Here is a 72089-nt window from a genome sequence, read left to right on the forward strand (position 1 = left end):
ATTTAAAGACCAATAAAGACTTTGTACATAACTTGCAAATGCATACCTGGCTTATTTCTCAATTACAGCACAGTCAATTGATTTTTTTGGTCTGATTTAGTAAGGAGTTAAAAAAATGAATGGCTTGATTAAAATTGACAAAAGAATATCAATTATTATGAAGGCTGTATGACATTATTCACATTACAATACTTAAGTCGAACCAAAAAATGAATAGTCCTACATAATAAATATTAGATTTGGTTGGAGAATTATGAATGATGAGTTAAATTCGAGGTAGAGGCAGATATTTGATTCAATAGATATTCAATAGCCAGAATACCAATCTTTAATTTATTCAACCAATATCAAAACAGAAAATGAATGAACGGCTATGCTAACGAATTACAATGCACAGTGGATTTATAAATTCAGAAAAAAACATTTTAAAAGAGAAACATACCTGCATGTGTTTACTCCTGACAAAAGCGCTCACACAAAGGTAAACTCCCTCTTGTGGCCAAATGGGTCAATAACACTCATCTTCAATATGTGCAGAAATACTGGTTTCAGAAGGAAACCTTGCAAATGAATGCAAAAACCACATGATGGAAATGCTGCTTCTAGGGAGTACAACATTGACTACTGACATCCTTAAACTATGCATCTGGGCATCTCACCAGATGCCACAAATAGTTGTTTTTCTTTGTATTTGATTATTGTTTATTCAAGTGTCAAAATATTGTACATGGTTGTGGCAAGCTGCCACAAAAACTAGTGGCACCTGATGCCTGGTGCCACAGGAAGTGCCTATACGAGGTGCCGGTGCCACGATTAAGTTGTGGCAATGCCGCAAAGTTGTGGCAAGCTGCCACAAAAACTAGTGGCACCTTTAGTTGCCACTAGTTTTTGTGGCAGCTTGCCACAACAACTAGTGGCACCTCTAGTTGCCACTAGTTGTTGTGGCAAGCTGCCACGTTTTTTGTGGCAGCTTGTCACAAAAAACTAGTGGCAACTAGAGGTGCCACAGGAAGTGCCTATACGAGGTGCCGGTGCCACGATTTGAGCTTGCTCCTACTGTATTTGGAACAGAAACATCTGTATACACACACACTCACACACGTGCATACACACCAACACATCCTTACAAACACAGCCTCTGATGCACCGAAAAAATAGATAAAAAACTAAGCAGAAATAGTGATGCGTCTGGTGTGATTAGCTGAAACTCAGCACTGTTCTTAATTACTAGAAAGGAAATTGAAAGAGATCGTAGCAATAATAGCTCAATGCGTTAACATTTGAGCCTCATTTCCCCTGTGATCAGTGCATAGTTTATATGCTTCAATATGTCCAACTCCTGTTGGCATCCTGTTGTAGCTGCAAATAAGTAAATAAAAAGAAACTTGTTTAATGTGCCCAATTTGAGTCTTTTCCCCTCCAAGGCTCTAAAAGTCTGAGGAGGAAATCCATTCTGAAGTTATGTTATGAAACTTAATAACTGACCGACCATCTGATTCACACCCTATCTGTCCAAGACGTGGCACATATTTATTTCCAGCAAGTGATTGCATCAAATTTGTCCTGTTTTTAACTTTGTTAGAAAAAAAACATGCTTGGCGGATGCACGGCACACACTGGTGGCTGCAGGGAGCCAAAAGCACTTTATTTATGTTTGGATGGCAGCGGGCGCTCAGTTCTGCTTGGCACAGACAGTGTGCTGTGGTCTCTGGCACCTCCTTGCATCCCTCCTGTCCCCCCGACATACACTCTCCCCATCTCTGCTGGGCCTTTGTAGCGCCTTGTGTATTTGTGTGTATGTATGCATTTGCATGTGTTTGGAACTTTGCATGTACGCTGTGTGCTCCTGTTTTATATGTTCTTTGAACTCCAGTTGAGATATTTTCTACCCTGAATATCACATAAAAGAGACAGGCAGCTGCAGTGCCTTGTATCATTTTTTCATACACTCCTTTATCTGTACTTTTTCAGATAGAGTACTAGCTGCTTTAATTAAACATGAGAAGTTTTTCAGAAAGTGGTTTTGAAATTGAAACTAATCTCCAGTGCACCTAAGGTCATGGGACTGCAAAGCTCAAGAAGAAAAATGCAACATGAATTAAGATGAATACATATGCCAGTGGCTAATCTTTTACTTTGAGACTTTGCTACTTGAAACTTACTTAAGACGTCACATGCAGGGCATGAGTGACTCATGTAGTAATGCCAGCCAAGTGCAAATTCTAATCTTCCCTCAGCTCTGCTTATGCAGGAGAGAGCACTCTGCCAGGGCGTCCACTGAGCACAGCCATTCCAGAAATTCAAAGTTACAAGGTCGCTGTACATCTGCTGCCGGCAGAACCTAAAGTAAGCAAATATCCCCGGGTCTATGCCCCAACAATCTCATTTATTATTTTTCCTCCACCTTCCCAGCGCTTTTCATTTTACCTCAGGGAACCGACTGACCCTCACTTGGTATATAAATATATAATTTATATCTCATATATTTATAAACCAAGCAAGTCCAGCCACCTTAAAAGGAAGCGAGGCCTTTTTCCTTGTGCCGGAGCTCTGCGGAGTCTGTTGAGGCTCAAACCCAGGATCCGTAGCCTGGGTTTCCTCAGTCCCTGTAGCAGAGGGCTGGGAAGAGAGTGGTTCTGGTCAGGCAGGCAGGCAGGCAGGCCATCCGCGGCCAGATAACGGTTGATACTGGGACTAATTTGGTCATGTGCAGGGCTGCCGGATGACGAGGGGTTGATAAAGAAAACATGGCAGATAGACAGCTGGGCTGCTGGAGGAGGATGTGAACTTGCTGGAGGATTTTAAGCATCCTGAGCCGGCATGTCTGTCTGTCCATTCATCTGTCCACTCATTTGTCTAAAAAGTTATTAATGCATGATATAACAAAAATACCTTTCTTAAAGGGACGCATTTCTCTTTTTTTTAATATATTTTGGCTGATTAATCTGAGATGACTATATGATTTTTCAACATTTGTCCATTTTTCAAATGATCTCATTCACATCTCAGCACACAAGGGCAGCACATAGACCCCCACATATCACTAAGCCAGGCTAGCGGAGGAACTGGTGTGCTGGAAACATACTGTGAACATGAGCAGTCTTGGCCGGCGGAGTATGATTACGGAGCAGCAGCGCAGTTTGAGAAGGCCTGTCGGGGTCATATGGTTCTGACAGTCCTGGTCTGCTTAGGCTAACACAGAGCCTGTTGCCTGGCCTGGAGAGGGGAAAGACAGAGAGATAGTGTGTGGCGGTGTGTGTGTGTGTGTGTTTGGCTCCCGGAAGAGCGGCAGTGGCTCAGGACAGCAAGGAGGCTGCTGGGAAATGTCTATGTCACTGGTGTCACCCAGGCAAGGCAGATACACAGAGCAGCAGCCACGGACACTTTCTTGGCCCAAGTTGATCTGCAAACACATTGGTTACCGCGATCCCCCTTCTTGCACTTTCAGGCTTTCACTCTGCGTCCTCTCCCTCACTCACAGATGCTCTCTGTCTCTTCCTCTCTGACATCTACAGCTCTCTTGCTCCTTCTGCCTCTGTCAACAAAAACACACACTTTTATGTGTCTTTTTTTTTGTGGAAATTTTGAAATACATTCAGTAACGATGAAATTCCTCTCTCTTAAAATATGTCATATCATATCATACTTTAAATAATTTCCAGAAAAATCTGTTTAGATTATGTGTAAACATTCTTTAAAAAATTAGAAGAAGTAAAGACTGCATTATCTTCGGGTGTTTAGCTTTGAATCATTTCCATCCTCTATTCCTCCATTGTAATACTCTGTAATTCAGTCCAACCCCTTCAGTGCAGCGCAGGCAGAGGAACCAAATGCAGATAACTAGCACCCCCTTTTGAAAGTGCTCACTGGAACAGAAAAAATACAATCCTCTATCATTCTCTTTAAATCATGTCTGAGGTTCAGGAAGCAGATAGCACTGTCTCAGTTAAATGAGTGGATAGCGTGATGAGCTGAATTAGCGATTTATTGGGATTAAAATGTTTACCACAGGAGGTTGTTTTGGATGACCTTTTATGTACAATGTGTGTATGTGATGCTTGCTAGAGAAAACAACAGCTTAGCTTTGATTAATATGGATTAGGATTCTTACAACTCGTAATTTGCACACTGAACAAAAACATATTTGGTAAAACCATAATTCCTCTGAAATGTGAAAAAAACAAACACTGTAGAATATTTAATCAGAACATGTCTGGTCTTTTTTTTCTGTCTGAAATATGGACTAACTTGTACAACGATTACTTAATATCACATAAAATAACGTTACTTCTTTATTATGAAGCATAAATCAGCTTTCAGAGGAGTTAGTTAGTTAATCCTCGCCACGCAGAGGAGTCAGTATTAAAGCTGCCTACATAAAGTTGCCATGAGCAATATTGTGTGATTAAAACTGCAGTTTTAGAAAGTAAGTGCAACTCATTAAGCGGCTTAATGTGACCATTCTTCTCCTAAATCTCCATCCTCATTATTAAATACACGTGATAGCTGAAAGTATCTCAATATATCTGTATTTTATGATGTCATTTCATCATTTGATGTGATTTTGATTAGGTTTTGATCTTTATTTCTTTTTAGAACATCATACAGTTGTTTTGCCCTGCACATGCTTTTTTTTAAATATGTTTTAGTGTGAGACACAGAATGAATCTGCCTTGTTTAAAGCTGATGTGTTAACACCAGGGACAAAAATAGTACATCCATGCCTTTATTGTTCCATTCCTGACAATGTCTGATATGTTTTTTTTCATTATATTAGAGTGTAGACTAAACCAAACACAGCTGCTCATCAGTTGGTCTGAAGGTATTGGACAACTGTCAATTAATCTCCGAGCCATACGCATACTGTGACTAATATACCAGTCATTGTTAAGCCATCACAATACACATATACATGCATCTCGTCATTCATCTCCGTCCATCCATCCATAGATACACACTGTACACCCAGCCAGACACATTGCAGGCAGCTAGTCGGAGCCCCGGGAGTTTGAGCTCTTACACCAGAGAGCGGTGTGGGAGAGACCCGATAAGCAGCTCAGCCTGGATCAGTGGCAGCAGGAGGGGAGCATGGGCGCTCCTTACAACCCCTTCCTCAGTATCCTCCATTTCTTCACCCTGTACATGTGCTTATACCCCACCTCCTTGATCTATTCATTTTAAGAATGACTGTATATTTGACTTGTTTTGTCCTGATATCCATATAGCTTGCCTTGATTACTCATTTCCCCTGCTTGTAACATGCATCCACTATCTCGCTCAATACTTCCTCTCCCTCTTTTGTTTCCCCCCCCATCACCTTTATATCAACCTCTTCACCATCTTCACTCAATGCTCCGCGAACACAACTAGTTTCCACTCAGAGTTCGGAGGCGTTGGAGGTCAAAACGGAGACGGAGAGGCCGGGGAGGGCTGAGTGAGTGTTGAGCTGGTCGGTCGGTCAGGTGCAGCGCCACCAGTGATCATTAGGGTTACAGCTGCCCGGGCCAGATTGTGTGCTGCCTGCACCAGGCGAGATGTTTTGCCCAGGGAGAAGAGCGAGCATCTGTCTGTCCCTCCCCGTAGACAGCAACCTCCTACCAGCCTGTCCAACTCAACCCAACTGGTAACAAGGTCACCCAACTCTTACTTTCTCTCGCTCACTCACGCACACCCACTCTGAACTACTCTACACTTCTTTTCTTGTTTGCGCTCACTCCCTCCTTCACAAACAGCTCTCTCTCTCTCTCTCTCTCTCCAGGACAGGTTGTGAAAGCAGCAGGCCCTTAGTGCAGTACAGATTGAAAAAAAGAAAAGAAAAAAAAAAGAGTGCATGTGATATTTGGAGTGAAATGATTTCTATGTGAGCGCGGTGCCAATGTGCATCGCGCTACAGAACAGCTTTTCCTCTTCAAACGGAAGAGACTGTTTATACGTTATCTGTGCCCAATGTTAATTGCATAGTTTGATCCGTGTTGATAAAGGGACACTTTCATCATAAGAAAAGAATTGGCTCCAGCTGCTTGAGAACTTTTTTCTTCTTCTTTTTAAACCATTGTTTCTCCTTCTCTTATCAAACTAGTACAAAATTATAATTAGGCACAACGCCCAAAGGGGAACTTGTAGCTGTATGTGTATTCACTACAGAGCTGACATTCTTTAACTGCTATTTAAAGACGTAATCCTGATGAGAGTGCCAGAGAACACCATGTGGATCTAAAATGTACTACAATTCAATTTTGTTTTCTTTCTATATCTATATCTATACATCTATATACATATAAAATGACTATATATAAATTGTATGGTATAATATAAGTCGCTATTCATCGTATTTTCTTAAAGATAAAAGGTTTAGAGGTTTTAAAGGAAAAGTTTGAGTTAGATGATCAATATTACACTCATGTCTGTCTATTCAATAGGAATCTGGAGAGAGTTTAGTGACATTTTTGGAAGAAGGGGGAAGCTATAGCGTGGCTCTGATAACAACATCTGTCTGCCAGATCCTCTAAATATCACTAGTTTGTCTTATGTTTACATGTTTACATCTAGTTTGTATATTCAGTACCATAACCAAAGTCTAAAAATGACAATACATGTGGGGGTCTATTTCTTTGCTGGTCGCAGTGACTTCCTGGAAGGTGGTCATCTTTTTGAGGTTGCCAGGCAACTGTGGACTCCAGGAGAATTGCTTTTATAATGTAGCAAAGTGTAGACAGTATCGAAGTAGATCACAGTCAATGAAATACAGTATCAAAGGATTGGTAATCTAAACTATTTTGAATTGTTTCAGAGTATTCAAAGTGAAATTCAGAGCTTATTACCAGGAGGGGTTTTTGATTTATTTATTGGAGATGAGAGTTTATGTTCAAGTCATCAGTTTCCCACCAGATTATTTGGGGAAATCCTCCGAGGAGTGATTCATTCTGTGGTTTTGTGCCAGACGTCAGTATTGTTTGATAGGGTTTGAGTTAATTCACTGATTAAATGCATTAGGTGATGGCTGCTAATCTCTCTGATCTTGCTTTGTCCATGGACTAACAAGAGGCTTGTATGAGGAGAGACAATCTTACAAGGGAACAAATAACATATGGCCTCTGTTGTTTATCTATCAAACGTGGTGCTCCCTTGACACAAACATGCAGATAATGAAAATGTAGAATATATAGCGACACATGATTTTCCACAGCAATCTTAAATATGTACACATAACACCAACTTCTAACATGCAACTCATTTTTGATCAGCAAAGCTGCTAATCCTAACCCGTAGAAAGCAGTGAAACCGTTAATTCATTTTGACAGCATCATCTGAACTCAAGTGCCAACCAGGCTGAATGAGCCGGGCCAGGAGCTGACAGGAAAGGGCTGAAACAGGTGTGACACCAACTTTCTGCCTCACAGGAGACGATAAAGCCCTTGGTCAAGGGCACAGCACCTGGGCCATTGTTTTATCACACAAAATAGCTTTTAAGTGCAAATTTCCACTTGGTCCTAAAGGAGACCTGGCCTCTGCACTTGCTTTACTCATCTGAACCAATATGGGATCCGTCCTCATTTGCATAATGGGCATAATGGAAATGAGGGGCCAGCTTTGTTAGCCCAAGACAAAAAGAAGAAAGAAAAAAGGGAGGCAGACTGATGCCATTTTGTTGAACTGCATCTGTACAACACAAAGGTGTGATATCTTGAGTCTCATTTGACCACTTTTAATTATGATCAGAGGTTGTATTGAACACTGCCACTCTCGTGGTTAGAAAAAAAGACCTTATAAGTGGCTGCTGAATGGTGGATAATCAAACAACATGTGGACCGATGACGTACGCGAGCGTGCCTGACTATACATCCTTCTCTTTTTCATCTTCTAATAGGATTTAGACTTTTATTTTAATTACAACATCATCTTTTTTGCTTTTCAGGCTACTGTTTGACACTGGTTAATGAGATGCTGACAGCTTTCAGTCCTACAGAGGGGCTGGTTCTTCTGGTTATTTAATGCTGACTGCGTTGCACTGATGTTGCATCACATGTTTTGAGAGTTCCATCTCTCAGTCTGACTAACAGGAGATCAGTGAGTGAGGACTTGGCAGTTGGGCTAGAATTAATCCCCATGATGAAACTCAGTCCTCTGCACCACTCAACTATCAAAACTTTATCAACGCAGTTACTGCAATGGACCAAACTGTATATACATGCATCACAGCTGCTGAAGTGGTATATTCTATTGGTTGTATGTTTCAATCAATTTGATCGCAGGCAGCAGGCAGCAGCAGACAAAAGAGCTTTAAGTCTGTCGGCTACTTAGTCAAAATGTGTAGCAGCTAACTTGCAAAAACTTAATTTTGTCCCTTCATAGAATGATTGCCCTAAACTGTAATACTATATTTGGACAATATGTAGCAAGGCAGGTTACTTAATAGCGGGCCTAGTTTATTTATGCTCCTTTTTTTCATCCAGTAAATGTAATGTAACTATAACACACTCAATTACAAAGATGTAGGAGCATCACAACTTAGCTTTCAATAACAAAAAACAAGTCAGATATATATTCATTTAGTTCATGCAAGCTGTGACTGCACCAGACGAAGTGCGTCACTGTCCCATCTCACTGGCCACCAAGTTCCACCCTTCACTCCTGTATCGTAATCAATAACAAAAACCACAAGACAGGTTTGAGCGAAGTGATGTGACTTTCCTGAAACTGTTATGCACATTGCTCTGCAACAGCATGGCCTCCTCACCACCTGCACGATGACTCTGTGGCTGGGACTCCAAACTGTCAGCATTGGTGCTCTGCAAATAGCAAAACATCTCAACTTATAGGGTTCCTCAGTATGACTCCATTCTCCTCTTCAGTTAACCACCGCCAGTTTCTCTTGTTCTGTGACATGTGAACAGCATTGTGGTGAGACAGTGCTTCCTAGATTCATAAGCAGTAGAAATATTACTGAGAGACACACATTTCAGTGTATAAAACAACATAATAGGTGATAAAATGTTATTGTTTGTATATGATGTGCAATTATAGTCATCACCTGTAATCAATTATTGTGGATTTTAAGCACTCCCAGTTGAAACATTTTATGAGGGGCAACAGGAGCTGCATTAAAAAAACATGTATAATGAGAACGCATGTCTTGATATCATGTTATATTTCACTATTATTAGAGGCATTGTTTTTTTTATGTACAATAAGTAAATAAACACCTCTGTATTTCTCTCAAAGTCAAACACACTCATACACACAGATGCAAAACAAGAGTAAATGAAACGAATGGAGGAATACTCATTTTAGATGTCTGAAAATAATTTCTTTGCTGTTTCCTATTGGGAAACATCATTATAAGATATCTACGCCAAAGTGATATCTCCAGTAAACCGCCGCTTGCTTCCTCTGTCTTTTTCCCTCGCCTTGCTGGCACTTAGGCACAAAGGTATTTACTTTAGTTTAATCTTCTTGAGCTTTCCACAACTAGGCAACACGTCCACATAAATTCTTACATGGACAAATACACAAAGAGGCAAAACCCTGTCGCCTTGTTCTCTGCGAAGGTAGATTATCTGTGAATGCACGGAGAAATTTCTCGGGGGATGCTTTGGCGCCGAGAAATAAAACTCGGAGAGTGTTGCCTTTGCCAAGCTGAGACATCTGGTCACCTTATCACAGATAAGTGGGGGTTAGTCCTGGCATCTGCTAGAATTAATCCATTTTGCAAACACAGTTATCCTAATCTCCTAAATATGTCATTCCACAACTCTACAAAGCAGTAGGTATATTTTCACCTTTCCTTCTCCAGTGTGCATTGAGATTGATCAAGGCACACGTCACTGCACCTTTTTGTGAAACGTGACCAGTGACACAGTATAGAAGTGGAAGACAAAAAAAGGTTGGAAATTGGTGTCACAACCCGCACCTGGCCAACTATTTGCTGGTGCCCAGCCTGGTCTACAGCTAGCCATCTAACATCCCTGCATGAATATTCATGTGGGCGGATTTCTCTTTTGTTGCCTGCCTAGTCAGCAGTCACAGAACACATGGTGAGTGTTGGCAGAGCCCGGCCTAGGTAGAGGGGCCGCGGACGGAGGCAGTGGCAGGAACCAGGACCTGTGAGGCTGACTGACATTTCCATCTGTGGCGAGGCCTGGTAATTATCGGGGAGAGGAGCGCCCGCAGCAGCGCGCCATCTGCTAGGGGAGATGGCTCAATGAGGTATGAGCACGAGCGGCACTCCGTCGGGCCACTGCCTGCCTCTGACATGAGGGCTCGCATCTGCTACCGAGGAGCCGGGCCGCCCAACACAGCCTGCCTGCCTGGCCGAGAGAGGGGGCTGACAGGAGGGAGGAGAGCAGCCAAGAGCCCCCCTGACCCCCTCCACCACCACCACCACCACCCACCGCCATCACTACCACCACTGCCCTGCCAAAGGCACACTTGACAAACAGCAGAGCCCACTCACAAGTTTCCATACAGATCTCCTCAAGTTGTTGTTTGGTTGTAAAGGATGCGTCTTAGCTCCAGTTATTACTGAGGAATCCATCATTGTTATGTCAGTGTCACTGGATGTTGGAACAGGCTTACAGTCCGAGGTGAGATTGAGTGAACAAATGTATTATACAATATGCATTTTGGCAGTGGATGGCTGGGCTCAGTGGAGATATTCTCTACTGGTGTTCTTGTTACCAGGATTTGCTTCTGACTCATTTGTGAAGCACAGCTCTCTGAGACTGGTCGGTTGTGGGAGCCCGGCACCATATCACACAGCCTCCTCACACACCTGGCAGGTGTGTTTGTGTGTGCGTGAGTGTGTGTGTGTGTGTTATCCTCATCTCCTCCTTGTGCCTCTCATTTTGCGCACAGCATGGTTAGTCCAACTGTGTTTCTGTTATTACACTCTGCCCACAGACACAGGCACACACTTTCAGAGCCACACACTAACATCCCATTAACAATGAGCACAGAGCCCACAGCTCACTGAGCAGTCAAGATGGCTAACCACTGAAAAAGACAGCTGTGTGCATTATTGTGTGTTTGTGAGGTGTGAAACCAAGAGAGTTTCTGTTGTGTGTGCTATTCTTGTTCTGCCCTTTATTTAAACAGATTTTGCAGATACAGGACTATCATAGTTGTTTAGGGTGCAGTCAAATAAGCATTTATAACACACGAGTTTTGACTGAAATCAGCTCATTTCCAAGGATGGATTTGTTGTGAGTACATTTGTGTGGTACTTTTACATCGAGTAGATGTACAAATGGAGGAGAAACATTGACAATATAGTATTCCTTTTCATGTTTATTTTACTACAAATATCACTACCTGAACCAGCCGATGTACGAGCTGAAAGATGACATATGGATGCATTTTGCTCTGCTACTTTCTGGTCTCTTACTTTCATCAAATAAAGTCAACAAACATTGGCGATGAACTTGCTCTTGATGGGAAGACTAAAAGAGGCCCATTTCCTGCAATGCCGAATAAAGCAGTTTATGTGTGGCATTTCTCGCTAAATTTAACTTGAGCGCCTCCTGTTTTAGTTCTTTAACATCTGACAACATCAAGTCCCTGACAAGTTATTGTGAAAGTTGTTTTTACCTTTGTGGTTCAGTGTTTTCATGCTGCCCTCATGGCTCTTGCATCACTTACCACTCGAGATTTACTCAAAAGGAGAGACAGAGCGAAGGATTCAGGAGAGGTAGAGAGAGGTGGGGAGTGAGAGAGCATGAGAGAGCGAGGAAGGGAGGGGGGAGGGAGAAAGAAGCGCATCTCTTCATCGCAGGATTTTATTTGACTGTTTGACAGATTGCTAGAATTCAAAATGCAGCAGGGGCCTGTGATGTGGCAATAAAGCGTTTGCCTTTGATCCCGCCTCACTATTTTTTTCTCCCCTGCACATGTGCACGTCAAAATCAATTAGATCAACTCTGAAGAGGAGAGGCAGCTGCGCATCCGCACAACAAACCTTTGCATCACCTTAGTTTACCAACAATCTGGTTTTATTCTCATTGTCAACTCATTGCTACAAACTCCAGCAGTGCTATACACAACAAACTTCAAGGTGTGTAAAAGATGAAATGGTACACAAATAGAATATCCATCTTAGCAGACCGAAACGCATGCTTACATCTTAGCCGCAGCTGTCAATTACCTACAAAAAAAATCCCTCTTTGATAAGAAAAATTTGAATTTCCCCCTCCCTACACTTGGAGTGGCTTTTTCAGATGTCGTAGCACTTATGAAAAATTTGTGACTGCATCAACAGCGCCTATTCCCCATTCAGCAGCATTAACTCTGTGCCATGTGTCTAACAAACGGAGGCCATTCTGGAGCCCTTAATGACAAGGCTGCTCCGCTCCTCTCCTCTCCCCCTCGCTCTTTTCAAATTGCTCTCTAAATGAAGTACAGCTGTGTGGACCAGGTGCTGCCATCCCCCTTTCAGAAAGAACAGGAAATTATGAAATCCCCAAATCCTTCACAAATGGCGGGCAGGAGGGAAGGTTGGTGAGTCTGTAGCTACATGTCTCTTGCCGGTGGATAATCTTTAATTTGCGTTCATCGTGGAGCTCTCTCCATCCAGCGCTCCGACCCAGAACCTATCACTTCCGAGCGTCAGGCCATACAGCGGCTGCGCTGATAGGTTCATTCAGCGCAGCATCGTTTTCCCTGTTGGCATAATTTTTAGCTGCATCTTATCCACTCAGACTTTTAGCAGCAGCACTAAATTGATGTTAGATTGTTTGCAATTACTGAATATTTTACTTAACATGTTTATTAGTCAAATAAACCGTGTTAACAGTTTTATGACTCGGCTGAAAAATACAAGGTTTTCATCCAAAACAAAACAAAAAACTGTCTTCTTCCCTCTTCCTTTCAAATTAAGGTTTTACTTCAAACCTGTCGTAGCTGACAGAGAATCCAGCTAACACTCAGAGCGCTGTGTTTGTTCTCTGTGTTCTCCACAACAGAAAGAGCAGGCCTCCTGCTCAGGAGACTGTCAATGTGCAGCTGTCAATGTCTCCATAAAGCCCCATATCCATAATAGACAAAGCACTCATCAAGCCTCAGCTTCATCTGGCCTCCCAGATGCCCCATCACCAGGGGCAAATCCCATCCAGGACTGAGCGGCACACCATGCAGCCAGATGTGAGCTGGCAACATGGCCGTGGGGTCAACACATGGCAAAGGTAGACCCAATAAATGAATTATACTCTGATTATCATAAATGTGGCATCTGAGCATGGCTCTTGTGCTGTTTGGAAGGGAAATGCTGGGACATACTGCATCAGCTGCACCGCTGCCACACACACACACACACACACACACACACACACACAGATGATGTACACAATTGAATCATGTTGGTGTAAAAATGTAACATGGAATTCAAGTTTGTGTACATTTTTAGTTATTCATTTACTCAAACTTTGTGCAAGAAAATGACATGGGGTAACATGATGAAGCCAGAACATATTTAGGATTCTCAAAATGATTCCATGCCATATGCCCTGTATTTGTACATAATTCCACAATGTTCTAGGTCGCTCCCCAAAACATATTCTGTTTCGTCACATGCCAAAAAGACCTTTTTCCCCCCAACCCTCCCTTCCTCGGTTCGACACGTTTGCATGCGGTAGCTGGCTGCCCTGGCTCCCGGTCTTCCCCTTTAAAATGCCATGCCAACTTCAGAGGACCCAGGTGTATGGGTCCGTTATCAATTCCACTAACAAGCGTGCTTACTGGGATCACAGGACGCGTTGTGGCTTGCTTTAAAGTCCCCGTCTGTAGCCAAGGCTGACCTGAATTGGAGACATGCGGCCCCCTGCTGATAGCAGCCAACCTCTGATGGGCAGTCCCTCTCCCAGACTTGGCCAGCACTCCGCCTGGGAAGGAGGAGGGGAGAGAAGAAGAACTCTTTGAAATGCTGGAGTTCCATGAAGAATTGAGAAGCAGGACAGAATCAAAGGCTTCTGATATAGGAAAGGAAGAAAAAAAAATATAGAATCAAGACTTGGAGATGAGGAGAAAGGGAAGATCGAACCCCCCCTCCCATACACACATGTATGCACAGACTAGATCACATGTACACTGCGAACAAAGGACATGCAAGGAAAACGTATCTATACCATTGCTACAGAGGCCTTCAAATGAAACATCCAATTCAAAGAAAAATGATGTCTCTGCAGCTGTATGAAGAACAGTAACGTATACACCTGCAGTACATGCACACACTGCGGCAACATCAAACAATTAGCATATACTGTAGATCTTACACAGTATGTTCAATTTTTTATACAAAGAATATCATTTTTCTTTAAAGATATAGTATATGTGTGTTCTCAGAAGGTGTAGTTTTTGTGATTGTGTGTTTCCATGCTTTGCCTATTTTGCGCTTGCAAACAGCTATGTGAACAACACTGTAGGTGTGTACATCATAAAAAGAAAATGGGTGCACGTGTTAGAGATGCATCTCTAACCCAGCTCTTGCTGCTGCTTGTATTGGTGGTGATGGTGGCAGCTGAAGGCCATTATGTCCAGGTGGCCTAGAGGATGCAGGGGCTTTGCTGAGAGCTATACACACACACACACACAAACACACACACACACACACACACACACACACACACACACACACACACACACACACACACACGTGCATGCACAAAAAGCTTCACAGCTGCTAGGGCCCACTGCATGTCAATTAGGACAGCAGAGGATGTACAGGGACACATGGACATTCACACAGCACATGTATAATGCATGATAGGTTGGATGGACTGTATTCAGGCCTACCAGTAGATTGGATCCAGCAGTACTGGTGTATACAAAATACAACATCACACACCTGAGGTTCTCACTGGCAGGTGGATTTGATGTCAGTTGATATTCGAGCCCCATCTGTGTGTACGTGTGTGCAAAAGGTGCGTGTGTTTTTATGCGAGTGTGTGATGTATATGTAGCTGCTTCTGTTGCTCACACACACTCAAAATAAAGTAGGTAAAGGTGTGTATTGCTTAGGGAGGTTGCCCAAGAAATAGAGGAAGTGAATTTGTTGTGACAGCCATCAATTCCCCAGAATATACTCTCATTTCCTTCCTCACCTGAACAGAAAAACAAATGTTATGGCTTAGTGTTCAGTGAGCAGCAGAATACTGGATGAAAATCTTCACTCAGCAGAGAAATAATTGTCATTTTTATTAAGATTTACCAAATAGGAAAGCTAAATCACCCACCAATATCACCATTTCCACAGGATATGACATGTAAATCATACGTCTTAAATCTTTATCCGACTGTTGCATGTTTGAATATCCAAATTGTCGACCAGCATTTTTGTTCAAATGCAATGTGAAGGTTTGCCCCCTCACAAAAACATTCCTTTTAAGGTCAATGCATCTCAGAAGTCATCTGCAGAAGCTAGCGCATTATGCTGATTACCCTTATGAAAATTACATGTAGTGGGGTGAGGGGTCACCTGAGCTTAATTCCGATTTCATGTTTTGTTTCACACGAGCCAAGCTGTGGGTGTCTGTGTGTGAGGCAATGTTTTCTATTGGCCTTGACAGCGCACAGTGTAATTGGCTCACTAAGGTGATTCAGTAATCGCCTGAGTGACACCTTCCCTGGTAAAATTTGACATTGGAGGTGGATGAGGATGCCTCGGGCTTCAAGTGCCAAGGGGCTAACCTTGTAGGAAAACCAAATTTAAAACAGGGCGCTGTGGCGGAGACCCTCTTCATTCAGTGTATTTGCATCATCTAATGAAATGGTACATTGGAGATGGAGAGGGACGCTTTTTTTCTCATCTGCTCTCACCTTATGGCCTTGAACCAATTGTCCTTGTTATTGACTATGTTTTAAAAAGGTCATCTAATTTCATCATCTGTCCTCATACACTTCCTTGTCGTCCTCCTCCTCGTCATCGGCTACTTTTTTGTTCCCTTTTTTTTTACTTCTCTTCACTCCCCTCAGTCTTTACTTAGTTTTTACTTCTCTGGATCATCACCACTTCTGCCCTTCTCTCCATCCTATGATTATTCCCTTCACACCTTCATCCTCATCCTCCTCCCTTCCCTCCTCATCCATCTCCTTAACTTCTCCTCTCTCTTTCTTCCGCCTCTTCCACTTCCTTCTCCTCCCTTTAGCTCCTGGCGTAGCTCATGGAGAGGAGGAGCAGCCAGCGCTGTTCTGTTCCTCAGGACTGTCCTCCTCCTGCAGAACACAGATGGTTATTATGGAGCTGCACATAAATTGATTATGTTGGAAATTAACTGTTGCTGTCAAAGGCAGCCGCCAACCTGTCCCAGTGTGTCCCTGTGCCCGCTGATGCATAGGATCCAGCTGATGGACCAGATGTTTGCACAGTGCGCCGTTCCTTTTAAGGTCAGCACAAAAGTAGTATGGGGGCTCTCTGATCTCCATCTCTTTGTACTTTCAGCCTGTGCCGTCTTGCCTCTTGACACTTTGAGGAAGTAAAATGTGAGTTTTCAAATGTGGATTGGACGATTGTGATGGTGTAGTGGTTGAAACGCTTATGTCACATCAAAATGATTTAATGTCATTGAAAATGACTTGTAATGTGGTTCTGGATTCATTGTCTTTTGCCCGTTGTTTAGTTTTTTGACCGACTATGTGTGAGGTTCAGGATTTGTGTGACCAAGGATGGAGGCTCCTGCTAAGAAATGTTCAATCAACGGGAGGTTGAAGTAGGCCTTATGTTTGTGCCAAAAGACCATGTAGTCTCTTCGACTAAACCAGCATGCCAAGAGTCTCTGAACGCCATCCCTAAGTAGGACTGTCTTCCAGCAGCTCATTACAGGTTGGTCTGGATAAGCATGGTGGGTGACTCCTGGCTGTGGCCTCGGGGGACAGGCAGCACAATGCCAAACTCAGCAGAAAGTCAGGTCTTAGGAGTGTTCCTACATTGTTTTCCAGGCCTGACCTTGATTCCAGGCCCACTCCTGCATGTTTCCGTATGCATGGCAGAGTATGCAGGGCTGCCAAAATCTGAGCCAAACAGGGAAGAGACACACACACACACACACACACACACACCAACGCACAGACACATGAGTGAACACACACATGCAGACGTTGGGCCAAATCCCATCAGGAAGGTTAACTTGCATGGAAATAGAAGCTCAATTAGTTGTCTCATATGTATATAATTGATTAAAAATACATAAGAAAATAACTTTGATGACAATGATCATGATTTTTTTAACATGCTGCATGGCGTATAATGCACATAATATCATCATTTTAGGGACTTTCATTTCCTGCCTGTGTCACTGCATTGCACACACTCTGGGTTAAATCAAATGCATGGCTGGCTCCCTGTTTTTATAAAAAACATTTTGTTTAATGTATATTTCTGGTTTGTTTTTAGATTCATGACAAGAAACACCTTCTCTGAAGCACCTCCACCTTGGCGTTAGATATGTTAATACCGCTCTAGTGCCAAATTCTCTTTAAGCATTTTGATTAGCGCTACTCAGAAGATGAAGATCACGTTAACAAACCTCTCTGGTAAAAAGCTGTCGGATGCTTTCAGCTGCTTTTCGGCAGAATAAGCCTCGGTGGTCAGTTAGCCATAAGAATCCTATAACCGGCAAGGCATAGTGACATGAATATGAATGTCAGCAGGTGATAAACAGAGTGGATTTCTGGGACGTGTGACTGTTTGCGACACGGTCCCTCACACCCCAGATGTAGGCGAACTGGGGAGGCTGCCACTCAGTTTGACGACATCTGAGCAGCTAGCAGCAGTAATTAGCTCCAACAGCCTGACTGACTGCAAGGAAATGAGACTCATAGAAAACTTTAGGAATACAGAAAGAGATACACAGTACAGACAGACAATTACTGTATTTTATCTTTCTGCAAATGAAATGCTGTTATCTGAACCGAACCAACTACATTTATACACAACACATATCAAGTGTAAAACTACTTAAATGGAACCAATATAACTCCGGTGCAGATACTTGAATTCAAATCTTGTCTATAAAGGCGCATGCATAACCTTTGTATCTTAAAGATCAACAGGAACTTAGAGAATAGAGGACTCAAGCACATTTTAATACTATTATTGGGCAAAACACTTGTAAAACAAATTAGGAAATACAATTCTAGTGAAGTAGCCTGTCCTAAATTGAATGGGTTAATGGTCCTAGTAGTCATAGTACTGGTTAAAATTGGATTCCACAGCAACCATTTAAATACAATATTTTCACAGCCTAATATATCACCTGACTTCCTTTCTTCTTGGCATGAGAGTCTCTGTACAAATGAATCTGGTGTGCACTAATGTGCAGTGTTATTCTTATTATTTCATTTGATACGTTGTCGATTTCTTCCATTTATTTTGGACTTCATAATCATGCTTCGGCGCCACATAGTTTTTCTACATCACCAGTCATACTGCAACTTAGAGTGGCACTGTTTGTTCTGACTGGTCTAGTGCAGGAAGCATAGCAGAGGATGCACTACATTTCTGCAGTGGAGGACCCATTGCATATTAATTATGGTTTGGTATGGAGATATTTGAAGAGGTTCTTCTTTTACAGCATATTTGTGTATAATATCTTTCAACAACCAGAAAGAGTTTAAAAAAAATCTGGATTTCAGAGCAATGTGCGTTCATTGTTACCCAACTTAGATTACAAGAAAGAAAAGGCTGGAGGATTTCTGGTGATTTACTGTCCTCTGTGTGAATAAAACGTAGGAATCTCCTTTTCTTCTCATCTCTATCAGACTGGAACACCTTGGCTTGATAGGAACCCAGAGGTAGCTACAAGCTCAATGAAATGTTCCATGCTAAAGTGTGCGTGTGCAGGCATGTGTGGGCATGTTCCAGTGCACATCAGTGTGAGTGTATGTGCGTGCTGCGTATCTTCATGTATGTCTGCGTTGGGGGTGTGTGTCTGGTAGTGGTGGGAGATATTTTCCAATCACCGCTCTGCCGGTTTTGCATTGTTCTGGGAAGCTGTTTGCCACTCTGCACGATTAACAGTATTATCTGTACCTAGCCCAGTCAGCCAGCCAGTCCTTGGGTCATTGTGTTCCCGTCAGGGGTGAGTGCTTTGGGCGCTGCGTGTGACGCCTGCCCCCGACAGTAGGGACAGGCTTGGCTAGGCCCAGGTGGGACGTGCTGGCATTTGGGCACTGTCCGCTGCAGGAGGGAAGGGGGAGGAGGGGGAAGTGGCCTCCACAGCAGGCACGAGTCAGTGATCTGGTCCCTTTGGCCATCCAGAGCTCCACTTTAGGGGGTGAAAGGGTGAGGATTGGAGGCTCCCGGGGGCCACCTTTGTGTGCCCTGAGCATCAAACTCCATCTGGTCACTCTGCAGAGAGGACAGTGCCTGTGACAAGCCTGCTTTCAGAAAACAGAGTCGCCTCATGACTCGCCCTCGTAATCTCACTCCGATGTGTCTTTATGCTCTGCAACAATATCACAAGTGAAGGACAGAACAGACGTTGATATATTCGTTTGCAGATATGGTATGTAACTTAATTATTTATGTTGAGACCCTTGAACTTTTTTTGACTTGGAAATATTTGTTTTCTTTACTTCATTTTACTTTTTAAGATTTTTGAAAATAAAACATACAATGTCTGTTTTATCTATTGTTTGTATTCAATTGAACTAGTATATACCAGCTGCAACATTAAAACGCTGCTTGCTCATTATCGTAATAATGATGAGCAAATAATATAATGTATAAGCAATCAGAGGGCTCATTCTGCCTACATTATGACAATGTACTTTGTAAGTAAAGCTGTGACTGGAGAAATATTACTTGGAGTATGTTCACATTGCATTATAAAAAAAAAGAAGAAGGAGAATATTTTTTTCACCAGGTCAAATTGAATTATGCAGCGCAAACGCACACATTTGTCTCTGTAGAAATACAACACCCTTCGGGTTAGAAAAGAACAACCTTCACAAAAACACAAAAGTAAAAATCTCAGTTAAAACAACAGAGGAAGGTTCCAACCTCCTTTATCGGCAGTAGACAGAAGTGGCAATAGTATAATTACAATATGGGGAAGCAGAATTACAAGAATTCATCACATGTAACCACCGTGGTTTGTTTGCATGTTTATTACCTGTTAACTACATTCAGTTTCAGCCAACCCGATCAATTCCCTTTACAGTGAAGGACACTAAATCAAGAGGCAAACATTCATATCGAGCCTTTTAACCAAATTTGTGCAGTATTTGATTTGATGATGTAGTCTCCTCTTATGCAAATGTCGTATTAGCATACTATTGGCAATCTACAGGACTGAAGCTCTCCATCTCAGTTCCTCTTTCTCTTGCTTCCTCCCGGCCTCTCTCACCGCTGACCTCTCTGCCCTCTCCTTTGATGAACTCATGCATTCATTGCCCTGGTTCTCGGGCCCTCCTCTTCCTCTCCTGCTCTTTACCCCTCTTCTCTATGCTGTATAATTGACTCAGCTGCAGCCTTTGTGATATAATAGCTAGTTTACCTGGCAGAATGACATTTCACAGGCTCTGAGCCACCATAAAGCTAATTGTTCTAGAGCGAGAGGGAGAGAGCCGTGTGTATGTGTGTGCAGCTGAAGATAAGAGGAGAGCGGTCGCTCCATTTGTGCTGTATAGGCCAACGGAGGGTTGGAAGCGACATTTATCTCCACATTGAGCCTCAGACCCAGTCACGGCCTGACGTACTCTCTTCGTCTCCCCCTCCTGCTCTTTCTTGCTCCTATTTGGTCTCTTTTACTTTCATAGACTTTTTGCAGCTTTATGCCTTTTTAATAATTGCTGTGCATGTGTGTGTACATGTAAATAGTTAGTACATACCTGCTCTATACCTAAACCAGTCATCCTGCAAAAGAAAGAAAGGGTCTTTAATTAGGCCAAGTGGCTGTATTTATCCTCTTAGCATTCAGCGTAATGTAGGGGAGGGGTAAACATTAATATATATGTTTATGGATGGGAAAGGTGGTGCTGTTTGCCCTGTCCATCTGTGTTCTTTAACATTAATGTATGGTATGAGTCCATTTGTTATTTGGTAAATGTCAGTTACCAAATAAGACACTGCTGTTTTTACTCAAATACATTGTGCGGCGTCCATGAAAGTAAGTACTCAGTCATCTTTGATATTTCATTTAAATGTCTACCAGAGATGTTGTGGAGGGCAAATAGGGTTGAATCTCAGACTGAAAAAACATGAAGTATCATCCGATTTCTGTATGTTCCAAGCTCCTTTCCAAGTATTGAGGCACATTGGTGTTAAATAATTAGGTTGATATGTAGCCTTGTCAAAGTAGAAGACAGGGGGGCTGAACAATATGAGCAGATATTAATTCCATCATAAAACATTTTTATATATTGCAGCCGGCAAACTGGATCGGTCTTTATTACAAAGCTTCCTGGTAATAGTCTTTATAAAGAACAATTTAACAGCAAGTAAAAATCTTTTTCTTTTTTCTTTTTGCTGTGATTTTACTTCTCATCTTGTTGCAACGATGTATACGTGTACTCCAAAGTGTGTCAGTACACTGTGACATCATCAATGTTGGGTGTGAAAATTGAGTGTTAATGAGACTCCTTTTCAATAATGGGTAATGGCCAGAGGTTCCTCATGCAGGGCTGTGGGAATTGCCAACACCACCATCCTACTGCATCAACTGGGAAAGATTAGATTTAGAATTAACAATCCCATAAAGGTTGTAGCTTTGACTGTAATGGGATATCTTGAAATCCAATAACAAACTTATTGTTGTTGTCCTTTGATGATGAACATTTCAGTTGTAAATAATGTTATTGTCCTTCCCTCGTGTTTTTATAACTGTATTGAACATTTATAGTAATTGCTCTTACTTTAACTCCTCTGTGGCACTAGCTTAGGTAAATGTCTTAATAACATAATAATGTGATTTTCTTGTTCATTGTACAAGTGCATCTTGTGGGGTCGAGGAATTGTGGAACAGAAGTCTGACTGCCCGTCATTCCATTGAATCAGATTCTTTATATAGAGTCTGACAACACACTCAGAGTGGGGATCTGCCACTGACATGTTTTGTATCGATTCTGTCTGCCTGACGTTCAGATAGCCTTGTCTAGAGTTTCAGCAGAGAGCGTGAGGGAGAGAACAAGATGGAGGGACAAGTACAGAGAAGAGAAAGTGAGAGAGAGAGCAGCTGTTCAGCAGTAAAAGAAGATACATTTCATAATGAGAACATATTGCTATTGATTCCAAGTTTGAATGTGAACATTGATTTGATTGAACAGTCATTACATCGTGGCGCTTAACATCCCTAATGTGATCAGGCTAAAAGCATGTCTAATGGTATCTACCCAGGGAGGCATTTTTTGATTGTACATGTTTAGAGAATATGCTAGTTCACTTCTTGCTTCGAGTTAGATGAGAAGACCAATACCTCTCTTGTGTCGTTGCGTTTTTAGAACAGACAGGTAGCTAGCTTAGCATAAATACTGGAAGCAGAGGGAAACAGCTAGCTTGGATTTGTCCCCAAAAAATAAAATGGCTCCCAACACCTCCAAAGCTCATTACTTATTAGAGAGGTCACTGAACCCAGCCCTGTTCATATCTCTGTGAACAGATGTAAACAAACAAGATATAACGTGTAAATTAGTGAGCATCAGAGGTGCTGTTAGTTTTAATTTTGTACTTTTAACAGGCACGGCTAATGCCGTGTTTACACCAAAAGAGTTGCGAATTTTCACAACACTTTTTCGTCGACTTTAGTCGCTCGACTTTATGTGGTTAATTCGCTTTTTCACAACCATTCACAGCGGAAGCCACAGTAACTGAACGCACACCACTGTTTATTCTCCTTCTTTCCAGGGTTAGCTCCATACTGTCATTTAAGTCTTGCAAGAAAGCAAATTGTCGAACTACTGTTTTATATTACTTTTAATTTATGAAGGCGTCGTGAGCCCTGTTTGCTAATTTAGGCTTGAATCACTGCATCTCGAGTTATAGCAGTCAAAAACAAATATTGAATGCAATGTATAGACCAAAACATGCAAAACAAATTCATAAAAGAGAATGTTAGCTTGATCTAAAACAGAAATGAAATATCTACATTAATTCCACAAGTTGCAGGTTTTAGTCATGCCCCAAGTAAACATTGTTGTGTCAGTGCTCTCATATTAAATATATGGCAACACATCCATCCATGCTGGCAGGTTTTGAGGAGGCATGTCCGCCTGCCTCTGTGTTGAACAGACTGTGGGATGTCACTGAAGCGTCACTAGGTTTCTTCTGCTCTGTTCCTGTTAAAAAACCCACAGGCCCACCCATCCAAGATGGCCTCTCTGCTTCCCACTTAGAGAAATAGATGGAGTGTTTAAGTGTTTTTGTCGAGTCAAATGGCACCAGGCAGATGACTGCATTCCATTACCATAATTTACCCTGATCCAGGCTGTCAGGGTGCATCATCAGAGGTCTGTTCCCTGCCCTATGGAGCTTCCAGGAGCTTATAGACAGGTGTAGCAGTCCACAGTCACTCTGTGAGGGCTGTGCAGGTTCAGATTGTTGCTTAATTTGGCAAAGTTTAGTTTGTTGTCTGCCACAGCTTGTCACTAGCAAAGTTAGCTTCACTTCCTCTTCTCTGGTGACAGCTGAGGGGTGCTGAGTGGCACTCGTCCTTCAGTCAGTCTGTCTGTCTGTCTGTCTGTCCATCCCCACCTGTCTCTCTCTGCCAACGCTTTCAGGGGCTGCCCGCACAAATCTGTCAGGCAGATGGGGGGCCGGCTTTTTACATGTCACTTGAGGGACGCCCAGGCAACACAATCTGCGGCCCACAATGCAGTGTGTTTGAACCTTGTGAAACCCAAATGGAGAATCGATGCAGCGCCATGAACGGCCCAGATTCTCTGAAGAAACCCTCTGTATCCTGCTCGTCTGTGTCTACCTTCTGCCGGGCTCCTTTAGAAGAACTCTGCATCTTTTATTTATCCCTTGAAATAAGGCTGGACCCTGACGAGAGCGTAGGCTGCACACGCAGACACACTCTCTCTCGCACACACATGTACACACACGCAAATGGGCCTCCTTCTGTTACTGAAAAGTCGGCAATTATGGAGAGAGAGGGGAGGGACAGTTGGGATTTGCATATGTCGTTGAGAGAAGAAACTACATCTCCCACAAGGCCCGGCAGTGGAAATGAACCAGCTGTCCATGGTTTGTAGATCAGATCTCATCCTCTTGATTACGAAATCACAGAATAATAAGGACCAAAAAGTTGTGGGCCACGCTGTTTGTTCCTCCTTTGTTGTTCCCTAGAACAGAAGTTATTTTGCTTCCAGTGCCTCCGAGCTGTTTGCCATGTGCCAATGTTTGGTGCACTGTGCTCTACTTGTTCTCCTTCTCACACAGAAAATCAGACGGCTCCAGCCCTGCCCCTCAAAAGCTGTCATGTGAACTCCCGCCTTTTGTTTAATTTACATTTTGAGGCACAGCCCATCAATTCCCCCTCATCCCGCTGCCCCCTGCCAACACCGCCACACGGCCACACCAACTGGCTTCATCAAAAATGCAGAGTTCAAACTAATTAGTGACATTTGGCCATTTGTGAAACTTTTTTCTCTCCAAGCTCAGCTTTTGTCAAGCATGGCCTCATAAAGAAGTGGAATACTTTTCATTAGTATGAAACATTTGAAAACTATACGTCAGTGACAAAACATATTTCTACCTTTACAGCGATGCTGATCTGAGTAGAGATTTAATGCATATTAAATAAAATGATAATTACCCAACATTGACTAAATAATGCTATAATTCTAAAAGTATCCGTGAACGTCCTCACAACATAGATGATTTTGTCAGTAGCTTGTGACAAAAAACTCCTAAAACTCAATAATACACTAAATAAGGATTTCACATTCACAAAAACAATCCACACAAGTACAATGCATTATGACAATTGTTTTCATCTGTGCAGATGTACAATATGCAAATGCCTTTCAGTGACTTGTAAAGTTTGCTTTTGTTGCGAGAGACATCTGTCTCACTGATTAAAAATAGCTCTCAGTATGAAGGCAAACATCCGTAGGGATAAGAATGAATATATGATGTGATAAAATGATGACATGAAAGCTTAATCACACATATAAGTATTGAAGTTCTAATAGCAGCTTGTGCAGAGGTGTATAATATATAATGGGGATTGGAGACACAAACACACATACGCAAGTCTTTGCAGTGTGGCTTGGCCAGTGCACTGATATTTTCAAGCGGCCCAATATAAGATTTCTCTGTACTGCTAATCTAAAAAGAGCCTTGTTTTTATCTTGATCCCCATGCATTTTTACATTGCAACAGTTGAGTATCTCAGTCTATAAAGGAAGTGTGCAATATGAAGCGACGTTGAAGCGCTTATGATCAATATTTGTATATAGTCATGGATCTCGTGACTACTTGTGTGTGAGTAGGATTGCTGGTAGTGATGAACACACTGTATATGTATCACCCGACTCTGATTTTTCCTTAATTTTTCCAGAACTATGGAGTGTCTTTCCGCTGTTTTTACGGCCTTTGACTTTACTGTTTTTGTTCACTCTCATTACAGCTGTTTTTAAAAACTCACCATAAGCTGTCCGGCATCAAACAGACAAAGTTAGCAATAAACTAGTCAACGTTGTGGAACATTTCGCAGCTCAATAGCCAAGTATTTCTCTCAGCAGTTGGTGGAGACCAAAAACAGAGCTAAAAGAAGAGCAAACACTCGATTTACATTCATAGGATGTATAGAAGCAGAACTCTAAATGAATGCTAATGTTGGTCGAGCATACCTGGCACCTACACTGTATCTGATGGATGTTTGAAATCAACCTAAAAGGTGATAATATGTGTTCACAGCTTGATTCTACTGCCCCACAAGTGGCCAAACATTGTATTGCAGTTCTAAAGGGACATCTGACTGATTTCATCTCGCCTCAGCTGCTCCAAGGTTTACCATTCTTTTAAAATCATTTTTTTGTGAATTTCCAGACAAGTGCAATCCTAATTCAATAGATTACCCCTTTAAATGACTGCTATTTAAATATTGATGGCATGATCTACAACAATGGCAACAATAAGTATTTCTCGTATTCAGCAAAGCATTTTCTAATGTAGCAGCTGTATAACATCTTTTTGTCAGCATTAGAAAGACACCTGCTATGATAATGGTGTTGACACAAATTGTATCGACTTGCAGTCCTGTCTGTCATATCACCCCCATGAGACGCAACATCTCAAGCTGTGACTTAGTGGTGTGTCTCTACAGTTGTTATATCATTATTATAATTATTCACAATGTCACAGCACCCCCATCAGCTGGCTAACTAGAAACGAGTCACATCGAGTCAAAAGGTCGCTGACCTTTAGTAGTGGTGTACTGAAGTCTATGCTTCGATTCTATGCTAGTTTGTTAGTCGTTTTCATCCAGAGCTTGAAACATATTTATAGAATTGAAAAAAAAAAACATTGCTTCAAGGCTGAAAGTTTCTGCCAAACTTTCTTTGACTGCTGTGTTTCCGGTCGAGGTTGGGTGAGATGGGAGCGCTTGAAAATGAGCGAACAGCAGAACACGGTGAGGATTTGAGCAGCGCAGGTGAGGAGAGGGGAGGTAAAAAGCTGACATCGTCAATATGGAACCAAAAGGAGAGTGCAGCCTGGCAGTCACTCAAATCCTGCACCTGCACCTTTATAAAACAAGCTCTCCGGTGTGCTTCTCTGGCTCCCTCTCTCTTTTTGTTTCTCGCTCTTTCTCTCTCTCTTTCCTTTCCATGTGCTGTGGCTTGAGGCGTTGTCATTTTCAGCATGTTTTCTATACACCGTGCACTCTTTGTGTGAGTGTGTGTATGTGAGTGTGTGTATGTCTGTGTGTGTTTATTGCGGCCATCCTTGGGGAAGGAGAGAACGATGAGGAGAACCTGTTTGAGAGCAGCAGTGCCAGGTTCTGTGGTACGACTCAGCGTGGAGCTCCAGACACCTGGTCTGCCTGAAGGGCAAGAGGAAGGTAGACTTTCTTTTTCTCTTCGTCCTCCTTCTGCCCTCCCTTTGCTTTCTATTCGACCTCTCTCTCTTTCTTTCTCTCTCTCTCACTTTCACACACTCTTTTTCTGTCTCTGCTCTCCTCGAGCTTGGAGAAAACAGCTGCTGTACTGCCTGTGCACAGGCATCCCACCTTACCAGCCCAGCCTATCCCATCAATCATGAAACACTACTCACCACTGTTTGTATGGACACAAGCACACTCGAAAAGGGAGAAACTCAGAACTTTGTGGGTCAATGACTTTGAAAGAATTGATCCAGAATGCTTGAGGCCACTGGACCAGCTGATAATGCTTCAGAAATTACAACAATATACCGACCCTCCTGAAAAACTCCTGATCAAAGTTACCCACTCTCTGGACCCATGGGCTTCAGTGTTTTTCAACCTTTTTGAACCGCAGCACATCTTCTACAGTGAAAAGATCCTGTGGCACACCAGCAACCAAAAAAGTAAAAAAAAATCACATTGTAGCATAATACAGCATATATGATAGGTAATTATTGCGCTACCTACTGGCATGGAAGAGTATTTAATTACTAGGCCAGCCATTATATTGCGGGCTCAGACGCATAACAATGGCACATTATTTGCGGCAACTAAATAATATTCTTTTGGACCTATTAAGTGAAATTGGACTTTTCCCCACGGCACACCTGACGATCTCTCACGGCACACTGGCCTATAGTGAAATCAGTCAAGTGGTCAGGTGATCAGACAGGTTTTTTATTTTGAACTAAAGCCGAAAGAAAGTAGGCTACTCTTGAAATGTATGCAATAATCCCTATTTACATAGAGATAAACTGTGTTCCTACATCCGTAGATCTCAACTGGGACCGGCAGCAGCTGAGTAGTTTGTGGTTTTTTGGGGGACAATGTGACGACCAAATTCCACCATGCACTTCCTGGAGTCTCAGGAAGTTACTACACCTAAAACAACAAAGTGCTGTCTTTAGTTTAGCCGATTACGTTTAAGATTAAGTGAGCTATAACATATTAATTTGTGAACTTGAGCTGTGCTGGTAGGTCTGAACTAGCTGTTTGCCCCTTTTTCACAGTGTTATGCTAAGCTAGGCTGCTGGTAACCTCATTTATAACGCACAGACATGAGTGGTATCATTCTTTTTAGCTAAGTAAAATTAGTTAATGTCAATATTCTTTCAACAAGACGAGTCATCATAACTGAAAGTAATGATGGCAAAACTCTGTTACTAAGTTGCAATTAACTCAAATTATTTTTTCAGTGTTGCACAGACTGCACGATTCAATACAGTCCTATCTGTGGATATTTTGGTGAAATGACATCTGTAAAATGATCACATTGAAAACAACTGGACTGTGATCTTTGTCCGTCACAACAGTGTGGCCGGGATTGATAGTCTGCGATGCTTTCGCTTTGTCACTGCTCCTTGGCCTTTCCACTCAACTTTGACATTCACCATCAGCTTTGTGGCCATATGTGCACATGGTGGTTGAGTGATGAAAAGTTGCCCATTTTCATATTCAAGTCTGACATATTGAGGAATGGAAAGATGCTCGTGGAGTGCTTGTGGGCAAAGACAGTGACATACGGACACTTTCTCTCTCTCTCTCTCTCTCTCTCTCTCTCTCTCTCTCTCTCTCTCTCTCTCTCTCTCTCACTCAGACGCACACAACTCTTGGTCAGCAGCACAGATGAGTTCTGGGAAAACAAGCAGCTGCAGAAGGAGGAAAGGACCATAAGGCTGGACGGCTTGCCAAATTTCATCATCTATTATGGATTGCCTAAGATGCACACGCTGCTGCAACCAGGGGCATGTCTCAAATTCACATGCAATCGCAAATCTGCGTGCACACACATGCATGCTCACAGGCACACCTCTACAGCAGCATTTCAAAAACCCTAAAGAACAAGAACCTGGAAGAACAAAGGGAACGTTCAATGTTACATTTATACGTGCATGATGCATTCCAGGATGTCACCTTTGTCATAATAATCTTCAAAGTAAAGTTTTACACGTAAACTGGGTTTCAAGTGCAACACCCTCACTTCGTAGCAAATGACATTATAAGCATTTGTGGTTACTTTATTATGTGATACTCATTTATTAATAATATATGGCTTGAATATTTCTCGCTTGCGTTGCTATTTACAGTGTCTTTTTCTACACAACCACTGGGAGTCGCCAAAGTCAGACATGTTACAATTCTACACACTGGGCCCTAAAGAGAAAAAGAGATGATGCAACTGCACCACAGAATACAAATGTCCAGACACACAGCCAAACTATTTTGAAAGGCAACAGAACAGCTAAATTGACCACTTCACACACAATACTTTGGATACATAAAAGACCAGTATCCTGTAGAAACAAGAGACAATAGGGAATGTTAATAGCAGATGGTACTTTAAAATGTCATCCGAAGATGTTGCTTGAGAACAAAGTTATGAAGTCTAATTGTTGCAATTTTTTTTCTAAATTGATCTTAAAGCTTGAGATTACTTTTGATGGCCTGTTTTACTGTTATTTACATCATAATTCGATATAAACGGTTGTTGTGAAGTTTAAGCTGCTGTTACTCAACAGTCACTGCCTGCATACTGCCCGCCTGCTTCTTTGCCACACTCTCATCTTGCCATCTCCCTTGATCTACTTGGTCACCTTCCTTAAAAAATGGACACCATGTTTATTTGCTGGACTGACTTTGGAGCGACAACGGATGTTTTTTTTTGGTCATAACCTCGGCTACCTTCAGGCCTTCACCATCTTTTAAAGAAAAAACTGTTTTTGAGTTTACCTGGTTTACTAGATATATACTATATGTGTTAAATGTACATCAACTTACATGTAATATGCTTAAGTTTGTAATTACCAGTTGGATAGCTAATATGTCTAAATATCCATTTCAATTCCCTAGATTTCATAATCTCAGCAATGGGTGGGGATGCTTTTTGGGGTGTGATGTCCCTCATATAGAAGTTGCTCACTAGATAACATATTCACCTCATGGGCAGAGGTGCCTCGCAGGGGATGGTCAAATGGCAGCTGGAGCCCAGTCCACATACTGTATAATATTCTATGTAACAGCTGTTGTCAAGCTCAGTATCTAATGTGGTTTTATGCTGTGCTGAGCTCGGCGCATGCTTGTGGTGACGAGGCCTTAACACCTAATAACAACCTATATATGCACATATTACTATGCATCCTTTGTGATATTTATGTATCTATATGTATATAATCACTCTTCGCTGTGGCTGGTTTTGCGATGTTTTGAGCTTATTATAACAACTTATAGTGTTAAGCATTTCATGAGCATAAAGTAGCCATGAATCTAAGTAGTCATAGGGGAGGAGTATAGTACTCCTCAAACTCTGAGTTTTTTCAAGGTCAAAGACGAATAACCTTCACGTCTTCATTGCAAAATATATACACTTTTTTATTCATTCAATGCAACGCATCTGCATATAATTGTCTCACTGAAATTTCTATAGCAAAGAAATTAAGAGATTTTTCATGTCAGACTTTAAAAATGAAATTAGTTGGACTTTCCATGAAGTAGAAGAGAGAGGCAACTACCTCAAACATAGCTTAGATGCCCTGTGGACCCCAACAACACAATCACTAGTCATGTAGTTAGATTTTATAAAGTGGTCTTGGCATTCTTGGTCTCATCTTCAGGAAGGGGAAGGGTATAACTTGTTGTTGTGCATGTTTGTGTATCTTTTCAGAGGGAGCACTTTGGCAGGCACCATTACCGCCCAGCAGTAAATTGCCTTGTAAATTACAGTGCAGGGGTAATAAAGCCAGATTTGTATATCACCGGGAGTGGAGACTGTGTCTGTCTTGTAAATTTAATTAAACAGCAGGTGCAAAATCAGGTCATATGGCTTTGATGTGCCCCATGTGAGAATGACAACTAGACAAAGATTCTAATACGAGCAGCATTTACATATTTTTGCATGCAACGGGCGGTTTGTACAGAGGTAGGGGGAGCCTTGCCTATCACCTTGTAGCGTATTAAATTTCCCCCAAATTAAAAAGGATTCAAATTAGCTGTCACCTTCTATTTTAATAAATCTACAGCTAAATAAATGGTTAAGCTCTTCAAAAAGCAGCCTCTTCCTTGCTCAGAGTATGCATAAACTCAGCCATTACCAACACCTTGTGCTGAATGAAACACTTTCAGACTAATTGGCTTGTATTGCCTACCTACTGTACATTACACAACATCAGAAATAACCCATTAGAATGCAATTAAAATACGTCTCAAGAACTCCAGTTAAGCAAGATGTGACATCCAGCTAAATGAACGCCTGCAGTATAGTATAGTGGAAAAAGTGCTATTTTCTTGCCAAGCAGAATTGTGTTTTTAATATAGATCTCCGTCTGGCTGATGTGCACTGAAGCCAAAAATCATCCTCTTATGGCTGTGCTTGACCTGTGACACTGTCAACGTGCTGTCTGGGCTCCAGAAGGCCCTTTTCTGTACGTCGGTTTGAGCTCACTGCCAGAGAGCTTACGAACGTGTCAGCGGCATCAGTTGACCTGACGGCAACACCTTGGCTTGTTTCTTTTTTTTTGTGTGTTGGGAGGTAGTGGTTGATAATTACCACCTAGGATGTAGCCATCTGTGCCGCCCTTTCACGGCCTGTTAAGCTCGCTTTTCAGAAAGTTTACTGTTGACAGAGGGCACGCGAGAGGAGTGAACGCCAGAGCGCGTTAAAAAGACTGCACACTCAAGCAATATTAAAAGCAGCGCTAAGGAGCTGATTTACAAGCAGAAGGTGGAGGAGGAAGAATAATGGGGGAGAGGGGCGGGAGGCCTGGAACTTGCACTTAAGTAGAACTAGTGAGCAGTAACAACACATTCAAACCAGGTTGAGGAGAGTATCCTCAGAGTATTCAGTCAGTTTCACAGTGACCTCAGGTTCATAATCCCTATATTGTTTCTGTCCCGGCATGAACACTTTCCACTTGTTCCGGCTCTGTAACTTTTCATCAAACCCGTCCATCACTCAGAGCTGCCTATTGTCGTCAGCCATGAGGGACACCTGTGTTTCTGCCATAAGGCAGCAGTTATCATCAAGCTGTCGGATATCTGTCACTATGGCAGGATCTATGTGGAAACCTTCGCTGTCAAAACCTGTCAAATTTCACAGAGTCTTTAATGAGAAAAAGCCAAGTTGAAACCACAGGCGCAGACGTATGTGTGTTTTGTGTGAGAGTGAGAGATACAGCAGGCTGGGGGAACAGGTGCATGGCTGGAAGCTGTGGTGGAGGTGGAAGGAGCAGTCGGGGCTCAGTACAGTACGTCATCTCTGATAGCTGACGGTTGCAGTCCCACTAATCAAACACACATCAGCTGCCAGTGACTAAAAGACACATGACTGACATTACATAAAGAGTAGTAGGCTTAAAATGGATCCAGCTCCATTTCACGCACTCCATGTTACTTTGTTTCAACTGTAGCCTCAGGTATTTGATTTGATTCGATTTGTTAGCTGTATAAAAAGAAAAGTTTCTTGCTAAACCCAAACATGAATAGAACATGAAAACATTGTTGAGTGATTTCCCTACAGTTCATGTTCCACCTGGCAATATCGCAATCAACTCAAGCCTGTTTGTTTTGACTATGTGCTCATCGCAAACCCAATCCCTCAGGTCTTCGCTGTTCTCAGGGATGTCATCATGACAGGAAACAGAGTTTGTTCCTGCCTTCGACAACCGTTACCCTCACCTGCCTCCCCAACCGGCCTGTCAAAGGCCAGGTGAGGCGGCTCAGGTGAATCACCCCAGGCAAACGCCTCCCAGATACTATCGCAAGACAGAAGGGGAGAGCGGGGAATGAGACATGGGTTGTAGAGAAAGAAGTAAGAATGAGGTAGATGGGTTTACTTAAGGTGCAGAATGTGACAGGAGGGTAAGTCATGCAAAGCTGAAGGTAAAGGGAGAGGAGGTATGTGATGACACGTGAAGAGGGAGAGAACGAGAGTGGAGGGGTATGAAGTTCTATCTCTAAGTGACATAGACAGGTTCTTATGCAGGAGCCTCATGTGTAAATCCAGTGTTTAAGTTACCATTCCGACTTACTGTACGAGACCTACACGCATTTGTAAGGTGCGGATTGTAAAAGCCACTTAAAGCATTTGACATCTAGTTAAATATGAACATGAGTTTTTGTTTTTCAAAGAAGAAGATCAAAGCTACAACAAGCAGCTTAGTTTAGCTTTGCAAAACGACTAGGAACAGTAGGAAATAGCTGACCTGGCTTTGTTTAGAAGTATGAAGTCCACCTGTCACAGTGTTAATACTTTCCCTCTAGGTTGCAGTAATAGCTTCATCACCATCATTATTTTATCCATCAAAAAGGTTTGTTACTGTCGTTGTGTAGACTATCCGTACCACCAAAGCTCACTATGTAAGAGCATATCCCATAACTATGATACTATTTCATTTGTTTATCTGTTCTGAATCCTAAGGGTGGTGGATTTTTCTTTTTTCTTTAACCTTTGCACATAACCAGTCTAGCCTTTTCCTTCTGGTCAGTTTGTGCCAAACTAACCCTCACCTGGCTGTAGCCTCATATTTGATTTGACACACACAAGTGTGGTATCGATCTTCTCGTCTACTCGGAGCAAGAAAGCTCATATGTTTTTCTAACTGTCGAACCTTTCGTTAAAACAGATACAATCTTGCTCTTTTGATAAATTCCATTGATGTTCTCTGTGTCAGTGCTATTTATTAGAACACTCTAAGTAATTAATTGTTGGAAGAACATCTTTTGTTTTTGAATTGACAGGCCAGAGCCTTGTCTTGTTGAACCACAGGGAGCTAATGAGAGCTAATAGGTGTCCGGAGGCCTCGGGGACAATGAGCAGTACAACTACATGCTGGGATTAAATAGATCGGAGGCGGGACCCTGTCATCTTGTGTCAGTCACTGGTTGATGTACAGCGGCCGCTGGTCACAATTAGAGTCCTGTGTGCTGTGTGTGCAAGTATGAGCAAATGCAAATGCCTATTATTAACCCTTAACTCCCCATCGGGAACTGGCGGGGAGCTTTTAGATTTTAATGTCAACGTGCGTTTACTTGAATATTTCCTCCGCAGGGGCAAATGCTGCCCGTCAGCGGTACATGTCAGGACTGAGAAAAGACCCTCTAGAATGGACAGCAATGCTCAGTGAGACAGAAGCCAGTGTATTGCTTTATACTAGTGACGCATGAGCGAACAAATAAAGAGTGCTGAACCATTCAGAATGAATCCCCATGTTTGACCCGAGCTGCTTTTAAATGTGGTGGTGCTGAGGACATTTTACCTCTCAGTTTTCCATACATCGAAAGTCATTGTGTATTTCATAATTGACGAACAGGCTGTGCTGTTATAACAGCTCTCTAGTTCCCTCTTCTGGCAAGCAGATTTACCATTAACATCACGTAAATCATAATATTACTCACAACACAACTACTACATAATGATTTCAGCTCCACCGTAGTGCTCATGAGAATTTACCTTTAGAATTCCTGTGGGTACTAAGATGTCTCAATACTGAATGATGGTAATGAGATGATCATTGTCAATCTATGTTAAGTAAGAGGAAGGCATTTATCCAATGACAATCATAGGTTTTGCCTCATTTTTTGCAACATGTAGTCTTAGTATATCGTAGCTTTGCTCAGGGAAAACTTATTACCACTAATTTAGGGATACTTTTTTCCAATTAAGTGATTCTTGCAGCATTACTGGTAGTGTAGATGCATACAGAGCGATTAATCAACATTTACTTACTGTACCAGTAGGTAAGTTCATCCTGTTTCTCTCATTGAACCTTAGGACTGGTTTAAATCTGCATTTCAAGATCAGTTTTAACATGCAAGTTCACTTAAAAACAGCCATCATGAATTCTGACTGTAATAAGACTTCCTATGCTCTCTTGCATCGCTGTTGTAGTATTAAGGCTAAACGGTTAAGAGTGTGTTGGTTGGTTTGTTTGTGCAGAGCAACAGAGGATGCTGATGGGGAGCAGGGAGAGGATTTGGCAGCAAGGCGTTGGAAGGTAAAGCCAGAGCAGACCCGCCTGATCGGCCTGCAGCCAGCACCCGTGTGACAGCAGAACCTTGTGTTCTATACAGAGCAGGTGCAAAGGCCTTGTCTCTTTTCTTTTCATTCATCCCTTTCTCAGCTTGGCCCTTTGTCTTCTTGGTCTCGCTGTCCATCTCTCCATTTCTGTTCCCGCACCGCCTGGCTCTTTTCCCCCCCACCCCTCTCTGGCCCTGTATCATACTTTATTTGCTCCAGATAACACATAAACTTCAACGCCCATCCACAAACTCTGTCACCATGATGCCCACAGATGGCAACTTCCTGTGGTCCTGCCCAGTGATTGGTGGAGAGACTTCCAAACAGAGAACAGCTGGTGAGGGATGATATATCACCGAGCGTTTGCACTTTCATTTTCAGGGTTGTCTTGTTAATGCTCCCAATCCAGCATCTGGCAGGAAATAGACACAAAGGCAGAGAGAGGGAGAGAACAACCTGTTCTTTGGCAGACCTTAACAAAAGGCTGACACATGTCTGATGAACACACAGAGCTGAATATGAATATGAACGAAAGATGCTTGACGCAAATATAACAGATAAGATGATGTGAACATTTTCTATGAAAGGTCATTGCTCAGAGAATTGCACGGGGAAAATATTGGTTTTCTTCTTTGTACCATAAAGGAGATACTTTTTTTTTACTCTGTACTATATTTATTTTTTTGTGACATACTATATTATGATTTGTTTCATGCCATACATTACCATTACTTTTTAATGGAGGTTCTATGAACCTACATATACCTTATATGGCATACTACATCATGCATTTCTTGTATAACATACTATGCTATGACCTTTTTGTGACAAACAATACTCATTTTTATGATACATTATACTAAATTACTATGCTAAGACATTTTACGTCACATTTTTTTATGGGATAGTATACTATGGCGTTTTTTGCTACCCACAATAATATGATTTTCTATTGCATCTTATATCTATATATGATATTTCATGGTAAACTATACTAATGAACAATTCTATCCTATGACTTTTTAGTGCATACCAAACTATAACTGTTTTATGCCTTACAATGTCATAAAAGGGTTGTAGTATATAGTATGCCACAAAACGTCCTTAACATGTTGTCATGCAGAAGTCATAAACAATATAATGATAAAGTATGCCATACAAAGTATAGTATCTGACAAAAACCTTGGTAGTAAATTATGCCATAAGAAAATCAAAATGGAATTGTTCACAACACATGTTGTAGTTTGCAATAAAAACATGTATGATATTGTTTGCCATAAAAATGTCATGTTATAACGTGATAAAAAAATGCATAGCATACCATAACAAAATCACAATACAGTATGTCACAAAAAAATGTCAGTATAGATATGGTCTGACCTCAGGGTTCTCTGACCTCAGGGTACTGTACTCTGACCTATGGGTTCTATGCACTAACCTCATGGTTCTCCGTTTACAGGGTTCTATGCTCTGGCCTTAGGGTTCTATAAGTATATAATCCCATAATATATTTACACTATACTTTATTGTGACATTTCTATTACATTCATGTGGCATAACAGTATGGCATTATTGATATACTATACGACAACCTATGTCATGAAATTGTTTGACTTTCTTTCATACACATTTTTAAATGGCATAATATACCATGATATTTCTTTATGACATACTCTATGATAACGTCTCATCAAATTGTCAGGACATTTCTTAGTACATTACATCACAATTTTTAATGGCACACAATATATATTTTTATGACATAAGACTTTTTAATGACATTCTTATGGCATACTTTATTACTTCTTCTTTGACATCATTTATATATATATCCTCTGCTCCAAACTGCACCTTTGCAGACGACACAACGGTCACAGTAAGTCTGCAAACATATTTCTCAGCTGGCCCTCTGGTGTAGTCATAACAGCCTGGAGCTTAACGCAATACAATGCTACACTGCAATCACCCAGATTGTTCTCTGGACATCCATCACTGCCGGGTTTGGATCAGCCACTAAACAGAAAGAGAATTCAACGGACAGTCAGGACTGTAGGGGAAATGATTAGTGTCAGCCTGCCGTTGATTCAGGACTCTTACTGTCACGGTCTTGGGTTTTATTTAGTTGGTTTCCTGTTTTATTTTGAATTTCCCTTCCTCTTGTGTCCTATGTTCCCGTCACTTCCTGCCTTTGTGTGTTTTCCCGCCTGTGTGATTGTCTGCCCCGCCCCTGATTGCTGATTGAATCCTCCTGTGTCTAATCACAGGTGTATCTAAACCCTGTGTAAATGACTGAGTGCCTATTTAGGGAAGCGTCACATGATTGAGGGCTCACCTCAACTGAAAGTGGCGATGAGGTCTGGTCATGAAAATGGTAAAAAAAAAAAAAAAAAAAAGTGTATGACACCTACCTCCATGATACCTGCCTTTACCCTGCTTTAGATCTCCCTGTTCACGTAGAAGAGAACCATATACACTTTCAACACCAGAGGTAGTCATTTCACAACACGTCGACCCTTAAGACTTCATGGTATTGTTGACATGCAAAACTGTAATATTTCAACACATTCGTGTGAATGAATAAAGAGAGCAGAATCACAAAAAAAACTACAACCTTTAATACCTGGTGTCACAGTGTTAGTGGAACTGTAGATATATATAAGATGTCTGTCGTAGTTGTACAGAACTGTTCCAAATTTGACATTTTACAATGTTGAAATCTTTGTATCACCCAGGTCAATTAACGTTCAATTACTACCTAAACTAGAGACATTGGTTTTCTCTCTAAATACACAAATCTGGTGTACAGACATGTCCTTTGACAATAATCCACTTACCGAGGTGACTGATTTAAATTTAATTGAGCAATCAGGCCTGAAGGATTCCGCTCTTAAAAAACAAACGATAATTCAAATACCACAAACTATGATGTAAAACAGGCGTATAAAATAAAGAAAAAAAAAAAAAAAAATCAACAAAAAAGTAACCGACCTTCCTCTTTTCAGCAGGTTGGCTTAATATGCATGTCGGTCAACGTTGTATATCATATGGCTGAAGATCAAAACATGTTTTCCCAAACTAAAATAAAAACCAGGCAGCTGACTGATACCATTCCAAAGATCTTGAGGCTACAATATTGTAATAGTTAACATGTAGAAGTCAGAGAAAAATCATGCAGCTTCATCTCGACACAACCAGTTATAAAATATAAATTGCTGCGTGTAATTAAACTTGATCTTAGGTTAGTTGCAAAGTAGATCTCGAGTTTATACGTAAACTTGAATTTGCTTCTTCTTCTTCAAGCGCCAAATCTTAGAAGCAAGCCCTTAACTCGGTCCGAGTGTCGTATTCAAACACCATGGCTGATGTTTCATCTGCTTAAGTGGTTATATAGGTCTTTATACACTGCAGTGATTCTAATGTTTGCTGTTGGCTCTTATATGTCTGTTGCATAATACAGTATCCACCTGTTCAGTGTTGCCAGCAAACATAGGTAAAGAGGGATGGTGTCTTAAAAAATAGAAGTGGCAATGATTTTGTTTCGACTTCAGTTAGTTTGTGCCTTCTAATCTTTGATGATGCTGATAGTTTTGTGTTCAAATGAATATTTCTGCACTATTTTGAAATGAATCTTTATCCTGGTGATATCAGAGCCCTGGTAACATTAAATAATGAAACTCCTTAAAAAGTACAGTTGCAATCTCCCATATGTATATTGACTTTTCTATTGAGTAGACATTGATTTCCGCTGCTAAACTCCTCAGTTAAACAAAGCAGGCACCATACCACACACATCACAGATCATATCAAGAAGCAAAACAATGAAACCCATATACAGTGCAGCGTTTACATAAAGAAGCATTACTTTTTTTTTTGTTCACCCTGTAAAAACTGTTATTACTTTACAAATGCATGGTCAAAATGCACATACAGTAGACAGCTGTTTCCTTATCCCTTCCAGGAAATCTGCTTGGCACGATTGTCATAAAAAACAAGAAAAACTTGAAGAATTTACCTATTTTTTGGAGGACAGCACCAAATTTCAAAAGTAGAAAATTGGACTGTCTTTGATATCAAATGATCATGCTCATATGAAAGTAACAGGGTCTATAGGTAAGGTAGTCAAAATGTAAGGCTTCTAATAATTAGGATTATCATACTGAAAGTCAGAGCTATATTTATGAGTTGCAGATTGGCTAGGATCAGTTTAGATTAGCTACTGTTGTGAAATATTATTAAACTTTTTTGGCAGCCACACTTTTTAGGGAATGCTACATAAACACTTGTAAATCACCAGAAGAAAAGGCGAAAGTAAGTAGTTGTGAATGACGTATTCTAAACATTCAAATGGTTATGCATGGTAACAAAAAAATTATGAGATAATAATTAAATGGTTTTACCTTTGTTCCTAGGTTAACTGTTTTTGTGAAGCAGAGATTCACCTCACAGAAATGAGGACATTAACAAAGAAAAAGTGGCCGAACTCTGTGCTGGTTTTAAAGCACACAAACTTTAGATTTAGCTAAAAGACAGATAGCTAAGATCAACATAGAAGATCAAATGGATAGTTTCTGAATAACTCCCTGATTAAATAAAAGCTATGATATGCAAATATGTATATGGTGACATTCTGCAGCTTTCACTAGATAAACCTTCTCTTGGCATACAGTTGACTATGACCAATCAATAGCCTTTGAAGAATGGAAATGCACAAACTTGCATAGATAAAGTGATATAGTATAGAGCAGCTTCATATGTATGTGCCCAAAAAAACGGAACATTCTTTTATATTTACTCTATAGACTTGTGTTATGCCCGTTACAGGCAATAGCTGCTTGTTACCGGAGGTCTAAATACCAACAAAACAAAACATCGACACTCTGACCACTAACATATGCAAGTTTGCAATTTGGGCAGGTATTTCTTAAGCCTTAAAGAGCGGGAGATCTGGTTTGAGCTGAGCTTCAGATTGTTTGTGATGATGCAGCTCTCCTGCTCAAAAAGGTTGCAGAAATACAGGACCTAGGTCACATAAAACATCAGTTGAGGGCAGTTGTTTGTTTTTTTCTTCCTTTTTGTTTTTTACAGAATGGTTATTAACAGCGTGGCATATGGATGACATCATAGAATCATCTGAATATAAAGGGCTTCATTGACAACATGCTTTCCCTGGGATCTTTTTGACTTTAGCTCTCCTTAATGCACAGGGGGAAATGCCTGATTTTGGCTATTCTCAATGTAAGGCTAGTCACATCTATTTGGTTAAACCACCACCTTGGGACTGAGAATTACACAAGTGACATCTCTTTTAGTGTAGTATTAAAATGTGTCCACAACATGTGGATACAAAGTCCTCTAATAGACTATAAATGAATGTTGACCTTAAAAGGGGAGTACCACTCAATTTGGGAAATCTGCGTGACATCTTTCGCAAACAATGTTTCTGCCTCTTGAAGATGTCAAAGGTGTGTCAGAGAAAGTGAATTGGGAGAGATGTTAACAATGAAAAACATGAGCTGAAAGTTGAACAGAACTAGTCTTCACTGTCACTTCACCAAAGTTAACTAGTGTGTTTGTAAATTTGAGTGGCAATCCCCTTTAATAAGTGTACCTTACTGTTTGGAAAAACACTTCAAAATACAACACATAGACACTACTCTGAGCACGGTTCTATTAAAAGCAACAGGTTATAAAACATTGACATCATCAAGAGGACGTGCTATACATTGAGCTGAGAGTGACAACAGCCTCTCATCTCCACCTCAGCCCTGAAAATCATGTTCCGTGTGCAGATCGAGTGAACACCAAACATGCGTGGCGTAACTCTAATGCTACTGACTGAATCTGTAGAGCTACATCGGGTGTGGTGGTGGTGGCGGTGGGGAAAAAGCTTTTGTGGCCTACGACAAACCGACAAAACAGAGCGATAAAGTAAAAGTCCTTTCAAAAGTGGCTCCTGCATTATGTTGTCCATACAAGAGAAAAGCAATGCTTAACTTGACTTCTTCCTTTGTTTGTAGTGACCTGCCAAAAAACGCCACACTACGGTAGCCCGCAACTAAGGCCCACTTGAAGTGACCCCGACTTCCTCCACGTCTAACTCGTGGACACGGTGGTCCTTGGACGAGTCTGACCTCCTCTGACCTCCTCTGACCCAGCACCTCTCTTCAGGCCAAGGTGTAGGGTCGCATTCCTACCATGCCTCTCTCATGCAGAGCGATGGATCCCGAAGCGGCCGGGGCCTTTTGCAGGCTCAGCCCCCCCCCCAAATAATTAAGCACTCAAAGCTGGTGGGAGGAGAAGAACGTAAAAGGGGTGAAAAGGAAAGAAAAACATGGCCCATCCATGAAGCGGCTCTCCGCTCCAGCTTTGATGGTGTGTTTAGGTTGGCAATGGGTCGTCGTCACCTTTGCTGCACTTGCACTTGCAGCAGAGGACAATGGGAGTGGCCAGAAGGAGGAAAGGGGAGGCAACCAGCAGGAGCAGGCCAAAGCCAGCGAAGATCCCCACAACCTGCAGAGAAACATAAGGAAAAATAAATACATTAATGTAAATACAAAACTGTTATGCATACAGTAGCGTGTTCAAGTTGGATTTTGATGCAGTGATGAGTTGACTAGCCTCATAGAACACAAGTATTGGATCAGAATGTCAGTGCCTTATTTAAACGTGACAAAAAATTCTGGTAAATCACACACATAGAAGGGAAGAGTAGGTATGTTTTTATTAATACTTCTAATGCAAAATATCAAAAGATGATAATGGGGATTTTTTTTGGTATAAATCTTTTCAAGAGGTAATTGTCTTGAATTCTTCCAATGAAATGCAATACTAAAAGTTGGCCTGCAGATGGCGTTCAATGCCTCAAAACAACAACTTTCTCAGCACAGAAGTCTTTGTTTACCCATTAACTCAAATCAACAGTATATCAATTAGGTTGTGTCTTCATAGTCAGGTACCTCTTCGTCATTGTGAGATAAAACACTGGAGTATAAAAATAATATGGAAAGTGATGGAGTAGCATTTTGAAAAGCCTCCAGGAACTGAAAAAAAAAAATAACACTGCACTGTGCAATACAAAAAGGGAGGAAGACATTTTAATTTCCTAGATTCGGAATCAGGACGAAGACAGTTTACATGAATGTGAAATTAAATTAAACTTTGTTACAGCCAACTTTTCAGAGGATGTACAAGATGCTAGCAAGTTTTCATTACCCTTGTATTGTTAGTTTACTTCCTGTTAGATATTGAAATTTAGGATGGGTTCTGTTATGAAGCGAGTGTTGCTCGGGTTCACCTGCATATTGTGACACACTTGTTATTCTTTACTGGTTCTCTGTCGCAGCATCAACACCAGGAATGCTATAGATGGGTATGCATGATTTAGGTACACAAATGACAATGCTCTGAACAAATATACTAACGAATCATGTATTAAAAAAACATTCTGTGCAATGCCAGCATTATCGAAGGGTACTCTTTACTGTTATGATCATGGTAAGTTAGTAAATTGACCACATGGGGGAGCCAGACACCATCAAGGTCAGAGCCGCAAAATAAAATGCATAACATGCAGTCACATGCCACAGTGACTTATAATAGCGCAATGTTTTTCCTCCCATTATCAGGGCAGAAAGACGCCTTTTCCGGGTATCGTTTGCAAACAGATTTCTGCCCGTTGTTTAAGAACTCATTGATAACGGTCCTTCAGACGGTTAGTAGACAGGTTGTGCTGCAGAGGAAAGCACAGGGCTTTGAGCACAATGGGCTCTGATGATGTTTACATGTTTAGGACATGACCATCCTTGTAACTGATGGGTGACGTCACCAGATACAGACGGGGAGAGAAGATGTTTTTTTTATTTTTGCAAGATAGGTCTGCCCTGGAACATTTTGTATTTATAAAAAAGGGAGGCTTTTTAGATGTTAAGGAACAACAAGAGAGACAAAGACGCAGAGCAGAGGAGCTATAGCTGCCATCCACCAGCTGAACTGTGATGGTATGACTCAGTCTGCCCCACTGGACAACAGATGCCAGCGTGTATGCTAATGTTGACAAAATAACAAGTATGTTGGACAAGGGGACGTACCACCCCATGAATAGATTATTTGGCTCGGGAGATACCGAGGAGAAATGTGGAAATTGAGCAGAGTCGGCCTTTGAGAAAGACTTAAAACACATGTCGTATCCAATCCTCTGTCTGTAATCCATCATTTCATTTGGTAACCTATTGGTAAACAAGATCCTTGATTATGTAAGCCTTTTTTTTATTTTTTGAAGTGAAAGGTGTACATAATAGGCTTAGTAGAAAACAGCAGGACACTGACCACCAGGCACTTGTCACTGCATGCGGATCAAGCTGTCCCTTTCCTGTTGTGCTGTCAAGATAATGCTAGCACATCACTGAATGCGAGTGTGTGAGCCAGCAAGACAGAACGAGGCAGAACCAGGGAGCACGTTCACGGCCACATGCTGCAGAGTGGTTTCAGGGAGGGAGCCCTGAGTGAGTGAGAGGAAGAGGGGAGAAGAAGATGGGGTTTTCACCTGTGTTCTGTGCCAGATAACAGACGCCCTGGAGTGGCCCAGTTTGTTCCGACAGGGCCCTTTGTCATAGTGGATCAGGAGAAAGTCGTCCTGTCACACAAACACACACACATGCACAGATAAAGATTGACCATTCAATGACTGAAAGACACAGGCAGCTGTTCGTTAACCAGTTGTCTGTGCTGTCACAATTTAGATTACATAAAGGCACCATGGCTCATAAGTCACCTTGATCCCAAAAAACATCTCATTCCTTTCTTATCAAGACCAAGGTTAAGCTACTATATCCTGATAATGAAAGCCATTGCTGTCCCAGGGAGACAAATGATGTCGACATCAACGATTATCACATTGTTAAAACACAGTATTGCAATATACAACCGTTGAGCTTTTCAGTGTTAAAAAAAAAGCATATTTCTCTCTATTGCAATGAACATAAAGAAATAATGAAGAACCAACTCACATCCAGGGACTCCAGACAGTACCAGCAAAAGGCATGTTTGCAGTTCTTGCACATCATCTGTGCACAGCCTTCGTCCCTCTCAATGTAAACTTTACATTTAGGACAGCGCTTGATTGGTGCGTCATCCTCTTCATTCTTATAGAAAGAGCTGGGAAGAAATGAGACAAGTGAGTTTCTTTATTCCAAACAAAAAAAAAAATCCCCAAATCACTTAACAAGAAGCACTGCAAATGGGATTGGTTTAATGCAGCAATCAATATTTACAATCTTTGGTGTAACAGGATTGTGTAAAACCCGTGGGTAGCTTTAGTTTTGGGGTGTACGACTCTTCTAAAATCCACCAATCATTGTTAAACATTCTTACAGTGAACAGGTGTCGTTCAAACGAAGAGGCTCTTTACAACTAAGAGTAGACCTGTTAATCCTCTCTCCCTCCACTGGCCTTTGAGCTTGGCCCTGAACCTGTGCAGATAGAGGAAAGCTCTGCAGAGCTAAGAATATTTCTAGAGTAAGAGGATATCACAAAGAAATGGGTTAGCGGCATATGTCTCCAGGCAGCCCTCTTTTAACCTTACAGGCAGAACCTGTATCCTTAAAAAGAAGAAGAAGTAATAAGCCCACCCCAGACTACTTTACTGCGGTTTAGTTTCAGCCTATTGTTTTATATCTGCCTATTCATTTGTGCTTGAGCCCTGGCAGATGCTCAGCTGAGCTGTGGCCGCAAAACAGCCAGCCAAGCAAGCTGTCGGTCTACATTCAGGAACAACTGAGTGAATCCTGCTGTGTATTGACGAGTGGTTCAGCGCTCCAGGTGAGCTGAACATGACATATGGATTGCTGCAAGGAAACATAATGTTGAGGGATTGCATCTGCAGAGACGTTCTAGCCATTCATACTGTCACAACATGCCACAGTGGGATAAATTACTATCTTTTTTTAAAGGTTGAAGAAGAGGCCATAAAAACATTGAGACAAATTGTAACTGGAATGGATATGGCTGATGTATGACACTTTTAAACTCGATGACTTGTTTTTGTTGAAAGATAAAAATACATTTGTTCCGACTTGGCAGATAATCACCAATGCAAATACATTCATAGCAACATTGCATTCTTTACCAATTTTATAAAGGGTTATTCTTTATTATATTTTGGATTCAGTAGCCAATACTAAGGCTGCAACTAACTTGTTTTTCTTTAGTGGTTAATCTGTCAATTATGTTCTCAATTATGGTCCTAAAGATGTCAGAAACAAAAGCAAGTTGTCATATCTTAAAAAAAAAAAACAACAGATATTTAGTTTAATATCATAAAAGACAAAGAAAACCTGCAAGCATTCACATTTGAGAAGCTTCTAATATTAACGATTTTGTGGCATTTAAGATTTAAAAAAAAATCTTAAACAATTAGTCAATTTTCCAAATAGTTGCAGATTAATTTATACTTAACTGTAGAGGTCAGAATACAGCAGTAAAACACATCCATTATAATATCTGATCCGATATATAACACAGATAAGAGAGATATTGGGCAGCACATTGCTGTGATCATAAACTGGTAACAGGCAGTACCTGTTTTCTCCTGGCAGGAAGGAGGTAATGGGCAGGTTGTTCTCCTGGCAGGCCTGTCCGGGGTGCCAGTTGGCCTTGCAGGCCGAGCAGAACTCCAGGGCACAAACGGCGCACTGGACCAGCTGGGGCAGCGCAGGAGGATCCGCTTCCTTTAGCTGACACACGGCCTGGCAGGTCGAGGAAGGGCACCACGTCCGGCATGGGTCCAGCAGAACCTCTGATGGAACAAAACAATTGAACACAAAGAAATTGTTTTTATTGGGACACTTTTTTATTTTTAGTAGAAGTAGTTTCAGATGATTTCATTTGTGCGTTTTCAGCAGCACATCTCCGTTGTTGCGGTGGGAGCTGATGTTCCCGAGGTATCTCCGAATCTCAGCACATACAACCCACAACAATGTGCATATGTACACACGGAAAATACTTTTTATACAATCTTACATTTTTGGCTTGGTGCTTTTATGATTGACTTTTCCAAACTCTTTTAAAAATACGTGAAGGAGACCTGTGTTTGTATTGTTCCAGTTCTGTTTTAGGTTCGTAGTGTGATGCTCTTGCCCTTGTATCCTCTACTTCCTTCCCCTTACCTCTCTGCCAAGAGCTCTGAGCACACATTCCACATGCACTCTTGGCCAGGCCTGAGAAATATGGAATGGTTACAGCAACTGTTCTGCCTGACTGGACCGGGACATTGATGAGACGGCTGACTGACCTTATCCAGGCAGGCAGCATCAACAGCTATTTCTGAGGCTTTTTATGGATTTGTATTCATTTACAATTAATCTAAATGTTTCTGTTCCCATGCATTTGTTTGTCTTTGTGTTCATGCATTTATTTGATATTCTGTTTGTGCCATGAGCCACTGAAAGTAAAACTCCCTGTTTTAGTTAGTTTCGATAGTTGACATCTATCCTCATAAATAATACTAATATAATGCCTTTTGTAATCCTTTTGTAGGTATTTTGTCATTATAGTGCATGCATCATCTCCAGTGGTTACGCTGTAGGAAATACATGCAGAAAAAAGTATTTACTTGACTCTTTAGTTAAACCAATTTGTGTCACAAACCATAATTTTATATAAAGTTTTGACAGATACATGTCTTCTGAGCCTTGTGGGCATTACACTGATTCCACTTCCACTCTAATATTACAGATTAGCATGTCTACGTTGACAGCATGGAGAGATGCGCACCCATTATCTTTCCAGCAATGACATCCAAGCCTTTTTACCCGTTTTTTAACATGTATTCTACAAACAGTGTTAAGTGCAGACATTACTTACATAGCTGCACACTGAAGCAGAGATAAAAGGATTTAACTAAAATATCTTGCTATGCGAAGAGACCTGCGCGCCTCAGAGTCAGTCAGACAGTTTACGAGTCTAGAGCCGAACCAATCCAATTAGAATTTCTTTAAACAAAGTCTGGGAGGCTTTCATGTACATTTGATGGGAGGAAGTGTGACACTTTGATGACAGAATACTACACATTAGACACATGTTAGGCCTCACCTATTGCAACAATACTCCTTGCCTGTATGACTATCATTTTTGAAAATTGAAACACTTAATTCTAAAGCAGTGGACCGGTTTGCTAAAATCGGCAAGGTTGAAGTCTACTGAGAAAACAAGCATCGCAAGATCTTTTCTTTCAGCTTTTTGCAGAACACCAACACGCCGCAGCTGCTTTCTCATGGACTCACCTCTTTCAAACTGAAGCTTCTTGTATCTCTGCATCACCTCTGTGGCCACCATGCACTCAATCTACGGGGAGCGAGGAGACAAGACGTGGGAGGGAAATAAGCAGGTCATTGTGCGTATTTATAGACAGAAGCAATTATACATTCAGCATGTGAATATCATTTCCAGAACAATGTCAATTCAAATTGCTACAATGTCTGAACTTAACACTTGCTTACCAAAAAACAACACATAACATTTTTCAGATAATAAAAAAAAGAACACAGTTGCCAGATTGCATCCGAGGTGCAAACTCAAGGTTAAATGCAAACATTTATTGGGCAATGAAATGATCATTCAGGCTTTGTGAAAGTGCAGTCAAGTATAGATCAGGGATATGGCTGTCTTTGCCTGAGTGGCAGGAGTAGCTGGGGTTCCATTAAGGGCCAGTGACACTGATTGATTAGAAGCATAAGGCTGTGGTGAGCTGAACCATGCTGTGCCCGCGGGCCTCCGAGACCAAGTGAGAGAGTCAGTGAGTCCATCAACCGCCTTGAGGATGACGGACGCTTTACCCTCAGATTGACCTCAGCTGCTCATTATAATGAAATAAAGACACTGGCAGGTGAAGCGCCATGGTCATCTTGAGATAGAAGCGAGAATCTACCTCGACTCAAGCTGAATGCCGCGATCAGCTGTTAAAACAGCATGCGTAGGTACAAAATCCACGGTCCGCCTCTGGCTTTGAGGGGGTGGGGGTGTGTATGTTAAACTTAATGGCATCAACTTGTACGTTATACACAGCAGCGGCCGCCCAATAGAGGGACATGAGCTCAACCACCTTGAGCCACCAAAAAATGTATAGATAAACGTATAAAAAGTAAACAGTAACGGTATTAGCACTTCCCCGAAGAGGCACACGGCTAGTTAAAGTTGTAATAACTGTGTATGTTTTAAGGAAATTGCCGTGAGTGTTAATGCAAACGAGGAGTAAGCTAACATAATTATCGTTTTTGTGCCTTTGTACACAGCTCTTACGTTGGTTTTGGGAATTTATCAAAACATTTGAAATCATCAGTCAAGTGCAAGACTATCTTTCGGAGGGGTATGCAACATGATATATATTGATATATATATATATATATATATATATATATATATATATATATATATATATATATATATATATATATATATATATATATATATATATATATATATATATATATATATATATATTTTGATATACTGAATTGTATTAAGATGTCCTTATAAAAAAATTTCACCAGCCACCACACACTTGTGCACACTGTTGTGTGAAAATGAAAAGTGACACTTGCGTTTGAATTGTTTTGATATTGGCAACCAGTCACCACCTAAAGGGCAAGTTAAACTGATGACAATCAAAGCACAAATATGACTTTTTAATCAATACCTCATTTTCCTGCAAGTGTCCTCTTTTGGGACAGGCAGAGTCTGGACAGCTAATTGCAGTTTCAAGGCCTTCTTTAATCAGGAGTTCCACATACTGCTTCAGGCACTGAAGAAAAACAGACAGAAAGACAAATAAATAAGAATTGAATAAAGCAAAACAATAATAATAATAAAAAAAAACATGCAGTCAAGAGCTAAAGAGCAAGATATTTCCCTGAGGAGTTGGTAGAGACCAAAACAGACCTTTCACCAGAATGAATATTAGAAAATTGCATTCACAGTCAACAAACAACTCCATATGAATACTTATGTTGCTGTGTGTCTGCTGGAATGTAAATACTCAATTATTTGCAAACATGTTGAACTTTATAAGGCGACAGGTTGCCCTCAGGGAGCATTTTAAGGAAATAACTATTAGCTCCAACTGAATCTTTACAAAGCTGAACAATCTAGTCTTGCACTAGTATTCCATTAGCTTATATTCTATGTTTATGTATGTTGTTACATTGTGAAATTTGTTTTTATTATCTTAATCTATTTAAAGAAGTTGGTATCAAATGTGGTGATAAAAAAAGTAGCTCATGGCAGTCTGTGTTTCTATTCTTGACCTCGGTGGAATAAACTGTACTAACTGAACTCTGCCACCGTCCAGACGTCTAGGAAGTGGCTTCTATTTTTAGTGGTCATACTTGGACAATGTTTCCTCATATATGGATTAGATTGGTTAAGATCTGACAGCCAATGGGTGTTGCTATTGCTCTGCCCCGGCCTTTCCACACAGCATCAGTGTTACACACGAGGGGATGTGAGCTTTGTTATAGATCCTGAGTTCATTATTGGTTTTAATAAAACGAAAATCCGGTGTTTCTCTAACTGTATTTAACATTTTTGCCACTTCTGCTCTTTGAAGTGTATCTAATGAACCCTAACCAATTTCACACAGAGACTATTGCTCAGTGAAACAAAAAAATCTGACATTGCTTAACCTTGAATTTTGTGAAAATACATCAGCAATCTGCTGAACATGTGTTCCTGTAGCGTGTACCGCTCACCAGTGTACAGAAGACACATTGGCACTGTGTGATGGTGGTCATCTGCTCCAGAGGGAATTCCCCAAGGCACAGCTTACACGAGACCAGGGGGTCCACGGCCAGCTCCCAGGTGGGACGGTACCGTGCCGCGGTCATCTTCACCGCCACAGAGCTGAAACGGAGAGGACAGAGAGCTACGGTTAATACAGCCAAAAGCATCCGGAAATTAACTGATGATGATGATGATGATGATGAATATACGTAGCTCAGTTTTGTTCGTGTCTATAATAAACGTTGTGACACAATCTGCATGACGGTATGAGCACAAACTGATAATGCATTGTGAGTTGTGTCCTGTGTGGGTGCGCACACACACACACACACACACACACACACAAGCTCTCAACCGTTTCTATATTCCAGGCCTCACACTCTCGCAAAAAAAAGTTCAAAAGAGCCTCAAAGTTCTGTAGCTATCAGCTATCTCCTTGTGACATTTTAACTTGGATGAAAAAAAAACACTTTTTTTCTTCTTCTTCTTCTTCACTGTGCGTCATCGCGTCTCTTTTGTGATCGTCGGTGAGGGTTATTTTAGGCCGTCTCGTCTCACTCTCCTTCCCTCTGCAGCTGAGAGCGAAGAGCACCCACTCGGCTGTTTACAGGAAGTGGTACCGAGCGCACAACGTCAACACAGTCAAGCCCCTCCCTCCCCTCCTCCCCCATGCTGCTTAGCAACCGGCCGAGGGAGGATTTCGGAGCCGGAGGGGGCAACGGATCGGAGGGAGAGAAGCACGGCAGAGGAGTAGAGACGGGGAGAGATCAGTCTGCTGTCCACAGACGCAAAAGAAGAGGAGGACGAAGAGAGTTCACATCATCACTCCACGGACTCTCGTGCTGCATACATGTGCCGCCCAGAGAGGGGGAGTCGGGAGGGAAAAGAGAGACGGTGTCTTCTGGTTTAGCAGAGATAGGATATCACTTCACACTGCCCTTAGCAACACATTTCATCTTTTAGGAGGGGGGAAAAAAAGCCATAGATCACCATCACGAGGAAGCTAGGTGTAGGCAATCTACACACAGACGTTAATAACAAATTAAAATGGCGATGTGTCAAGAAGAACACGCGTCTCCATCTTATTTCTCTTATTTCATATTGTTATTCTTTTGTCCCGACGTAAGACGGAAAGAGAATTTGGGTGTTCCATCAGTAAGATGGGAAGTAAGTAAATCACGTATCTTGCTGCTCAAGGAGAGAGGAAGTGAAGATACAGGAGTACATCCTATGTGGACGTCTACCATTAGAGACAATCATTGAAAAATGTACGATTGTTAATTAATAATTATTGTGAGTGACTGGAGACTGCAGCTGAGGAGGCGAAATGCTTCACTTCACTGCGGAGACAGAAAAACAGCAGCAGAAATGTAGGTGTCAAAATAGCTATTCATCATTTAGACAAATATATTGGATGTGTGTTAAGTGAGGGTTTAAGAAGCCAGATCAGCGTCTTCTTTTCACTACTTTATCATACACAACCAAGGAGATTAATAGAGTCATTATTTTTCCCACCAAATGCATGCCATTCCATTCAGGTCATCTTTAGCTGACTTTTGTCTAGTTTGTTTTCATTTTAGCAATTAACACATGTTGATTGTTTGCAAGTGCAGTTCCTATTAGTCACAGTGGAGTAACCATACTATAAATTCATATTGGGCAAAAACACCATTATGAAAAAGATCACTAAACTATTTCAACACATTAGATCAATGTCATTATACTTATTTAGAAATGCATTTACAAGAGAAAACACTTAACTGTGAAATATCTTATTACATTGCGTACACAACTAGAATGACTGTGCTGTGCCTCTACCAACCAGTCAAGAAGCAGTGTTATGTCTGTCCAAAATGTCATCACTTCAACATTTTAGTCTAATCTTGGGTTATGGTCAAAAACATGTTTTGTGAGGTCACGGTGACCTTTGACCACACAATTCCAATCAGATCATCCAAGTGGACGTTTGTTCCAAGTTTTTAGAAATGTCCTAAATCAAAATGATAAATGAGGCATATTCAAGTAGTGAAATGAGCGGCATGTGGCAGCTTTAAGTCAATTCTGACTGAAATAGTGACATGAAGCACAAGTGAAGGGTTAAAAGTACAGGTAGCAGGCGCAACAGCCATTAAAATGTCAACATGATAGAATGTAACAATATTATTTTGCCAACACGGACAAACTTCCCCGACAAAGAGGGAGACACGGGTCTAATACCAAATACGAAGGCCTGGGAAACATTGTCAACATCTGTGGTTGCATGAGGACTGAAATAAGTGTTTCTTTATCTGTTTCCATGTCTAAGCTGCTGGACTCCATTAGCCCCGTGGCAAAAGAAACGGATGGTAAAAAGTTATTTGCACTGTACTGTGCAGGACTTTCAGTGTGTGTGCGTTTATATTCCAAGTGGTTCCTCTCCTCTTTATATTGGTTGTGCTAATACGTACAGACTGGGCCGACGGGAACAGATGCAATAGTTTTGTAAAGATGGCCTGTGGGGAGGAGAGGAAATGGAGAGAGAGCAATGAAAATAAAATGAGTTTTCATGAGAAAAGGTGGTGCAGTGCCATTCCTCTGCTGCATTATTAACTAGATGGTCCATTATCACTAAGAGACACACACACCTCTCATGCGCTGTGTGTGCTCATTTCAAATATAGCCCTCCAGAATACTATACATCTGGAAAGGTCAGGTCAGAGAGCATAAGATCAACAAAGCAGGAGTCAGAAGTCAAATATCCATTCGGAGTAGTGGTCACCACACTTGTCAGTCATCCGTCTGAAGGGGCTCCACTCATAGCTTCCCCGGCTACAGCAGCTCTTATGCGGTGATGACTCCATAACCAAGAGACAAAAGACACACACACACTCACACACACTTGCATAACAGGGTGGAAATGGTCATGTAGGAACGTCTCTGGGGAGCTAGAAGTGAAAGAGATTATGTATCTATCTACATCACATATGCTGTGTAAAATATAGGTCAATTACAGAAAAACAGATATTACACCAAAACACACTCGCATAGATGCACACAGCAACAACAGTAACACACAGTAAACCAATAGGCAAACTATATTCTTGAAAGCCAAAAACTCACATCACAAAGTGTCCTCACTCCAGTAATATCAATGTGTTGCTGCTGTTTACAAGAGCCCCAATACAAGATCAGACACAGACTTACACACACCGTATACACATTTCCTATTTCCTTAAATTGTGGAAAGGACTTTTTACTTTTTCCATAAATCCTCCTTTTCATAGTAGGTATGATTACATTCATGGATAACATATTGCTTAAGGCAATCCTCAAATTGTCCTGAGTAGTAAACACTACTTGTCAACACATGGTTTGATGGGTAAAGTGCAGATATTACATAATACTGTAAGTTCAGCAACACTCAAGGCCTGATTTATTATCACAGCTAATTTAAATTCTGACATTTGTTAATGATCGGAAAGGTCTTTTAAGTACTGAATTATTCTTTGCGTCATTAGTAAATAAACAAAAACTTTTGATTTGCCTTTCTGGGTATACTCTTGTATGTTGGACTGTTGGTGCCCAAAACAAGCGATCGGAAGCCGTCAGGCTCTGGTCAATAAAACGTTGAAATTGCCCATTACAGATTTCCAAACACGTAATAAAAAAAAGGATCAACAGATTAATAGGAAAGCTATTTAACATCCCAACCATAGCGTTTCGCTGTTGCTATCAGTTTCCATACCAATCCCTGTTCTGCATTCAAATAAATGCTGCTTCCGCGCACACTAAGAAAACAATGACATGCAAATGCTAACGTGAGCAGACAGAGATACACGATGAAGCCTCGCGCTGCAGAGCCATGCAGGCTTCATTCAAGAGGAACTAAACTCCACTAAGTGCTCTCAATGTACCAGTGTGTACGCTCTACATTGCCAATGCTCCTGCAGAGGAGAGAGATCTCTGAAAGCATGTGAGAAAGAGGAAGATAAGGGGCAGAACAATCTTTCAGTCCTGCATTTTTTTTCCTGTCAGATAGCTTTTTTTTTCTGTGTGTAATTATATAATGTCACAATGCATTGCATAAGACTCTATTTATACACCTCACCTATGGCTGATGTGAAAGAAAGCTGCTAACAACGGTCAGCAGATCTGAGTGGGAGCAGCCCACATGTTTTTCTCACTCATTCTCTTGCACACACACACGAGTGATAATTCTTTCAACACATCACAGCGCTGCCTTCAGCTGATTTACAAGAATGTGCCGTCAACCCATGAGACAAGTCGGAGAGACTGCAATGAAGGACGCAAACTGAAGACCAGCTGGAGAAGAAGGCAGGGCTGCCGCTGGAAAAAGGCCCGAGACCTTCATGGATACTATTCTATCTTAAGTCTGGGGACTAGCCAATACAGTAGAAGTTCAATTGTGTTCATATTTGCTGCAGCAGGATACATGTATAAGAAGCGTGATGATACCAGCTGAGTCAAACCATCTTTGTTCCGACTGGCCTAATAAGAGAAACCTAATCGAATCTCAAATGTACTCGTCAACATTTCTGTCTGGCTAAAATCATTTGCTTTGGTCTCAGTGGAATTGCAGCTGCAACTTCATTCAGCAAATACATGCGAGGAATCACACAGCATGTGAATTTATTTACCTCAAAATACACGTATATTGAATCAGAGGGAGCTCAGGCTCTGTAATAGGCACTTAGTGAACCTGCTGTCTGCTTTTCCCTTCCCTGTTCCTTCCTCCCTGAACGGCCCAGCCCTGCTCTCCATGGCCAATTAGAAGGGTCTTTAAGGTCTTTAAGGTCTTTAAGGTCCACTTATGTCACATCCCCTCTGTGTCCACTGCTGCAGGAAAAAGGAGAGAGCCCAAAGAGAGAGAGAGAGAGAGAGAGAGAGACACACACACACACACACACACACACACACACACACACACACACACACACACAGCAGCAATATGCCACTTTTCCATCCATTTCCCAGAATCCCCAGCATCCCCCAACAGGCCGAGCAGATCACAAAGACACTAGATGGACAGAAGCAAATGCTCCCATTCCCTCATTAGAAATGAGAGAATAAGAACATTGATTGTCTGCCATGTGATCAACAATCAATGTATCCTCTCTTCGCCGTCTTCACTCTGCCTCGTCTTCAACAAATGGCTGAACAAACCTTTAGAGATTCAACATAACAATTTGCACAATTTACAGTTTTTTTTCTGGATGATATGCATTTATAGTTAAAGGATTAAAGCTCATACATGCAAGTCACTTAAAAGAAAGCCTGGTCTACAGATGCCTGTATGTAAAGTAGATGTGCTGTCCTTGTAAAATTTAGGTTTTCAGCTTTTGTTGTGTTTGAGAGTACATTTTGAAGAACTACATTAGAGTGATGTCCTGTCAGCTGGTATTATGTTGCACCCAGTATGAACATTGCAAAGTGTTTCTGTTGCATTACAAGCTGTGTTCACTTCCTGGTGAAGACATGCAAGCGTGGTTGGTAAATACACAATGCGAGGATACAAATTATACCTAAATTAGACAACAACTTATACACAAGACTATCATCATGACATCCTCTGCATCTTGCAGTGAGCACTGCATTGGACCTAAAGTGGGCCCTGCTGATGCTCAGTCAAAAATAATAAGCAACAGTTGATCTTTTGATGGCCACCACCAACCCAACACAGGGTACGGTGCTAACAACTTATACTATAGAGAGAAAGCAATATATGTGGAAGCAGCTCTCCTCTCTCATATACAGTTGAAAGACGTAGCGTACCATGTTAAAGCCTTACAATACAATTTAATGCACATCCCCTACGGCCAAATACAGTGATTTGAGACAAATTTTAATCAACATCTTCTGAATTATTCATACAGTAATAAATGATTCCTCTTGAACAGTCATGCAAATGTAAAGTCTATTTACAAGCACAATCAAGTCAAATAACATGAATTACCTTTCAGTACATTTACAACAATACATCAACAGCCTATGTCCTTCTGAAATGTAACATTGGTGCACTATCAAATAAAATAAAATGTGAGATGCCACTACAATATACAGCAAGGTCTTATCTGATGGAAAAATATGATTGATAAATCATGCCAGCATCTATTTGTGGCATGTTTTTATGCAGAATGTAGGTCATGGGTGTATACGGGCCACAGGGTGATGGAGATCATACAAAAGGATGCAAAGATACGACCCACGTACACCGTCCACTAACCCAAATTCATAACCCAGAGCACTCGCAGAGAGACTTTATTTTTGGACAGCTCGATTGCTGAATGTGAAAGGTGACATGCCTTCGTGGGGGGACAGCAGTTGGGGACGGTCTCCGTCTGTCCTTGACATGGAGGGGGAGCGCTAAGAGGATAGCTTAGAGTGGCGATAGACCTAGTTTCTCCATGCCCTGAGGAATTACACAATGAACTAGATGCATTTTGGCTTTGCGAGTGGCGGGGAGAAGCTATGTGTGTATATGTTTGTTTTATGGTGTCAAGTAAGTCAAAGTCCGTTTTGCAGTGTGAGCCAGACAGGCGCTGACACTGGTCATGCCTGGGTATGTAGGACAACGACCCGCCTCATGCCTACTTGGTCTCTTGCCATTTTTCTGCTGCAATGCAAGCTGAATGTCCCCTCTCCATGCAGAGTATACAGTTACTGCCGGAGCTGTGATTGGTCTGCAGCTGGTTTGTATTTACTCAAAGTTGGGCTTGTTGATTGTGAGGATAACACGAAACAGGCTGGAGAAAGAGCTCAATTACTCAGTCATGCTCATCTTTCTCACAACGGTTGCTACAGCTGTCCCTCAATGAGTGAATGAAATGTTAACATGGTTATTGATGATAATACCAGAATAACCCCTGGAATCCTCGGACAAACAAGTATAATGTGGCCTCAAGGATCAGTTTATTCTTTTTTTGGAGCACATATACGTTCCAGAAAATGTAAAATATGCAGTCAGTTCACAAGTTACACTGGCTTAATAGTCATTATGTCTGCAACTGTGTCAGCGGGCAGAGTAAACTCTGTGGCCTAACAAAGCTATAACACGTTCGGCAGAAAATGCTGTAGCTTCAGAAGAGATAAAAGTCTCACAGCGTTAATGCCACTCAGTCGGAGAAACCGTAAAGATGCCCGAAGACAAAAGACAGAAATAAAGCAGAACAAAAAAAACAGACGAGCGCTGGGATGTAAAAAAAGAAAGGAGGAAGGAAGATGGGAAAGGAAACATCATAGTGATCATGCAAAATAGAGTGAAACGGTGCGAAAAAGTAAAAGACAGACAGTAAACGAAAGTAATCCTGTGAGATTGTGATGAAGAAGTGAAATCTTCCACACCCCTGTAAGCCTCCTACGCGCACTTCTAACGATTAAGAGTTCAAACAGTTTTTTTGTTTGTTTTCTTTTTCCCTTGAATGAGTTCATTTCCACACCCCAGATAACTTCTCAGTACCTGGAGGAGACGGCAGATAGCACACGCCGCTGTTGTGATTACACAAGAAAGATGGCCGACTTAATGACCTATTGGTGAGCAACATGCACAGAGCAAAGAGACTGAGGCAAGAGGCTTCCTTCCCACAAAGTCCTATTGTTCAGGGCGTCGTGTACTGAACAAGGGTGACAATATACAGTTGAGTCAGAGTAGAACAAAGAGCGTGCAAAACTAGATAAGACAGATAGAAGAACGTCCTTGCTGGAGAGAGTCATACATTGCCAACTCTCCCTCTCCCAAAAAGCCATTTAGGCCCACGTTGGTGCATCAGAAGCTGAGTGAAGACGACAGGCGTGCCACTTTGAGCCTATTTCTATTGACAGATGGAGAGAGCCTGAGCAAAGGGTCGACTTTGCAGGCAATCTGTTGTCACTCATTGTGTTTACATGCACACTTCAACCAGATTACACAGAACAATCTGGTTGAACTCAAATCATTCATCTTTAAATGTTACCCCTATACTGTATTTATATTTGTGTACATACACCCGATACAGACATTTTTCTAACCATCAAAACTGCTCAGCTCAGCTGGCTATAAACATGTTTGTCCTCAACTGCTCTCTGTGTGTGTTGTCATTCAAAGTTATATTCAGTTTATCATTTCTCATTAAAGGAATTCCCTCTGAACTTCCAGCCAAAACTGTATCAAACTGAAATAAACTGGCAAACCTTGCCGTTTCGAAACTCACTCAATTTTGTTGGTTAATGTTGTTGGCTTAATCTTTATTATTTCATAGTATTTTTTTTACTCCCAGGTTATGTTTTTAAACAGTTTCATCTTTGAAGTAAGCCTCATAAGAATGAATTGTGAATTTCCATCCAAAATAACACGCGGAAAAAAGAACAAACCCATCAATCCCACTTGGTTGTTTATTAATTGGGGCTGAATAGATAAATGGAAAGTTATTTTCTCCAAAGAAATCGCAATTTTCAAAACAAACACATGGTCACACCCACCTATGGCTGACAACCAGCAAATATGGGCTGTGTATTCACCGGCTGTCTGAAAGTGACGTAACTAGCGGATACTTCAGCACACGGCTGGCAGCGTTTCTGAAAGAAAAAGAAAGAGGCCTTTGGCTGCTCGCCAAAACAAGTTTGGCAGCCCATAGAGAACCTATTATTAGTCACAAAAACAGATGACAAAGAGGACATTTCAACTAATGCAATCTCTAATCTATAACCATGCTTTGTCAATTCATTACTAACGCATGTATTCAAATCCAGTCAAGCTTATACAATTTAAATGATTAAACGTAATTAAAACGTTGAAAATAAAAACGATTGCTTTTCCAGGTGACTCCATGTCCAAGACACGAGGAGGTGGGAAATTCAGTGTGTGACGACGGCATAGCTTCATATACATAGTACTACTTTATCATATACATACACACAAATGGGGATAAATCCATGATGTCACCACACAAGACTAGCTGCTGTTACACATATGCAGAGGAAGAGAACTGATCCGGTTCTGCAATCAGCTTACACAAGGCAAGAAGTACAGAACAATACGTGCAATTTTTTTTACCTCTCTTTAAAAAGTGATTGAGACAACATCACATCAACAGTTGTGTCCGTTCACTGAAATGAGAACACGACATAACTAGCGGCCGCTGCATGGTGAGGACTATTGTCACTCCGCTGGACAATAGAGTTTCCACGGTCTCCGGAAGAGAGCCACTCCGACAGAGAGGTACTCTCACCAGCAGTGGGCCAAACAATTCACAGGCAATTTCAGTAATTGAAAACTAATGCGTACAGGCTGAAGAACGTCCACGTTTTGTGTGTCATCCCAGGATCTCAGTCATACTTGTGAATTTCCCATCTTCCTTCAGTCTCCATGGACACACCAACACATCATCCTCCACAGAGGGATCTCCCACATCTTATATATTTCACCACAACTGCACATTCTGGCTTTCACGTATTGTTCTGCCCTCCACCAGCATCTAGGGGAATGGGAAGGAGGAAGCCAAAAACTCTCTCAGGAAACGCGCTGGCGTCCTGTTGTTGGGTTTGACGTAGATACACAGAGGATGTAAACCCACTGAAAGTGAGGAGGAAACACTCCAAAGACAGAGGACTCTCTCTCGGTGAGTGAAGAAAAGCCACAGTGACACATGAGCAGTGCTTGCATTCATCTAATCATCTTTTTCACTGAATGTTATTATAATGCATACACTTTGCTGGTTGCTTGGCCTTATTTAAGACTTTATAGCATCCCGTACCTGCACTGTCGCCCTGGCCATCACATGTTCTCTTCTCCAGGTTTCAGATAGTCAGCCAGAGTGGAGGTAGCGCTGCCACAAGGGGGGCACTTACCTTCACTGTTGGGACATAATGGATTATACTCCAGGGATGTCAGATAGATTAATGGTCACGGGAGGAAATTGTTATCGGTATTACTGATTAAACTATTTTCAGATAACCTGACAGAGCTGTAGTCTCATTACCTCTCCTAGCGCCATGACACTGAACAAAACAGGTTATTTGCAGCCACAATAGGTCATTCTTTTGCCAAATATTAGTTATTTTTTACACAGATAGAACTTTATTTGTATCGTTCTAACAAAGTGATTGCACACGTTATTAGTTTTTGATCTGATGGAGCGATCTGGTTTACTTGAAAGGGATTTCAATTGTCTCTATTCTATTATTTGAAAACGCACGGATGGAGGAGTAACAACAAGTTGGACCATTTTGTTACAATTTTGTTGGGGTGTTGGTGCCCGAACATTTTTCTTCCTCCAAAGTGGGTCGTGACAGAAAAAGTTTGAGAACCACTGGTCTAATGGAACAAGAAGGAGCAGCTGCAGTGAGTCATGAGCAGAGTGAATCGAGACCAAAACAAGACCAAGACTTTGAGGGGTCTCTCCTCAAATTGACCTGCGATTGATCTTTTATAACTAGATAAATACTGTATAAAAGTGTTGATAGAATACTCAAAAGGCATTGCAGAGGTAGATTTTCCTTTGTTTTCTTTAAGTAATCCCAGTAATGATGACAATGCACAGGCAATTTAGTGATACACCCCTCCCTCCCCACAGTTGTGGTCTTGAAATTAAATTGTAAGACCTTTAAAAAGTATTGCCTCCAACTCTTTCGCAAAGTAACCAACTTCACTGTGAACTACACGCAGAGTTAACCAGATTGCAGTTGTAATCATCTTTGACTGACTTCTTTATTAAGACCAGTGTGTTTAGCTGCCGGCTAAACTGAAACACGAGTGGCTCCTCTACTGTATCATATACCTGACGAAGTAGCTGCTACAACAGTGTTTGATCTCGTGTTAAACCCCACTTGCTGTTACCACGGTAACTACTGGTCTTGCCAAATCAACCAGGAGCAAAATCTCAAGGATTACAACTTTAAAACTGGGTCTTGACATGAGGCTCAGAAATGTCTCCAGTGCTGATATAGTTACTGTGTTCCAAGCATTAGTCAGGCCCTCACAAAAGGGAAACAAGAGGTTTAGGCACGCTAAGTAATGTAATCAGATCGGTCCTGAAATGCCTACGTTTCATACTCATTGTGCCGTCCGGTTTCCTTCCCCCGTGGTATTCATGCCAGGTTTCACCAGCTTTTGGCTTACAAATGGCCCTCCCAGATCCCGGCCTACCTCCTGACTCATCTTCTCCTACTTCAGTTAGAGATTTTCAGAGAAGGACTTTCAGGAGAGTACGAGCCTGAACATGTACATCGTGTTGCTCTTCACGTGTAGGTGGGGAGCATCAGTGATGGAGACAGACATCGTAAGAACAGAGAGTTCCCGTTAACAAACATGAAGCATAATTTGTTATTGACCTCTAGTTCGTGGGTGGAAGCACTACTCTCTCCTCCAACAACATGTTCCTTCCTTCCTTTTTTCAAAATAAGAAACTTTACAAAGAAGCCCTTGCAGTGTGAATGTGTGGGACAGATGCCAAAATTGGAAATGGAAACTTTTTTTAGAAAGATTTTCTGAATGTCAAACTCCATTATAGCTGCACTGGAAATATCCTGACATAATAATGTTGCATTATCTATTTTCAGGCCATTTTCTGCAGGAGTCAGTAAAATATGCCACCAAATAAAAATGTATCCAGAGTTGCAATGGCATCTGTTTCTAATCTGTTAGCTGAGGCCCTCATTAGGCAGTCAGGGTGCTAAAGTATCGCGGCTTGAAAGCCACAAGACAGCCAGTATGACGGATACAGAGTCAGTGGAAATATATATATATATATTGTTTTTCCAATGTTTGAAGAAGATGAACATGTCATTTTGAGCACAAAGGCAAAACCTGGATGTTCAGATGAAGTTCACTCCCTTCCTCGTCTAAAATGGCGAGACTCTCCCGACCCGAGGGCTTGCTGCAATTTACACATTCCTGAAATCCTAAATCTTGGAGAGTGTCAGCCGGTCAGCAGAATCTGTGGTGCCCCCTCCCCCCCATACACCTGGAGACCGGCACCACTCTTGAACACTCCCTAAAACCCTGCTGAAAGGGCATTTTAGATGTTGTTGCATAATCCTTGGCAACCAGAGTGCACAAAGGCCCCAGGAGTCAGATTACACCAACATGTCTGATAGCTGTGTAGATGTTCCGGAGCAAGTCAACAAGTGTACACTGCAGTAGTGTCCTGTGTCTTTAGATGTGACAGATTTAAACTCCATAATGTCCTGCCCTCACAGACTCTCCTCACTTTGGTGAAACCATTCGAATAACTGACACTAATTTGAGTTTTAATCGCTGGTTAAGTGTATTTAAACAAACTGGGTGTCCAATTTATTGATGAACTCCGTCTCCTGAACGTTAGATGCTGCTGTGTGATCTAAAGTAGAGTTATAACTCTCACGCAGGCAGATGGCCTCTTCACTTCCTCGTTTATTCCCCAGACACACTTGTGTGATTGCAACAGAAGGCAAAATGACATCCTACAAACCAAGCACCAGAATGTATTGACAGTATTCCGCAAAAATAGTGCAGCTACAAGCCCTGCCGTGTCATTTTCATCCATAAAAACTACAAACAAGATGGGGAGGGTGTGCAAAACAACAGTTTGAAGAATGTGCAAAAAGGCCCAGCCCAAAGCGGAGTCAATGTAAAACAAATCCAGTTACAGACTTTCCTGGAATCAGAATATCTGTGATGTTTACCAAAGTGCCTTATCATCACCGTCACAGTAGCATAATCAGCAGAGATCCTTTTCAGAAAGCAACAATAATACGGTTCAGTACGGGGCGATGCCAAGGTCAGGCAGCCCCTCGTTAGCTAAACTTGAAGTGTTTACCGAGAGCGGGCCTGTGCTTTGTGAGGCCTTTACAGCGCACCAAAACAACCCCACTCCCTCCTCGCCTATATAAAGTGCATGTGTGCACCCCATAAGCCCTTTTCCCATGTACATTCATGCATGTGTATTTCTGACCTGAACTCCCTCTGGACTGAAATGGCACACAGAGTTCTGGGCATCATAACTTCATTCCCTCTCACTCTTAAGTAAACTCATCTCCACTTTCCCCAGGGAACGGGCCGGCGGCTGCTGGTCACAGGAATGTGTTACCGTTTTGTAGAAGACTAGCTTTCTCTTGTTTTGGACAAATCTGCAGCAGCAGCAGCAGCTAAAAGTAGCAGCTTGATGCATTTATTCCCCCAATGGGACAAGCTCTTAATGAGAAGGAGTGGAAAAAGTGCATCATCACACAACATCGCCTGCATGTCAGTCACATCCCACGTGGAACATGCAGCATTCCCTAAATGTGTGTGTGTGTGTGTGTGTATGTAGCTCATTGATATGGCTAGACGCATGACATAAGAGAGAGATCAATAGCACATGATGAACGTGATCTTAAAAGCCAAGGTTTATAACAGGCTGGAGCTTAGATGTTGCTTGTTTTTCAAGCTGGCGCAAGAACACAACCAGGCAGTGAACCACACATTGACCTCTGACCTCTAGACAGATTGACTTTACAGGATGCTGAGGATGCTTGAGAGAAACATACAAACATGAGAGGAGATAAGAAGAGAGACACAATGTACAGGTAGGAGAAAGATTATTAATTAATTATTCACACACACACACACAGTTTGTCTAGTAGCCTGGTTCCATAGTTTGGCCTATAATCTGACTGGACCCTGAGGGAGGCCCTGCTTCTTAAAATGGAAATAGTAGAAGACTGTGTGACCTTTCCAGGCTCTGTTGGAGCATCCACTCTGAGAATGCTCTGCGTGGAGTTCAGAAGCAACACTCTGCAGTTGCCGTACGTGAAACCAGGACGATTTAGGACTGTGGTGAACAACGATTACAGCAGCAACTTTCATCAAGTGTCGGCAATAAGCACAGCCAGTACTGGCACTGGCACACACACACACACACACAGACACAGACAGAAGCCCTCACTGGTGTCATGTTTGAAGCAGCTACCTGCAGCCAGTGCTATGTCATCCATACGTTTACTCCAAAATAGGCCGACGAGGAGTCCACAATTATACGCAAATTTATACGCAAAAAGGCTGTCTGGGAGTCGAAATGCAGCACATTTCTTGCTGTGGAAACGAGGAAATGGCGAAAATGAAATGCGACAGCAGTTTACGGGCTCACTGTGACGGATGGATCGCCTGCTGTCGCTCAGACTGTGGAGACGCGAGCGCCGAGCAGAAGCGCAAACCCCGTACCTGGCTTTCTGGGATAACGCCGTCCTGATGGTGTCACCTCAGGAAAAGGCTGGAACGATGATCTCCTGAATCGGATTAGCGAAGATGATGCCAACCAGTCAGGCGGAGGGTGATGAGGAGCAGGAGGAGGAGGAGGAGGAGGAGGATATCTCTGAAGGGGTGATGCCCACGTTCATTATGTGCCCCTGCAACGTCGGGGTGGAAACATTTGACCCGCTACTGTCGCCTCCAGCGCGTGAGATCAGGCGCTAAAACGCCGACAAACACAAACAGCGCAGATGAATGCGCGCAAGAGGAGGGAAGCGCTCAACGCAGCTGACACGCTCCAGATCTGTTCGGGCTTGACACCCAGTCGGGTTGTTTGCACACAACCGGAACAAGCGGTCTGCTCTCGATGACTGAGGAGTGCGCAACGTCCAGCCGCCACTGCTTCACGAATCCTTGCGAAAAGCGGGAGTCTATCTCATCGCGAAGGAATCCGGGGGCGGTGTGTTTACCTCCGCGCGGCCGTGCTCGGTGGGGAAATCAGCTGCTCCGCACTGGAGGGACGCCATTTGTTCGTGAGAGGCTTCCCGTCTGCTGCCGCTTAAAGGGGAGCTCAGCGCCCTGCAGCTTTTCATACACGACAGCGACCTCTGCTGTCGGAATGCTGCAATCGTATATTTCTGTTGGTTCAACGCACAAGTCGAATGTGTTCTCGCTTCCCTCTAGTGGTGTGTAGAGCCATGCAGACGCGGGAGTTTGCAGGTTTTAATATATTATTTTCCAGATTTTGAGATTATGGACAAATAATAGATCCCTAATGCAATAGAGGGGACTGGAATTTAGTTGTTGGTGCACTTTTTCCAATTTGTACCAATCACTACATTGGTATCCACTGTATTGGGATCTATTTTTATTGTTTGAATCCTCTTTAAATGCTATGATGAAGATGTTCAACCAAAAGTGATGTTTAATATATTTTTCACATCTTATAGCCCTATATCTTACGCCATGACCTTTAGACTGGCCTTTAATTGAGCATAATGGAAGATAATTATTTTTACGAGACTTTAGGATGCTACTGACCAAAATAAAATGAAATAAAACACTTTTCATAATTATTTTTATGATAAATGTTTATTAAATCAGTGTCTAGAGAAATAAAATACTGTATACATACATATATATATATATATATATATATATATATATATATATATACAACAATATAGATCTATTTATTTATCAAAACAAGAAAGTGCAAACATTTCGACATCCATGAGAAGTGAGTTTTAAAAGTAACACATATACAGATACAAACACCATATACATTATCTGTGCGAACATAAATCTAGAAATCTACAGATAGATAGCTAGATGGATAGATTTTCACCACTCCAGCTTCATGTCGGCTTTGCTCCACACATATTTCCCTCCTCTTTTCAGAAACATCTTTTCATCAAAGCCACTAAAGCAAATGGCCTCCTTCACACCAACATCAAGGATGGACTTGGACGGGTCCTTTCGTCCCTCTCGGCAGTCCAGGAAACGCATCTGAAAAATGAAGAAAGAGTGAATCAGCTACACGTTTAAATGCTCATCAAATGTGGAAAGTTATGGAACAGTTAAAAAGGCAAACGATGGCGATCAAGAGTGTGTTTTGTCCTTAAACAATATACTGGTACTTACATATTCATCCAAGATCAGGTAGGAATTCCTCATCTGTGAAGACAAAGAAGATCACAAACGTCAGGTATGTCTAGGGCCTGGCCTGTTGTCACACTATTTACACGCTAACACCACTCCCAACAGAGAATGTCTGACAGAAATGTTCCAGTGTTATTTAAGATACAAGATGACGTGTCAAAAGGAGTCAGCCGGTTCGGGCATCTAATTTGGATGCCTCCGGTGCGCCTCCCATTAGAGGTTTTCCGGGCAATTTTCCAACTCGTAGGAGAACCCGGGGAAGACCCAGGACACGTTGGAGGGATTATATCTCCCAGCTGGCCTTGGAACGCCTCGGGATCCCCCAGAATGAGCTGGAAAGTGTTGCGGGTGAGAGGGAAGCCTGGGTCGGCCTGCCTGGGCCTGCTGCCACCGCGACCCGACCTCAGGTTAAGCGGATGATAATGGATGGATGATGGTCGGGCCTCAGTCCAATGAGCATGGCTGACATTTTACTTGACCACTGTGGTTGTATAACGATCTATTATTTGCACCCGGTTTGCAAATGGGAAAATAAACAATGGTCACAAAGCTGCTTGTGGTCAAATGCATTTGCTGTCATCCAAATATATCCACCAAGATGAAGATGGCAGAGTGCTTGATCAGGGCAGAAAGCAGGTATAATTGATTTGAATTGTCTTAATTGAATTGTATATCTATAATGTCGTAATAATGAGCATAGCATTACTTTGATATCATTGTACAATACAAACTCATGCTTCATTTCCACTCGTTCATTAAAATGTGACAGATTTTGGTGAGATTTGACTTCCTGTCGTGCTTTGAGGGATGTCACCTTATCTCAGTTTGAGAACTGTGTTGTACACTGTGTGTACAATGTTTGTGTAAGAAAGTGTATGGGTATAATGGAAACAAATAAACTGCCAACAATCTCCTCCCGTACCTTCTCATTGGACTCAGGAACCAGGCACGGGACGCTGCTGTGTCTTTCCAGGAAGTCCTGAAACAGCTCCTCGCTGATGACGAACCTCTCTGCCTCTCTCAGGGCTTTCTCTCCTGCATTTTCCCCGTCAATCAGCAGACACTGGAACACCTGAGCACAGGAAGCACGGGCACAGAGGGTGAGTGTGTGTGTGCCAAGATGATGTCACACACGCAAACATGCACCCACGCTCCCCGTCTGCCGTCACCTTCCAGCGGACTGGGTTAAGCTGGAGGATGTTCTCCGCCATGTCTTCGTCCACGTTGAAGGTGTTAATAACCGAGTTGATTTTGAACGCCACTTTGTACTGCTGGCACCAGATGCGGATCTTGTGGAGGTTGTCAACGTGGCTCTTCCTCCCCTGAGCTCTGCCAATCAGCTGGTTGGTGGCTTCATCAAAGCTGTCACAGGAGATGGCGAGGATGTCCAGGTCGTCACCTGGTAGAGAGAGAGAGAGAGAGAGAGAGAGAGAGAGAGAGAGAGGAAAAGAGAGAGAAAGAAAGAGAGAGAGAGAGAGTGAGAGGAAAAGAGAGAGAGAGGAGAGAGAGAAAGGGAGAGAGAGAGAAGGAAAGAGAGAGAGAAAGGGCAAGAGAGAGAGAGAGAAAATACTTTTTAGGATCATGCTTTAAATTTTGCTTATAGGTGCCAAATGCATTTTTTCTTCCTAGGTTAAAAATATGCTTTGAATGCAATATAATATTAAGTTAAGAAAACATAATTTGCCCTCAGTAGTTGAGAGTCATTTGGAGTTGTACCATATTTCTGGAACCATGTTTCTTTGATCATGCTCCCGTTGCTGACAATGCTGACACTCGGGAGCTGGAGGTCCTGTTTGCAGTACTGAACTAATTTCCCCAGAAATTCTCCTTTCTCGTGCAAGAAAGGCTCTCCTCCAGAGAAGTTGATCTTCTCCATGCCTAACAGAGAGAGCGATGAATTTAACTGCATGCAAGAGGTTTGACACATCACACATCATATATATATATATATATATATATACAGTATATACAATATGCTAATCTGTCAACATGTACCTGATGCCTTCAGGAGTTGGAGGCCCTTCTTGGCTTCGTCCAGAGGCAGGACGAAGGATGTCTTTGCAGTGTGGAAGCAAAATCCACATTTGTAATTACACTGGCGTGTGAAATGATAGTTGACACTTGTTGGGGTCATCGCATCTTGAGCTTTCTCTTGGCCCGCTCCTCTGTCAACTGGTGCAACGGGTGGTGATGTTCCCCATCCCCAGGCTTCAGGTGTCCAGTCACTAACTTTTAAAAAGACGCTCGCAAATACGTGGCGCACTTTGCTGATGCAGAGCTGCAGCAGCAGCAGCGGAGACGCGAGCACGGAAGAGAGTTGCATCTTCAAACTTGTGTGAACTTGTTGACGCCGACGCGCCTTAAATACGGGACTGCAGGGCAAACCTCAGAACCAGAAAGGAAAGTCGATCAGCTGAGCCACTCGACCAGTTTCTGTTTACTTTAAGTCGAAAACGAAACCCCGGGCGGGGCGAAATAGCGCGTCCATTATCTATTATACACATGAGTCCGCTGTGAAACAATGATAAGAATATCGGGTATTTGCTCTGATATGGATATAAGCAATATGTTATATGCTGTTAAATATAATGGTGCAGTTGTAGCATTTTGTTTGTGGGGGGGGGAGCGAAGCAGTCAAATGTATGTTTGTAAAGGGTTTCCATCTGACGTTTATTTATTTAATTAATTATATTATATATTTGCATTTATTTATTTTATTTATTTGTATTCCAACTTCTAAAAACGCCACCTGAGGAAGGGATCACCTGGCTAAAAGACGTCACAGGGCGACACCCAACACTGTGACCCAACCAGCGAGTATTTCTGGTTGTCTCACACTTTTCTATAAACACAACTTAGCAAGTGAAATGTTTACCAACTCGCCCCACCCGTCTGACGGCGGAGGCAAAGTTTCGTTTTCCCGGTGGAGCGCATGCAGTAACTTTTGTTTTCCCCAAACATAATGACGTCATCACAGCGACGCGACCTGATCTGAAACCCCACAACAGCCATCAGGCACAGAAATGGCACGGCGCGCTATGTCCCTTATTCCTCACTGGTCCTCCCGGATTCTCTCCGTGGAGCTGGATGGAGCACCCTTCTACTTTTCCACTCGAGAAAAGCACCTTGGAGAAGAAGCGCCGCGGGTGTTCAGGGAAGCGCAGAGCGACGCGAGGCTCTACTCCCTCCTGGTCTGCAGCGGCGACAAAATCAGACAGGCCAAGCTCCACGGGCAGCTGAAAGACGAACTGTTGCGAGAGCTGCCTCCAGAGTGCCATTTGTCTCCCATGTCCTCGTTTGTGCCAAATGTCAGGGATTCTCTCCTAAAGGGGTACTTTTTAAAAGATCATTCGGAGAGTTCATCCCCGACAGAGCGCCTTTTGAGAGATTTATCTCGGCACGATCCGGTGTTAGTGTGCTCATACTTGAAACGTGAGGACCTGTGGACTCAGCATCCGTGGTCTGGTGCAGACAGCCTAACCTCGGACATGGCAAAGGATTACTATGTGGTACCCTCAGACGCGCCAGAGTGTCATCCATCAACACTCAACATCATCAACTCTGATGTTTTCTACAGCTTTGAGGAGGCCTATGAAGTTCTAAACAAGGTTATTATATCTCTCACTATGACGTAGCCTGCCTGTTCAAGCAATTACAACAACACATTGTGTGGAGATATGACTTCACTTGCAAGACATGGCAAAGTGGCACGCCCTAGTGGTAGAAGAAGGTATAGCAGTGTGTCCCAAAGAGGCTCTTAATGCTTCCATTTATCTAGCAGTGCCAGGTGGCCCACAGTAATGTATGTGTGTGTGTGTGTGTGTGTGTGTGTGTGTGTGTGTGTGTGTGTGTGTGTGTGTGTTTGTGTTCGTGTTCATGCACACCACAGTCTATGACTCCCTCCTGCCTCCTCTCACAGCAGCAAACTGATTTTGTCTGTTTTGCAGTGCGGTGACATCATCCCAGAGGCGATGTCTGTGCTGGAGCTGCTGCCCAGCGGAGTGGTGGCCAGAAGTAAACCAGACTTCCCTGTTATTGTCATAGAGGGCCTGGATGCCACAGGTTAATACCATTACCTCATAAATAAATATGGGATCAGTTTGATGTATAGATGTCTCGCAATGATTGCCAGTTGTTCTCTGCTAAGGCCATTATCTGCCAGTGAGCTTCGCCTAATGGAATATCATGTATCATGACCTCAGGAAAGTTACAGCACTGTGAAAATGGTTTATTGAAGAGCTAGCTCATCTAATACTCTTCGCAAACCTCATGAAACCTCAACCATGTACAGGAGGTGGGATGGGAGTTATCCCTTATTACATTTGGAAAAGAAAAATATCATGAATTCTACTTTTTGTCCCCTGAAAACTCTCCCAAGCTTGTGTTTATTCGTTGTATGCGATTGATTCTTTCCTCCCATCACAGGTAAAACCACTCTGACTGAGTCTCTGAGGGATGCTCTCGGGGCGTCTCTTTTACGGTCCCCTCCCCAGTGCCTGTCCCCCATGAGGGCCTGCTTTGATCGGGAGCCACCCCTCATCCGCCGGGCCTTCTATGCTCTGGGGAACTACATCACAGCAGAACAAATAGGCCAGGAGGGCATGAAGACACCTGTCATCGTTGACAGGTAAAGACAGCTGCGATGTCGCAGGCGTTTGCCTGTTGTGTGACCTGTTTTGAGATAGTGGGGACAATGGACACATTCCACTGTGATCTAGACCTTCACTTCAATGTTAAACATCTCCTACCCCACCCGCGGGTTACCTGATCATCCATCAATCCATCGTTCACCTTTCAATCCGCCATCTATTATCTGTCCCTAGATTCTGGCACAGCACAGCGGCGTATGCCATTGCCACAGCAGTGAGCGGTCAAGTGTGCAACCTTCCAGCAGAGGGTTCGGAGGTTTACCGCTGGCCCAGTGACCTGCTCCAGCCCAGCCTGGTGGTCGTACTCACCCTGGACCCCGAGGAGAGGAAGAGGAGACTCAGCAACAGAGGTCAAGGAGAGACGGAAGAGGAGAAAGCGCTGGACCACAACCAGCTTTTCAGACTCAAGTGAGATATTTGAATTACATAGATATATCATATGTGTAGGATACATACATGTTTGAGTCATTTAAAATACGGGGTATTGCATTAACAATTTATCTACTAATTTCTTTGATTCATCGATTGATTGTTTTTTTCTACACAATGTCAGAAAATTGTGAAACATTCCCAAAAACTTAAGGTGATGAATTCAAATTGCTTGTTGTGTGCAACCAAAAGTCCCAAACCCAAATATATTCAATTTACACTCATACAAAAAAACGCTCAGTTTTGTGACCACATTTGACGTTTGATGTCTTATTATCAAAATAGTATTTAATTTAATTGACTCCTCATTTCATCACAAATACTGGGAATACTTTTCCTAAAGCGAGTGAAAGAAATAGTTTCTAATAAGTACACTTTCTAAAGATTCTTCAATTGGAGCAATGTTGTTAATACCACCAGAGTTACCATTAGAAAAAGCCTCATTCAATGAAACAGGTGCAATTACACTGAAACAACTATTTCATCAAAATTATCCACCTGTTTTTAGGAAAAATAAGGTTTTAAGACTGAAATGCATTAGATCATTACAACTGAAAACTTAAATAATTTAATACAATGTCATTTTTTGTTGTATTCATACAGTAACATGCAATTGTCAGTGTCTTTGAGATTGCATTAAACGCACACTATTAATCTGACTGAGGCCCAGTCTGGTAGTACTACTGTATGTTACACAGAGTGGGTGATGGCAGACAGAGAGAAAAAACACACAGTAGACACACTTAGCGGTGTGACATGTGTGGACAAATGTTCTGCAGTCTCTGATGAAAAAAGTTCTCTGAAAACATGAAACCACAGATAAGCTACAAACCGTACGGCACGTTCCACTGAGTCAGGTCCGCTCAGTCTTAGTCTGATCCATCAAACACTTAACAATCAATTGCTGTCCCGTGGGGGAAGCGGCTGATGAGAAAGAACAGGTGATTAGTTGCCGAGCTGTTGTGCTCCATTAAGCTGGTCAAAACTCGCAAGGCACTGCCTGCCCAGATAGTCGCTTCGCAGACAGGTCGATGGCTACTTTCATTCATCCTCCATCCTGACATAATGGCCTTTCCACACGGGACAGCCAGATGTTGGGCCAGCAGAATTAGAAAATGGTGGGAGTTGACTGTCTGCTGCTGAGAGAGTGAGAGATTCTGCAGACTTGGTCAATCATTATCGCAAGGACTATTCTTCATTGGTCTCAGGAAATGGCTGCGCTCTGAGCCATCTGCGCTGTTTCTCATACTAAATTTCTCACTCTCTCTTGTTGTGCATTTTTATCACTCTCCTCACTGTTCACCAACACTGTGAGC

At 42.0% G+C, this 72089-nt stretch overlaps 3 protein-coding genes across 3 annotated transcripts in view; 1 reads left to right on the forward strand and 2 right to left on the reverse strand.

The window, feature by feature from the left end:
- Window positions 1-37674: 37674 nt before the first annotated feature.
- On the reverse strand, window positions 37675-50064 carry rnf144aa (ring finger protein 144aa). The gene is made up of 7 exons (XM_079224361.1): window positions 49824-50064; window positions 48773-48877; window positions 47361-47421; window positions 45658-45874; window positions 44088-44235; window positions 43625-43714; window positions 37675-41592 (listed from the first exon to the last, which is right to left on the reverse strand). Exons 1-7 carry the CDS (start codon window positions 50019-50021, stop codon window positions 41461-41463), a joined length of 951 nt encoding a protein of 316 aa, XP_079080487.1. The 5' UTR covers window positions 50022-50064; the 3' UTR covers window positions 37675-41460.
- A 15163-nt stretch (window positions 50065-65227) lies between these two features.
- Window positions 65228-68018, reverse strand: rsad2 (radical S-adenosyl methionine domain containing 2; the record flags this gene model as incomplete). The annotated part of the gene is made up of 6 exons (XM_079221933.1): window positions 65228-65542; window positions 65678-65710; window positions 66618-66767; window positions 66865-67094; window positions 67412-67573; window positions 67691-68018. 6 exons carry the CDS (start codon window positions 68016-68018, stop codon window positions 65378-65380), a joined length of 1068 nt encoding a protein of 355 aa, XP_079078059.1. The 3' UTR covers window positions 65228-65377.
- A 700-nt stretch (window positions 68019-68718) lies between these two features.
- cmpk2 (cytidine monophosphate (UMP-CMP) kinase 2, mitochondrial) overlaps window positions 68719-72089 on the forward strand; it is a gene marked incomplete at its 5' end in the record, with an annotated part of 4151 nt that continues 780 nt past the window's right edge. Inside the window, 4 exons of the mRNA XM_079225091.1 lie at window positions 68719-69303; window positions 69643-69757; window positions 70121-70322; window positions 70519-70752. Of these exons, the coding sequence (XP_079081217.1) occupies window positions 68719-69303; window positions 69643-69757; window positions 70121-70322; window positions 70519-70752 (1136 nt within the window). The remainder of the gene's footprint in view (window positions 69304-69642; window positions 69758-70120; window positions 70323-70518; window positions 70753-72089) is intronic.

The sequence above is a fragment of the Taurulus bubalis genome (genome assembly GCF_910589615.1).
Source record: "Taurulus bubalis genome assembly, chromosome: 1".
In the NCBI taxonomy this organism is placed as follows: domain Eukaryota; kingdom Metazoa; phylum Chordata; class Actinopteri; order Perciformes; family Cottidae; genus Taurulus; species Taurulus bubalis.

What these genes read in the sequence shown, in the direction of transcription:
- rnf144aa (XM_079224361.1), bottom strand. Translation starts at nt 50,021, where the DNA reads ATGCTTTTGGCTGTATTAACCGTAGCTCTCTGTCCTCTCCGTTTCAGC. An exon ending in AATGTGTCTTCTGTACACTG is followed by an intron (nt 48,878 to 49,823) that starts GTGAGCGGTACA and finishes GTTTTTCTTCAG; the next exon opens with TGCCTGAAGCAGTATGTGGA. An exon ending in GAAGCTTCAGTTTGAAAGAG is followed by an intron (nt 45,875 to 47,360) that starts GTGAGTCCATGA and finishes TTGTTCCATCAG; the next exon opens with AGGTTCTGCTGGACCCATGC.